This window comes from Arachis ipaensis, chromosome B4 (assembly GCF_059453495.1).
Source record: "Arachis ipaensis isolate K30076 ecotype BB chromosome B4, ASM5945349v1, whole genome shotgun sequence".
Lineage (NCBI taxonomy): Eukaryota > Viridiplantae > Streptophyta > Magnoliopsida > Fabales > Fabaceae > Arachis > Arachis ipaensis.
This window is the reverse complement of record NC_142439.1, coordinates 142,660,623-142,732,711: the sequence shown is the minus strand read 5'-3', so window position 1 is coordinate 142,732,711 and position 72,089 is coordinate 142,660,623. Positions and strand designations below refer to the sequence as shown.

General features: G+C 31.2%; 8 protein-coding genes across 12 annotated transcripts; 5 read left to right on the top strand and 3 right to left on the bottom strand.

Annotated features, from left to right (window-relative positions):
- The first annotated feature begins 4,172 nt into the window (after nt 1–4,172).
- On the top strand, nt 4,173–6,594 carry LOC107637300 (berberine bridge enzyme-like 17). Its single transcript, XM_021120238.2, has 2 exons — nt 4,173–5,035; nt 5,752–6,594. Exons 1-2 carry the CDS (start codon nt 4,210–4,212, stop codon nt 6,540–6,542), a joined length of 1,617 nt encoding a protein of 538 aa, XP_020975897.1. The 5' UTR covers nt 4,173–4,209; the 3' UTR covers nt 6,543–6,594.
- A 995-nt stretch (nt 6,595–7,589) lies between these two features.
- Nucleotides 7,590–9,361, top strand: LOC107638141 (Pentatricopeptide repeat (PPR) superfamily protein). Its single transcript, XM_016341310.3, has one exon. It carries the CDS (start codon nt 7,652–7,654, stop codon nt 9,287–9,289), a length of 1,638 nt encoding a protein of 545 aa, XP_016196796.1. The 5' UTR covers nt 7,590–7,651; the 3' UTR covers nt 9,290–9,361.
- A 5,084-nt stretch (nt 9,362–14,445) lies between these two features.
- LOC107635347 (RNA-binding KH domain-containing protein RCF3) lies at nt 14,446–19,072 on the bottom strand. 4 transcript variants are annotated; one of them, XR_002361979.2, is made up of 9 exons: nt 18,145–19,072; nt 16,926–17,348; nt 16,553–16,810; nt 16,178–16,444; nt 16,032–16,096; nt 15,885–15,952; nt 15,196–15,288; nt 14,865–15,097; nt 14,446–14,781 (listed from the first exon to the last, which is right to left on the bottom strand). XR_002361979.2 is itself a non-coding variant. In XM_016338812.3 (7 exons), exons 1-6 carry the CDS (start codon nt 18,778–18,780, stop codon nt 15,904–15,906), a joined length of 1,698 nt encoding a protein of 565 aa, XP_016194298.1. In that variant the 5' UTR covers nt 18,781–19,072; the 3' UTR covers nt 14,446–15,288; nt 15,885–15,903. The 4 variants fall into 4 exon arrangements, 2 of the variants coding, with proteins under 2 accessions (XP_016194298.1, XP_016194297.1); XR_001619229.3 differs by having other exon boundaries at nt 14,865–15,288; XM_016338812.3 differs by having other exon boundaries at nt 14,446–15,288.
- Nucleotides 19,073–32,999: 13,927 nt separating this feature from the next.
- On the top strand, nt 33,000–34,152 carry LOC107637299 (uncharacterized). Its single transcript, XM_016340730.1, has 2 exons — nt 33,000–33,170; nt 33,250–34,152. The coding sequence occupies exons 1-2, from the start codon at nt 33,000–33,002 to the stop codon at nt 34,150–34,152; spliced, it is 1,074 nt and encodes a 357-aa protein (XP_016196216.1).
- Nucleotides 34,153–43,705: 9,553 nt separating this feature from the next.
- LOC107635346 (expansin-A15) lies at nt 43,706–46,213 on the top strand. Its single transcript, XM_016338810.3, has 4 exons — nt 43,706–43,802; nt 43,938–44,091; nt 44,224–44,512; nt 45,354–46,213. Exons 2-4 carry the CDS (start codon nt 43,962–43,964, stop codon nt 45,661–45,663), a joined length of 729 nt encoding a protein of 242 aa, XP_016194296.1. The 5' UTR covers nt 43,706–43,802; nt 43,938–43,961; the 3' UTR covers nt 45,664–46,213.
- A 13,300-nt stretch (nt 46,214–59,513) lies between these two features.
- Nucleotides 59,514–62,344, top strand: LOC107635345 (1,4-dihydroxy-2-naphthoyl-CoA thioesterase 1). Its single transcript, XM_016338809.3, has 3 exons — nt 59,514–59,976; nt 60,070–60,261; nt 61,887–62,344. The coding sequence occupies exons 1-3, from the start codon at nt 59,827–59,829 to the stop codon at nt 62,037–62,039; spliced, it is 495 nt and encodes a 164-aa protein (XP_016194295.1). The 5' UTR covers nt 59,514–59,826; the 3' UTR covers nt 62,040–62,344.
- A 68-nt stretch (nt 62,345–62,412) lies between these two features.
- Nucleotides 62,413–65,233, bottom strand: LOC107635344 (Biotin/lipoate A/B protein ligase family). Of its 2 annotated transcripts, none has more exons than XM_016338808.3 (5): nt 65,101–65,233; nt 64,561–64,735; nt 64,140–64,378; nt 63,545–63,693; nt 62,413–62,827 (listed from the first exon to the last, which is right to left on the bottom strand). In XM_016338808.3, exons 2-5 carry the CDS (start codon nt 64,710–64,712, stop codon nt 62,615–62,617), a joined length of 753 nt encoding a protein of 250 aa, XP_016194294.1. In that variant the 5' UTR covers nt 64,713–64,735; nt 65,101–65,233; the 3' UTR covers nt 62,413–62,614. The 2 variants fall into 2 exon arrangements, with proteins under 2 accessions (XP_016194294.1, XP_016194293.1); XM_016338807.3 differs by having other exon boundaries at nt 64,940–65,120.
- Nucleotides 65,234–65,392: 159 nt separating this feature from the next.
- On the bottom strand, nt 65,393–66,189 carry LOC107635343 (putative calcium-binding protein CML46). Its single transcript, XM_016338806.3, has one exon. The coding sequence runs from the start codon at nt 66,042–66,044 to the stop codon at nt 65,454–65,456; it is 591 nt and encodes a 196-aa protein (XP_016194292.1). The 5' UTR covers nt 66,045–66,189; the 3' UTR covers nt 65,393–65,453.
- Between the last annotated feature and the right edge of the window lie 5,900 nt (nt 66,190–72,089).

Genomic DNA, 72,089 nt, shown 5'->3' with positions numbered 1-72,089 from the left:
TTAGTTTAAATATCTATCAAAACTGTTAAAAATAAAATGAATGAACAACTTTTAAAAATTTATTGTCTAAAAATTTAATTTGATAAGTTATTTTCGATAATTAAAAATTTTAACAAGCTAATAACTAAAAAATTCTAATAATATTTTACTAGAATTTTTATACGGGCATAAGAATAGTCATTGAATTTGAAAAAGTAACATAATCATTAAATTATATATTTTATATATAGGGTTTGTTTGGGTGGGTTTCTAAGAAAAGATATTTTTTCGAGTTATCTTTTTTTAAAAGATCTTATGGAAAAGTAAAAGTAATTTTATGTTTGGATATCTCATGATGGAAAAAGATCTTTTTATCTATCAAATATATTTTTTGTTTATTTATTACATGAAAAACATCTTTTTTCTAAGGAAAAAATATGTAAATTACAGCTTCTAAAAAAAAAAATATTTTTTTATTTTTCTAGTGCTTTTACTTTTACTACTGAAAATTTACCAAACACACTAAAAAATAAAAAAAAGATATTTTTTATTAAAAAAATATTTTTTTTAACAAAATAATAGCGCACAAACAAGCACATAATAGATCATTTAAATATAAAATAAAAATAATGAAAATTAACTAATATTAAAATTATTATTAGATATTTTAAAAGTTAAATAAAATGATTAATTTATGCCACATATACTAAAGTAATTTTATTATAGATAATTATTAATAATTTGTCACTTAATTAATATATCTGTATAAAAATTATAATTTGCACCGACAACTCCTAATAATCTTGTTCTAATACTATGTCACAATATTTTATATGAGTGCAATAATAATTATATTTCGTCATATTATATAGTTGTAGACAACGGTAGAATTTTGATAAATATTATAATTATTTGATGATTATTTCATTTAGTCGACAGATTTATTTTTTTAAAATAATTTATAATATTTTTCTATTTCAGGATAAATACTAAAAATTTTTATAACTTAAAATATTGAAAAGTTTCATGAAACCGCTGGCACAAGAGAAAAAATTTTATTAAAAATATTTTATAACGATAATAATATTTTATATTTTATATTTTATTAAAAATTTAATGAGTAGAAATAATACATCACAAGAGAAAAAAATATTACTAAATGGATGAACAAATAATAAAAAAATAAGATTCTTTTTTAGCATATATATATATATATATATATATATATATATAATGAATAAGTTATAGAGTACATAAATAGGTAAAATAAACAAAAAAGAATGAATAAAATTGTATTTTTTAATAAATTAAAAAAATATTTACGATAATATAATTAATAGTGACTATATAACTATTAGATTTGACATTAAAATAAAAATATAAACAATGAATAAAAATTTAAATTTAAAATTAAAATATTTAAAATTAAGAAATAAAATAAAAGTAAGCTTTTAGTAAATGACTCAAATATTAAGATGACAATAAATTAAATTAAATAATTGATATAATAAATTAATTATAATTGTTGTCCCAATAAAATAAGTTAAATAAATAAAAGATATCTTACAGATATGCTAAGTAAAAATTATAACATTTTTAAAAATTATTAATTAAATATATAAGACAAAAATTAATGCAAATAAAAATAAAATTAATTAATTTATTCTAAGTAAACCATATAATTAATGTAATTAATTAGTTATGAGTTTAATTATTTTATTAATTTTTTAATTTTATCAAATTTATAATTAAGTTTTTATACTTTTTTAATTGAATTATTATATTATTTTTAATTTTATAATTAAGTTGTGAGTGTAAAAAATATTAGAGTTAATGAAATATTTATTTACAAATTAAAGATACCTACAATTAATAATCTAATTTCATCTATTGACTACATATTTTTTTAAAAGAAATATTTTATTAATTTTAATATTTTTAATACAAAAAATATTTAAGTACAAAATTAAAAACAATATAGATATATAATTGAAAGAAAAAAATAATATAAAATTTAATTAAAAATTTGATAAAATTATAAAAACTAACAAAATAATTAAACCTTAGTTATATTTTATTATGGCTAAAATGAAAAGAACGGTACGGATATTTCGTTGGGTTATCGTATCTGTGTATTGGATATATTTCGAATACAATACTTACTGACACTTATTTAATACGTGTGTGTTGTATCCAATTATGTCTTAAAAAAATTTTTCGCTCAGACATAGTTGGACATACTTAAATATCATCACGTGTCAGCGTGTCCATCTTATTTTTAACATATATTTTTAAAATAAATTTTAATATAGTATATATTATTATTTATTAAAAAAATATTTTAAATACTTGATATAATTAAAATAAGACATTCAAAATAATTTAAAAATTAAATTATATTTATCAATAAAATATCAAAATACCATTACCAATTTATCTAAAAAATATTTTATATTTTATATGTATATATATACTCGTATTTTATAAAATTTTAAAATTCGTGTGTCGGCTTTTCCCATGTCGTGTCGTATTCTGTATCTGTATCAGTATTCGTACATCATAGTCTATTGTAAACTTAACAAAAAATATTAAATATATGTTTATAAATTATTTAATTAAAAATTATAACAATAAATTGAATGGCTTTTTTTTTTTTGGTACTAAAGATAGATTTTTCATTATAAACTATATGGTCCGATAAACAATTACTTATTGACTTAGATAGATGAGGAAGAAACTCAAAAAAAATTGTTTAAAGTAACAATTGACATAGACTTAAAAAGAAGAAACATATGGAGTATTGTTTCTTATTTCCTTTGAAGCACGAATTTAATGTATATATAAAACCACGCGAAGACCAAATTTAATGAAATTGAGAGAAACTTTGACGACATAGGAAATGATTATTGCATTAATATTAAATTTAATTTTTAAAATATTCATTCATTACTTATTACTATTTTTATTAGGATCGAATTTTGTTATGTTGTATCTTAAGATTATATATTAATATTATAAATTATTTTTTATTAAAATATAAAAAATTTTAATATATTTATTTTATATTTATTATAATAAAATATTTAAATTTTTTATTAATAATAATATTCATAGAACATATGTTAACTATACTTATATTATATTATAGGCTAATTTTATAGTGTTTATAAATTTTTGTCCAAATTTTGTCTAATTTATTTTTTATAATAAATTTTAATTTTTTAAAAATTATTTATTTTTATATTTTTTAAATAAAATAATAATTTTTAACTATTTTTAATAAATAAATATTACCTTTTAAACATTATAGCATTCACCTATACTGTATGAGTCAAATTAAGCAAATAATGAATGATGAAAAAATTCATAAATGTGATTGGATTTTTTTTTTCCGATGACTTTTTGATGTCCACCAAAGAATCTAAACAGTTGACTATGATAATACTACACGAAGCCCAACGGAAAATTCTTAGGAGTTTTTTATGGTATAAATAAAAACGGTTACAAAATATTAATAAGTCTGTATAACAAAATTATTTTAGCGTACTACTTGTTATATATTGATGGAAGAGAATATATCTTTTTATTAACTCTAAGAGCATCTAATAATGACTTTAAAAAACAAATAAATAAGTTTACATTAATTTATTTTGTCAATACTAAAAAAATACAAAAAAATCAACATTTATTTATTATGAAATATATTAAATAAAATAAAAATTAATAAATTTTGACAGTTTTTAATTAATATTTTTTTAAAAAGTCATTAAGAATACTAAATAATGTGAATAGTAGATATATCGGATGTTCAATTCAATAGGTATGTAGATGATTATATTTATTATTTTTAATTAGATAGTTATTTCTTTGATTTGATTTACTCATGCACAGTTAATAATAGTTGGATGTTTAGGGTGAAGTGTCAATTTCAGAGCTCATTATTCATATTGTTTATAAAAATTATTGTCTATCTAATAAAACCGTTATTTTTTTAGGTAGAAACTCTATAGTTAACTTTATGTAAAATTAATAATTAAAAACGGTTAAATAATTTGATAAGTTTAATTAAATTATCATCTAATAACTATTAATTTCAGATAAAGTTAACTGAAATTTTTTTATTACTAAATATTTTCGAATTTATTTACTCTCACGTTAAGGCTATGTATAATAATGCTGCATGCAACGGCAATTGAGAAACAAGCACCATATTTTCATTTCATAACAACAATGGCGACATCATCATCGTTGCCATTTCTTCTGCTTTCAACTCTGCTAGCAGCCATTGTTATTCTTCTTCAATCTCCCGTTTCACATGCAGACCTAGATCACCAAAAAACTTACTTTCACGCTTGCCTCTCAAACAAAGTATGGACAAACCCATCAGCTCCCGTTAGCGTCATCGGAGCTTTATACACCTCCACCAATTCATCCTTCTCCGACATCCTCAACCTCCACATCCACAACAAGAGGTTTAACAGACCAAACACACCCAAACCCATCGCCATCATAACCGCTTTTCATGAATCCCATGTTCAGGCAGCGGTTGTATGCTCCAAAGCCAGCAACTTTCAGCTCAGAATCCGAAGTGGCGGCCATGACTACGAAGGCTTCTCCTTCGTATCAGATATCCCCTTCATTCTTCTCGACATGTACAATCTCAAATCTATTAACGTCAACATTCAAAACGGCACCGTTTTAGTTGAGGCTGGTGCAACACTTGGTCAGCTTTACTATAAAGTCGCGAAGACTAGCCATGTTCATGCCGTCGCTGCCGGAGTCTGTCCTAGTCTCGGCACCGGCGGCCATTTTAGCGGCGGTGGCTACGGCAACCTCATGAGAAAATACGGCCTCTCCGTGGACAACATTATTGATGCAAAAATTGTCAATGTAAATGGTGATATCCTTGATAGAAAATCAATGGGGGAGGATCTGTTTTGGGCCATAAGAGGAGGTGGAGGTGCTAGCTTCGGTGTGATTCTCTCATGGACGATGAAGCTGGTGGCGGTTCCTCCATTGGTGACGGTGTTCAAGGTGAATAGAACCTTAGAACAAGGTATTAAATTTTTGTGTTATTTTTATATGTTATCTTAATTTTTTTAAAAAATAAAATTTATTATACTTATTTTTTTTTAAGGAGATGTTTTGGTGACATCCTTTTTGTAAAGACATTTACATTTCGTATTATTATTATTAGACGTATTAATGTTTTGGTTATTTTAAATTTCTTAACAAATTAGAATAAAATTGATTTGTTTTATAATAATAATAATAAACCCAATTTTTTTAGAGATTTAAATATCTACAAAAACAAAAAATTAGGGATATATTTATCTTTTTATCAAAAGATTTAAAAATATTCAGTTTAAATTGTGTAATTCGATCGATCAAATCGGATCTAATAATTATAATACAAATAATTAAGTTTATTATTATTACTGTAATAAATGAATTTTGTTCTGATTTATTAAAAAATAAATTATTAACCAATTTAATAAAAATATTCAATAATAACATGACACATATATACGTTTTAAAACAAAAAAAAATAATTTTAGTGTTTTTATTAAAGTGATTTTTTTTAAATATTTTATATTTATTTTTTTTAATAAAATCATCTAAAAATTTTGATTGTTTTAATTTATTTTAAAATTTAAAATCAATTTAATAATTAATATAAATAAATATTATTATTCTCCCATAATATAACAACACAACAATAACAATTTTTCATCTTTTTTTTTTCTTATTCTTATACTATTTTATTACAAGGCGTCACCGACCTTGTTTACAAATGGCAATATGTTGCACCAAAGCTCGACAGGGATCTTTTCATCAGACTCCAGCACGAGGTGCATAACAAGGCGGTTCAAGTTTCCTTCATTGGCGAGTTCTTGGGACGAACTGATAGACTTTTAAGTTTGATGAAAGAAAGTTTTCCTGAACTGGGATTACGCAAAAGTGATTGCCTTGAATTGCCTTGGGTCAACAGTACTGTTTTCTATACAGAAGGTCCAATCGGATACCCAGCAGAAGCGTTACTATTCGAAGCAAAAAACCCTGCTCAAGTCTACTTCAAGAGCAAGTCAGATTTTGTGAAGAACATTATTTCAAAAGAGGGGTTGCAATCTATTTGGAAGAAGTTCATCGAGAGTGAGATAATTGTTATGCAATGGAACCCCTATGGTGGAAGAATGTGGGAGATTCCAGCTTCGGCTACTCCGTTTCCTCATAGAGCAGGGAACTTGTTCTTGATTCAGTACTACATGATTTGGTTACAAGATGGAGAAGATATCACTAATCGTAACTTGAATGTTTCAAGGTCCATGTATGAGTTCATGACTCCTTTTGTTTCCAAATTTCCAAGGGAGGCTTTTCATAATTACAGGGACAGAGATATTGGAGCCAATCCAAGCAATGGAACAACCAATGTTGACAGAGCTCGAATTTATGGAGCCAAGTTTTTCAGAGAGAATTTTGATAGATTGGTGAAAGTCAAAACCAGAGTTGACCCTGAGAACTTTTTTAGATATGAACAGAGTATACCACCCCAAAAATATTAAGTGAAAATGGATTATTATTTTACTTGGATTGATATGTATGCAATAATAAATTTAAACAATAATATATGTATCAAGAAAGTCATTTAAGGAATACAGCTTTAATAAATAATTCAAATCTCTTTATTTTAATCCTTCTACAATAGACAATCAGTCTAATTCATTTATCCACAAAAATTCGTGAGTTGGGTCATCAAAATGTTGAGTCACTTAAATTTTGTACCCCTTTAGAATTCATTCTTTTAACATGTGGATTATGCAATACCAAACCTTATATCACTGCCATGGGGTATGCATTAGCAACTTGCAAGTTGAGAATCAAGCCTCAAATTAGATCTTCTTTAATCAATAAGATACATCATTTCAAATATAAGATATAATTGTTGATCTTCTTATGTTTATCATTGAAATACTTAGCCTACTTTTAGTAATTATTAATAATAAGATATTTAAGATAAAAGAAAAAAATTATATGTTTGTCTACTATTTCTAATTTTTAATTTGTCAAAAAAATTATATTTTGAAGATGAATGCATTATTTTAATAAACAGTTTATTTATTTCTATATGTATATCTGTTTTAGATAAATTTATATTTTAAATTATTTTTATATTTTTTATTTTAAAATAATTAAAAAAATATGGACTTGACGATAAAAAACTTATATTTTGTATAGTCTCATGATAAAATATATTAATCGATTTGAGTTGGTTAATAGTTAACTCACTCTTAATTTAAATAAGTGTTGAAATTTCGAATCTAAATTTTATCTAAAATTGTAAATACAGAACTTGTTTTAGATACCTTTTGATTTTATTTATGAGATATAAATAAAAAATAATATATATATATATAATTTAAATGTAGAAGAAAAAAACAGAAACTAATATATTATTTTTAATTTAAAAAATGAGAAATTATAAAAATTTTTAAAACAAAAAAAAATTTGTTCCTATTTCAAATAAAAATAAAATATTCACCAAATTAAAAAAAAAAAAAAAACAACAATCTTTTTAAGTATTTAACTAACACGACAATCTATTTGGAACAACAAAAACTATAACAAGTGTACCTGGTACAGTTAAAATTCTTGCTAACAACTGAACTGAGACATGTTAGTATCTAGTTCGTATCCAAAGAAAAGCCACCAACAAGACAGCTTCTACAAGCTCCCACTCATATGGAAGAAATGCACCAACCTCCAATCCCTGAAGCAGATCCACGCCTCCATGATCGTCAAAGGCTTCACCTTCAACGCCACTACTTCCCTCACACAACTCCTTTTCTGCACTGCAATGTGCTCTTTTGGCCCCACAATACATTATGCACGCAAAGTGTTCGATCAAATTCCCGAACCAGATATTTTCATGTGGACCACCATGATCAGGGGTTTGGCTCAGGGCCCTGATCCCCTGCAGGCGGTTGCACTGTACACCAAAATGGCTGCACGTAAAGTGAGCCCCGATAGCTTCATTTTCTCTTTTCTAATCAAAGCTTGTACTAGGCTTTTGTGGGTCAAGACCGGTTCTATTATTCAAGGGAAGGTTTTGAGGCTTGGATTTGGTTCTAATAAGTTTGTTAGGAATAGCCTTTTGCGTTTTCATGCTGAATGTGGTGATTTGAAGATTGCACACCATTTGTTTGATGATGGGGCAAAGGAGGACGTGGTTGCATGGTCAGCCCTTACAGCCGGGTATGCAAGGCGTGGGGATTTGAAGGCTGCGAGAAAGCTTTTTGATGAAATGCCAGAAAGGGATTTGGTTTCTTGGAATGTAATGATCACGGGGTATGCAAAGGGAGGGGATATGAAGAGTGCAAGGAAGCTTTTTGACAAGGTTCCTGAGAGGGATGTGGTTACTTGGAGCACCATGATCTCAGGGTATGTGCTTGGTGGCATGAATAAAAAAGCATTGGAGTTATTCGAAATGATGATGAGGACTGGGGTTTGCCCCAATGAGGTGACATTGTTGAGCATTTTGTCTAGTTGTGCTGATTTAGGAGATTTGAAAATTGGCGAGAAGATACATGAGAAGATCTTGGAGATGAGTTCAGGGGAGGTCAGCACTTTGTTGGGGAATGCTCTTGTGGATATGTATGCCAAGTGTGGAAGCATAGTTAAGGCGCTTGAAGTGTTCTGGTCGATAAGGGACAAGGATGTGACCTCATGGAACTCTGCCATCTGCGGATTGGCTTTTCATGGCCATGCCAAAGAGTCTATTGATCTATTCCGAAAGATGCAGAGGACCGAATTTTGTCCAGATGCAATCACATTCCTTGGTGTTTTGATAGCTTGCAGTCATGCTGGGAAAGTGGATGAGGGTTGTCAATTTTTTGATCTTATGAGAATTAAGTATAACATTGAACCAAACATTAGGCATTTTGGGTGTATAGTGGACATGCTAGGGCGTGCCGGACGTTTGAAGGAAGCATTTGTCTTCATTGCATCAATGAAGATGAAACCTAGTGCAACTATTTGGAGGACCCTGCTTGGGTCTTGTAAAGTTCATGGAGATGTGAACTTGGCGAAACGCGCAAATGAAGAGCTGCTTAAGATTAGGAGGGATCAAAGTGGCGACTATGTTCTGATGTCTAATGTATATGCTTCACAAGGTGACTGGGATGAGGCTGAGAGGGTAAGGAAGTTGATGGATGACAATGGCGTAAGGAAGAATCATGGGTCTAGCTTAGTTGACAGTAAAAAAGAACCAAACTTTATAACACCCCCGGCACATTTATCAGCATTATTGTAGAGACTAGTACAAGTATTTTCATACTTATTTACAGAATAATCATCATCTTATCTAATTTTGCCATTGGCCAAATTCATCTTTATAGCTCTCAGACCATACATGAAAATTCAACTTGTTCCTTTTACATGCATACTTTTTATTTTGAAAAATGTACTCATTCCTTGTGCACTAAATTTCCCATAATGTTGTAAAAAAAAAACCTGCACCATTTTATTTGGTCATTCTTTTTCTGGTGAAAATCAACCAAGGCTGAGAAAAAGTCCTTTTATAACCCGCATAAAAGCATATGCATTATTTGTTTGCATCAAAACCTGAGATGAAATTAAGAAGGCTAAAGCTAGGTTCTAGACCTAGAAGGTGATTGTGTGCCATCAACATGATCCTTAAAAATTACTTTCTTGTAGTCTCAAAGTGTGCATTCGTTTTTCCTTAAAATTATTTGTGCTTTTGAGCTTGAAGCAAAGGAAGAACCATGCTTAAACTGTTCGAAGTTTTGAATTTTCTAGCACTTTCATTGACAAATTTTTTAAGTTTTAAAGAGTGTGTGCATAAGAGTTTCATTCAATTTGAAGCGCGTAATGGTTTTGTTTGAGATATCGTATGTTGGTAAATTGCTATAATTTTTCTTTTCTGATACATTAGTAAATCAATATATTGAAACAAATATAAATTGCTTTCAAAGCATTAATTCAAAATAGCTTATTAACATAAAATGAAGAAAGTATTATAAAAGAGAAAAATGGTCAAAGCATTGTGAAACTGATTGTCAAACCATTTTGTTACCGGTGAATCATGAATGACAAACATCAAATTTCTTGACTGATGTTGCTTGTGCTTAGTGGCCAAAGGGAAGTGATTTTCAATGAACTTCATAAATTATCTTATTGAAGTATCCAACAAAGAATGTAACAAAAACAATCTAACATAATAATTAATAAATAAATCAATGAGTGATTGACTGATTCTATTTCTTTGAATCCCTAAAACTCCCTTGAGAGCATTTTACTGTATGAGTGCATATCATCAAAACATATTTTGTTAAAATTCATTATTTTAATTATTCTTGTGTATAAATGGTCATACCCTCCATTTCTTTTCTTCTCTAAACCAATCACTCGCTTATCAAAATGAATTATTGTGTTTTAAAAAAATAAAAATAGGACATTATTCTTTGATCACTCTTTTTTCATGTACTTTCAAATAAGTGAAAGGTAAGCATATCACATATTAATATTTAATTTAGAAAAAAAAATTAAGAGTCAGCAATTTTAATTTATATTGGCCAGTATTTTTAGCTAGCAATCTAACATTTTTAGCCCTGCAACCCAATATTATTTTTTTTAATCAATACTTTTAAATATTTGCTAGCTAACTGCTAGCCAAAAATAATAAATTATGCTGATATTATAACATTATTCTTTAATTTATTTGAAGCGAAAACTATTTCAATTATAAACAAAATTAAGATAATAAAATAAATTTATTTATTTTCACAGAATTAAATTAGTTAAAACATAATTTTAAACGATCATACTACCTGTAAGTAAATGATTCAAGAAATACACCTTAGATAGTCACCAAAAGTGGTCATATTCATATACAAGCAACCATTTGTACCATTGTAAGTTGTACATGTGAGCAAGTGAGCAAATTATTTGATTCTATCTTAGTGAATGTTGCAATATAATCATATGTAAATTTGCATGTATGAAGATGGAATCCATTCAATATAATTAAAATGATAAAATTCCATGCTCAACATGGAATCATTTTAGATTTTTAAAAGGAATTACCGAATTACTAATGTTTTATACAAGTACTGCACTAGCCACTTGGCCCATTTCCATTTCACCATTAATTATATCTTTAGATATTATGAGTAAGTTATAGTCAACTTCAAAGACAAATCATTAAATTAAAATTAAATAAAATATCCACTGTAGAAATCCAAGGACAAAATTCATCAAAGGAAAATATGTAGCAAAAAATTATGAATATAATGGTATTGAATGCATGCATCATGATGGTTATAATTATGTATGCCATAAGCAGTTGAAGAAGAAATCTTAAGCTGTAGGCATAGTGAGGAATTTCCATAAATTTATAATACTTGAAAAATTGTTTTAAAGTACCTGATCAAAGACATCAAGCTAACTTGCTGATCATCAACATGACAACATCTAGCTATTTCACTTTATACCTCTTGGATTTAATTTATTTCTCAGCTATTATGTATCTAATAATTATTTTTTAGAATATTTTTTATATAATGAATTTCATATGATTCATTATAATTACATAGAAAAAGTATCACTATCATCAAGGAAGATGACATAATTTAGTGAGAGTGCAAGACAATCAAATAATTAACATAGAGTATTTCCATATAATCATTGTTCGTTTGAAACTTTGTAAATCAAAAAATATTTAATAACCAGCTAGCAGTATACATTGTAAGCAAGCTTATCCAAAAGTAGGGATGCATGTATATTTCATCAAAATGTGTAGCATGAGAGAAGGAGGCCTTTGTGTAGCCAGAAACGACTTGCCAGTTCAATTAGTTAGCTCACATTGAGTGGACAAACAAACTTTACCGGCAAGTCATCCTTGGCTGCACAAACATGTACTCATTCCCACATGCAAAACATAAGATGATCAAACTGTAATATCATAGTCTCCACTAGTAGATGTCATGTTTCATGCCATTCTTACAAAATCTAGTATTGTAACCAATTAAAGAAGAAGACAACAACATTCTCTGTTAAAATCAAGAGAACTATTTGACACTAAAATAGGATGAAAAGAAAATAAGAAAAAAAAGAATAACCAGTGGAGAAGAATGATATAATTGGCACTCAAGCCTTTGTTAGCAGAAAATAGATGAATGAGAAAGTATGAAGCAAACAACAAAAGACTATGATTAGTTTATATATGGAAAAAAATTGCTTCCACTATTTGATATGTCATGTTCCAAAGCATTAAATGAGTTACAATCCTAAATATGAAATAATGGATTGAACAACAAAGATATAAAAACAATTTATTCTAAATATATTTTATTTTTATCATGACTCTGTGTCTATCTCAGCATAACAAAATATATTTATATTTTATTGTATTTATATTTTTATATATATGAATATTGATAGAAAAAAACTAATATATAGTAGAATATTCTAGTGAGGAGGCTTCTTAGTGCTGGATGTGACATTACACAGAAGGAAAAAATCAATAGATACAACAACTTTATTAGATGCATCTCCATCATCACATGTATGCTTTCAGAATAGCTAGTATTTTCCCATCAGGGTCAACTGATGAAGGGTCATATATTTAAGAGAAGTAGCTTTTAACCTAGATGAAGAAACATATCTCAGTAGTATCGTACTACTTATATGTCAGTACTCAGTTGAGTTAGGTGTATTGAATTTACTGCTTTTGGCTACAAAAGAAAATACAGCATAAATATTCTATTGAACTTTTGTTAAAAGAAAGTTAGAATCCTTACTCTCTTCTACTTAATTTATCATGTCTATCTTTGAGGGCACATTAAAAGATTTTGTAATCCTCTCTACTTCTTTAAATACAATAGCAAATATATGTACTCCCTTAATTTTTATAATCCAGTGAAAAACATGCATGGTATAATGGATTTTGTACATAAACAAACACATCAACTTCTCAAATTCTTTTCATTATGTCTTGTTATCTTCATATCATCACTAACTTCTATTGACTGTGAAAAAACTCAATAATCTTAAAAGCACCTAAAAATTTAAAGAATACATATTATTAATCACGTACCAAATACAAATTTAAATTAAGACAGGAAAGAGAAAAACAAAAAAACTGGTACGTGGCAAAGAGATAGGACTAGTCTTTCTTGTCCCACATGAAAAGTGAACCAATTATTCTTCTTCACTCCAAGAAAAGAACCTAGTTTGTTGTTTGGTTAATGTATGCTTACTACTGGAATTCTTTATTTTACTTGAGGAATGGGTAATTAGCCAATGCAATTAGGTTTTGTTTATGTTTTTTTTTTTTTTCATCATTTACTTATATCTCTCAGAAGGAAAAAATGTGGAGTTTTGATTGTATGCTGAATTTAATTTAGGTATCTGAGTTTGGATTTGTAAGACATTGAATTAAAAATAAAATAAATTAACAAAGTTAAAACAATTATTTAATGATTTCTAAGCTTTCTTTTTGCTTTAAGAAAGAAATCTAGAGCAAGTAAGTGTAATACTCTAAGAAAAATTTTTGGAACTAACAACTTATAGTATTTTTTTTTGTTATTATTTAACCAGCACAAATATTAAATTATTTTTAACAAATAAATTTTATTAGTTTATGTATGTAAGTTTTAAAAAATACTATAATATATATGTTTTTTTGTGCAAAACTCTATAAATATAGATACAAATTATTATTGACTAAATACTGACAAAAACAATATTTACTGATCATGTAACATTGTTCATACTTTAATAGTTCAAGAGTTAAATGTCAAGTAAAATATTGGAGGAACACCTTTTGAATATTACAAAAATGAACACGATATATATCCATAAGAGACCTACTACACATACAAGTCTTTTTGACATACAACTTTATACAAGTTAACCCTAACTCAATAAAATCCACTTTTATAATGCAAGAAAGAAGAGGAAGAGTTTTGAATTATAGAGAACTTATTAATACACATACAACAAAAATTTTTAAACAATACAATATAAATGACTTGTATGTGTAAATGACTTGTATATGGAGAATAATTTTATCCATAAATGTTCCCAAAAATACGTAAAATACATTGTAAACTTTATTACAATCTAACCATTATAAAAAAAAATTTTGACTCATTGAATTATCAGTTTAATCATAATTTTTCTATTCGAGCATAACCACCCAAAACACTGATTTTTAATTTGAATTTTGAAACACAAATGTGAATGCCACCGGCTTCCTTTTAGACTGTGAGCTATAACTAGTAGTCTCAAACTCTCAATTTTGCATCAATCGATATACAATGAATACATTTTCACATGATATATGAACCATCTATTAAAGCTTCAACTAACTACACTTCTTAATTATAAAAGAATTAACCATAACCAAGCTATAAGACTATACGAGCATGTACTGATTCTGGCCTATTTTAACAAGAAGGTTCAACGCATTACATATTTATTTATAACATGCTTTGGTTAAATTGCGCAACAATGATTCCCCTGATCGAATGAACTCTCCACAAATTTCTTGCTAAAGTCCTATATATTTGCTGTGTACAAGTAGCACAATGATCCATGCTTTATTGCGTAAGACGAGGAAAAAGCATAAAATATTTCAACGGTTACCACACAAGTTCCCCATTGTATTTGCATTAAATTTTAAAAAAATTCATTTTAGAACTGTGCATTGCATTTGCTGCTGCAACTGAGTTACACCATGCAACCTTGCAAGCTAAAATGGCCAACGCTTGCATACTAAACCTGTCAAATTAATCCAAAAAAAATTAAGCTGAGTACAGTTAATGTAACGGATCATATGCTAACATATCTATAAACCAACTTACCTGTGCGGGTGTCCAATGACCTCTCTCATTCAGGATGAAATTCTAAAATAAAAAGAAACCTAGTGTAATAAGCTCTAAAATGCAGCTGAATTCTAAATAAGCTCAACCAAAAGAATATGATGCTCCAGATGCAGAGTTTAAAAATAGACCAACCAAGCACCATTTTGACAAATCAGAACAAAAAAGCAACATAGGCCATTTCTCCGTGTCACTAAATCCATGCAAGCTACGCCCTGCAAATTGTATTGCCTTAGTTGGTCAAAGTAAATGTATATTATGTCTCTTGAGCTTCATTAGTACAGTCACTGCGTATGTGAAACACCTTCCGTACCTTCAACTCACCACATCCGAAATACTCAAAACTAAATGAATTTTCAGTCAAGTGATGCGGCGCAACCTCACTTGTTTTTGACTCGATTAACACCTGCAAGACAGAATAGAGAGGCTCCGCCAAATTTTGATGTAAAAGACGCTAGTCAATTACCAGGAATTCACATAATTAAATCCAATCAAACCACAAATTTGGTACTGCATGTAACAGTGAATATTAGGAAAACAAAACCCAAAAGTAATAATACAGGTATACAACTACAGGAGGATCATAGCTACATGGTATTTTAGATTGAAACATCTGAAATAAAGGCAAGCCTTTATGGGTTCTTGGGAGCATATAAGTTATCAAGCTTGGGAATAAGGTAAAATGGACGTGGCCAATTTCAATAGTCTCTACATATGTTTGGTCCTCTCTAGGTAGAGGTGACAAGGTGGACCATGACTTTGTTCAAATCCTGGTTCATCTGGTCTTCCAGTTTAGGAGGTAGTAGGCTGTGCGGGCTTCAGAGAGCTCAGCTGTTTGGATGGGAAGGGAAAGGCAACAAAGGGAAAACAACAGTATCAGAATTCTAAATGGTACACACAGTTTAGGTTAGGATATCAATTTTGTATATTCTATATGAATGGCCAATATCATACGGAGTTGCTAGATGAAAGATAGAAGAAATCATGATAACTGTATTCTACCTGCATCGACTGACAAATTTTAGTAACCATGGTTTCTCCTCCGAGAAGCACTGCCCTGATTAGACAACCTAGCAATATATAGTAAATATCAGCATTGGCAAGTTTCGGAACACAAAGGACAGGGAAATAGATAGCTTGATTGGTTACCCAGATGCACTACTCCGTCCCAAAGAATAATTTCCATATGCTCCATAAGCACTGCTGTTACCACGCTGAGGATATAACAATAATGAAATCACTACAGAATTCATCTTCAAATGAAATTTTCACAAACTTATATGGTTGCACAGTACCTGTGAACCTCCATAGCTTCCATAAGCGTCCCCAGAAGGCAAATCGCTTACACCTCCATACCCACTTGAAAATGAATGGACACGTCCGTGTGGTTTACCATCTCTACTGTCATAGCTAGAACCATCTGGTGCATCAGCTGAAACAGGGAGATATGTAAGTGCTGGAGGGAATGCAGGCACAGCACGCTCCTTATCAAAAAGGTTTGCTTTCAACCGTGTAAGAACATGTATAAGAGCATCCTTGGCAATATCAAGGTCCCCAGAAATCTGACCATGGAAAACAAGAAATATGATGAACATTCACTATTCAGACTTAACCGGACAATTTCACCTCACCATACAAAGAAAACCATCAAACTATGACAATTCCCTTACCATCACCATTTCATCATCTTTAGATGCAATTCTAGGAAGATTTTCTTTTGATAGTATGCGAATGTTAGCTTTTGTAAATCTCCTCATTTCAGCTATTATTGATCCACCTTTACCAATAAGGCAACCAATCCTTGAAGCTGACACCAGAAATCGTGTAGTGAAAGAGATCACCCCTGAATCTCTTTCAACTTTCTCACTGAACCGTGGTTGTAAACGCACAGCTGCATCTATTGTTGGAGAGAATGAATCTTCAAAGTACTGCATTAATCATAGCCATCATGGGTACAGATGTTATATATTATATACATCACATGTCCATACAACAATTTTTTTTTTCTTTAGAAAAATGTACACTTGATAATAAATATTTCACCTCTTTTGTTGAAATGGTTATTAAGCATTCATCTCCTTCAGTTGCTGAACTATCAACTTTGATTGTTGCCCCAGACTCCTGCCTAATTTGATTTATTATAGCACCACCTTTTCCTATCACCCCTCCAATGTTAGCAGTTGGACAAACAAATCGTATTGAGAATTCTTTTGAAGAAGCTTCATCCCTTGGAGCTGAATACATGGACCGTGACCAGTCTCCAGCATCACTCTTATATCCACCATAAGCACCCACAAGAGGACCTACTCCCACAATCCCTGCCGTTGGACCCATGAGTGAAGCACTATTTGCATAAGCACCAGGAGCAGCAGAAGTAAGCAGATGCTGAGACCGTGACGGGTTATCATGAAGTTGGGATGCAACTTTATACAGAGCTTTCTTCACCACCACAGCATCTCCAGATATCTGGAGTGTTACAATCGATGATAAAGTTATACCACAAATAAAGATATCTACACCACAATGGTTTCCATTCGATCCAACTTACAAACAACAAATTTACAAAAGAATTTGAAAACATGCGAACCAAACAATCATCAACTAGAACTAATGCATCCACAACACAGACAAAACCAAGGCATCCATAATAATGAAACTCAATCCACGAAAACGCTTTCAAATTGTTGAAAGCAATTGTTAAGAATTGAAATGCCATTGCTAACATATGATTTTGGTTCACCTTATGTTCCTTGGGTTTTGTTAACTAGTGCTCAACTGACTACAGATTCCAAAAGCAAAAATTTTGCAAAAATTTACGTTATTTTATTCAATGCGTTGTAAAATTGTATATTTTGTTTCTCTAAAACAAACCTTCTTTTGAATCCTTAACTAGTGCGCTTCTTATATTTGCTTAAATGGGGCCAATGGCAACACATTAGTATAATAATATTCTTCTTATGTAGACTATGAACGTAAATTTAGATAGACAAATACTTAAAACAAGGTAATAATTCAATGCAGCGTTCATGATGAGAATTACCAAGGTGATCCATTTTCAGGTAACTACCTACCCGTGCACTAACATTATTCGCACATAATATGTTAACAGTACACATAATATGATAAATTCTTCCTTCTTTATCTAATCTTGTTGGAGTGGCAATTGAGTGTTCAGCTTCAAATATTATTCAGCACGAATGCAAGTAGATATAATTGGCTAGCTGAAAGTTCTGAGAGTAAATTTCAGATACATTGAGTGTACCTGCACAAGTTCATCGTTGCTCAAGGCGCAACCAGGCAACCGCTCGTCCTTAAGGATCCGAATCTGCGCACCGGTCTCACTCCTGATGCTTTGAACAATCTGGCCCCCTTTTCCGATGACGCAACCGATCTGATCCGACGGCACCAAGAGCCTAGCAGTCACGTGCTTCTCTTTATCATCCTCATCACCGCAATAATCATCTTCGTCATCGCCACCGCCGCCGCGCAAGTCTTCAGCGAGCACTCTTTGGTGAACCCTAAACAGCGCATCCTGCGCCGGCGACACAAAATCGCCGCTATCCTCGAACTCATTCGTCTCATCTGAAACACTGTATATCATAACCACTCGCTCCTCGCATCCCGGAACGGTCTCACCGATCCGAATCTTCGCCTTCGTTTCAGCCCTGAGTTGCTTCACGATGTCGCCGCCGCGGCCGATGACGCTGCCGATCTTACGAACGGGGCAGAGGTAGCGGTATACAGTGCCAGTGTCGTCGGAAGGTAGCTGATCCCTGTCCTCGGCGGCGCTAGGGTTCCGGCGCTTGTTTCCGCCGTAGCTGTTGCTGGTGGTGTTGTTGGTTTCGTAGTCGGAGTGAGAGTGAGAGCGCTTGCCGTTAGAAGCTGTTATACCGGCCATAACGGAAACAAAGTAGTTACGTAACTGAATTGAGGTGGTTGGTTACGGTTTCAAGCGAAACGAAAGAGAAAATGAAGTCGCCACTTGAAGAACAAGAAGAAGGAAAAGAGAATCCAAGTTGCAGTGGCAAGCTGGCAATTATAGAGTTTTTTAATATTTATACTTATTGCCACCGCAGTATTGAGATTTTTATTTTTTATTTCTTTCGCCGCCTCATACTAATAAGTAATAACCCTACAAATCCACTTGTTTTATTTGATATTTCGGATATTTTCCCTTAATCAACTATGGCAATTTTGCTATATCCTTGTTTGGGCTAAAGCATATTTCTAATGTGGTTAACATGCATGTTTTAAGGCTCTTGTCCGTGGATGAAATTGTTCAACATCATGCCAGAAAAGAGTCATGTCCAATAAAGCTGTAGTTACTCTTAATGAAAGCTCCTAACTCTATAATCTGGTAGTTGCATAAGGATATGAATATGATAATATCAAAGAACAATAAACAAGAGGAATATCACAGTTAATGGATTATGTAAGCATATTGAGTTAGAAAATTTGTAATATTTAAATATGTTGGGGGTGGAAAGATTATTCGTTCTCTATATTGTATATAGGTAATGCTATGATGTCTTTGGGATTGTACCTAACTTATTAAAAAAAGGCAAATAGATAATATTTAATAAATTTTAAATATTTTATTGTTTATTTTAAATATTTTATTTTTTATCTTTAAAAGTAAATTAAGTAATTTAGACACCATAATAAAAAGTACCATAGAATTCACCTTGTATATATATATATGTATGAGTGGGTATTTAAAATGGTACCTATATACATGAAATTTAAATCTTGAATATTAACTAATCTCCAACAAGTACATACATGTTTTACCAAAACTAATTGAGCGAATGATCGAACTCGTTTCTAAAATATTATTTGTTCTCTAAATTAATTTTTAAAAGATTTTTTTAATTAAATTTGTCCTTTAAAGATTTTAAATTAATCGTATTAGTTCTTCTGTTATTTTTTTTTGTTGACGGCGTCAAAATTTGTTAATGTGGCTGAAACACACACATAGAAATCTTAATTGACTATTAACATGATAAATTTATGAAACTAAATAAAATTAAAACTTAATTGAGGGAAGAACTTGAAACATTGAAATTCCTCAATTTAGGATTGATTTGATCTGATTTCAGAAACTTATCATGTTAACCGCCGATTATGACTACTATGTGTGTGTTATGGTGTCACTTAACATATCACATCAATAAATTTTGACGTTATTAACAACGGAAGTGATGAAAAGACTAAAATGACTAACTTAAAATTTTTGAAAAACAAATTTGATTAAAAAAATCTTTAGAGAGTAATTTAAAAAATGAGTGATATTTCGAAGACTAATCTAACTATTTACACAAAACTAATTCAAACCTAACTAAAGGATTGTAGGCTGGTTTTTTTTTTTTTTTTTTGGGGGGGGTGGTCAAACGATTATAGGCTGAGTTCTATAAATTACATGTTAAAAAACAATAATAGATTCTGATACAAAGAAATGAAAATATTGGGCCAAGAGCAGTAGGATAGGTGTCCAAACTGGCAAAAGCCTCGTTAACCAAAAACGTAAGAGATTTGGATTCTGACCCAAATAGAAAGGCTAACGTCTATCACAAAAAAAAAAATGCTATACGTCAAATCAAAAACATAAAAAGACTATACTTATGCCGAAAAAACAACTACATGTATGCAAAAAAACTGCTATATACGGCGAAAAATTGCATTATATTTTAGAAAAATACTCTCCTCTTGAAAAATATTTGAATGACACTTACAAAACCTTTTCTACAAATAGAAGTGTAAGTCAGCTCGGCCCATTAAGACCTATTCCATTTAAGTTTACATGTTATATGTGTAAGTCCATTTGTTTAGAGACTATAATTTTTTAGTCAGAACATTTATGGCTAACCCGACAAGTTAAATGGTCAATCCGCTTATTTTTTATTTTTTTAGAAAAATATTTTAATAAAAAAAATTACTTTTAAATAAAAAATCTTAAATAAATATTTTTTTATTGATAGATCAAGTTTTCATCTCGAATAAATAGAATGTGAAAAAAAAAAATCTGTTTAACTTATTTTTTTTAAGTTAATTGAACTGTTTAACCTAAAATTTAAACGGATTTAATTTTAAATATCAAAATCTAGTTTTTTAAATGGGTAAATAGATTAGTCCAATAAATTTGACATATTTTGACAGTCTTATATACAAGAAAAAACAAACTATATATTCTATCATTCATTTTACAAAAATATCTTTTAATAACAAGTATATCTATATAAATTAAAAATAATTTTTTTATTGATTCAAATTACAATAATGATATAAAATATGTATTTTAGTTTTACTAATGTAATAAATTGTACTTATTTTTAATATTTTATTACATAATATAGAATACTTTAATTTGCTTAAAAAACAATTTAATTTAATTTTTTTTTTTTATAAATTTTATTCATGTACTGCATGTGCATATGCATGTCCCTTCAGTTGGGGACATATGAGACAGCGAGGGATCATATATAGGGTCACATTGATTAGAACCTTTATAGATTAACTCTATACCTGGCAACCTATTTTCAGGAAGGAAAAAACAATAATAAACCAGAGAAGAACCTTGTTTGTGGACATAATTGAAAGATGCTCTTTTAGCTTCCTCTGAAAAAAAAAATATTTTTTTGGAAAGATACTTTTCATCATCCTTGATCATGATTCACGATTTTTTCCATGTTATATGCTGCTAAGGGAGCCAAAAGATTATGAGTATCAATATAAGTTTCTTTTTGCTGCATGGTAACTCATTTGTTAACTCTCTACTCCTTAACAATTGTCATCCCGAAATTGGAGATATACACTAATGTCAATTAATTAACCGATCTAAAGTTTAAGGCCTCCAATTTTTTTTTCATGTGTTATCCCTCAACCTATTATAAGACAAGTTTCAAATTCCTCACACTTATTTAAACGGATTAATAGATTGATTATTAGACTAATTTAAATTGGTTGAGGTCTTCAATTATAAAAATATGAATAATTAAAAAAAAAAAACTTAGTCTCCTTAATTATTTTAAATCCACTGAGTTTTCGGTACTGTTCAAATATAATTAGGATCAATTAAGATCAATTAGTATTATTTAGTATATCTAAATATTTATTATAGGAGATTACGAACTGTCGAAAGAGAGCGAAAACTATATGATTTCTTCATGAGAATAGGTAAGCAGCGGATGACAATGGTGTTTGATCATTCGACTCGAAAAAAAACACAAGATAGAGAGAACAGACTAATCGGTGATCAAAGGAGTGACAAAAGGGAAAGAAGAATGACATAGAAAAAAAAAATTAAAAATTACGTAATTTCACCGCAAGGAAAACAACTTATCCTCTTCAAAGAGGATACCATGGCTCTGATACCATGTTAGAAACAAGAGACTAAACTGAAGAAAGAATTTGTGTGTTATTGAGTGTATTCAAGTTGTCTAGAATGATATAATATAAAAGGGTATTTATAGATACTAAGAAAATTGTAATTATAAAAACGTAATCTCCAACAATAAATATTCAGATATACTAAATAATACTAATTGATTTTAATTGATCCTAATTATATTATAACAGATACAAATATTCATGCATGTGTGTGTGCTTGTAGTAGTTGCTTATTAATGCACTGGTAAAAATTACTCTTTGTACAATTTAGTATGCTCCAAAGTCCAAATTCATCTCTTTCTTATCTCTTTTTTCTGTTCATTTTCTTTCCCGTAGTTATGTATTGTAAGAATTTCCGTAACAATAATAAAGGTGAAAAGTTGCAAAAAAAAAGAATAATGTAACTTTATATTGTAGAAGCTTTTGACTTGGCACACTAAACACAAAGTCTCAAACGCATGTGCACAACTTTGAAAGAAGCTAATGCTAATGTGATGAGGTTGATGCCCACAAGCTAGGTGGTTTAAGGGTCACATTCAATTATGATGGTGCGTGCACTGTCCTTGTCTTTAAAAGAGTGGGTTTCAATGTCCTCACAACCACAAGTGCTAAAAATTTCACTCGGGTCATAGTTCGTTCTTGTTTACTTGTTTTCATGGAGCTGTTTTTTTCCTTTTTCTATGAAATGGAAATGCCAAAGGAATGGAGTAAGAAGTGTGTTCTCTTGTTCATTTCTTAATACATAAAAACAACAAAAATAACTGTATGAACAAAAGTTGATGGGTTGAAACTTGAAATACAATTATGTTGTGTATTAGCTACAAATTAAATATAAAATTAATATTAAAATATAAAATATATATTAATAATAATTGAAATAAAATATATATAGTGATTGGTGAATGTTATCCTCTCTTTTTTAAAGGAACATGAAAGTTATTCTCTTTGATATGTCACATTTTAATTGAGTATTTATTTTAACCTGAGTTAGTTTAATCTCATGAGAGTTAATATCTTTGGAGGACGGTCCTATAAGAGAAAGAGAAAAAAAGAAGGCAAGATTTAATTTTTAATATTTTAAAATATTATATAATTATCTCTTTAATAATTTTGTAATTGTGTTTATTCTTTCCTACTTCTTTGTCCTCGTTGTTGCGCCCTCTCAAGCATCACCGTCTTATTGGGTGTCCCATTTTCTTTCTCTGTCGGGTCATCACCGTCCTCCAAAAATATTAACTCTCATGAGATTAAAGTAACTCAAATTAAAATAAATATTCAATTAAAATATAACACATTAAATATGATAACTTACATGTTATTTTAGAGATGGCAGAATAACATTTACCTATATATATTTATACACAGATATATAATCAACTAATTTTATAACCAATTTTTTATATGTGTATAATATTTTTTTTGTTGAAATAACATATGATCGATCTATTAACGAGTGATTGCTTTAAATTTGAGTATAATAATAATAATAATAATAATAATAATAATAATAATAATAATAATAATAATTTGATCTATTATTTCACCATTCAAGTTTAGTCTTTTAATTTGGTCCAAAATTTCAAAATATGAGTTTCCTATAGAGACATTATGTGAAAAAACAAATAATCAAATACAATTAGGTAGGTTGCAACCTTTTGTTTTCTCTCAAAAAAAAAATAAATAAATAAAAGAGCCTAGAAAGGATGGGAGTGAACCAATTAATTAATATATATATCATAAAAGAATATTACTGGGTGCGCCGACGCCTAATTGAAATGAGAAAGTGGGTTTAGATTATATTAGAAGCAAGAGAAAAGAACTCAAGGATATCGTATATTGAAAGAGGGTCCAAAGTTGTCAGAATTTATCATTGTTTAGGTTTTTTTTTTTTTTTTTTTTTTGGTTTCCCACGATATCCCCTAACCCGGCAGGTCAAGGACTAATCCGTCGCGGTACTGAGCTCCATTTAAGGGTTTGTCGCTGGCCAATGGGTTGCTGCATGCACAAGGTTAAATAATTAAGCTTGGCACTTTTACTAGTTGGCCTAACCAAACAAGTTTTAGATCAGATCAGATCTCAGGTATGCCTAGCTAATTATATATTCTGCCGAATCTAATTCTTAGCTTTAGCCTTAAAACCCACGAGTCCATAATATTTTTTTAAAAAAAAATCTGATCTTCTAATACACCGGGATTAGAAGAGTTTCAAGTGTACTAAGAACACCGGTATTTCAATTATTTTAATCGTTGATTTGAATTATAAAAAGTTGTTTTAATCGTTGATTTGAATTATAAAAAATATATATAATATATATTAATTAAAATCAACGATTAAAATAACTGAAACACCGATATTTTCGATACACTTAAATTTTTTTTGTAATTTAATGAACTTTGTAATTTCTTTTATATAAAAATATTTATTTGATAACTTTAACATGTTTTTTAAGAACATGCATTAACAAAATCCTTTAGCTAAATAATAATTTTTGTGAATAATGTGAACAATAAATTTTAAAATTGATCCAATAGAGTAAAAATATATTACATTCCTAAATTATTCACTTAAATTTTAATATTAAGATAATCATTCGCACACCTAATCAATTGAACATCCGATATATCTATTATTCACATTGTTTATTATTTTCATTGTCTACCTATACTTTTCCTTACAAAAAATGTCCATTACTCAATATTTTTATCAGAATTACTAATTAAATTTGCAAAAATATCGGATAAATTCCAAAAAGAAAAAATCAACGAAAACTACTACGGTCTTTGGATTTTATTATTTGAAGCCAATAGAAACATCTTTATCATCGGATTTTTTTTCAACGAAAATGGTTATGATGGATGACTAGAAGAATTATTGTTACCGTCGAATTTTTTTTAATGTTAAACCCGACGGCGGTTATGCCTCCCAGAAAGTCAATTTTCATCATTATCCTGAGAAATATTCCGACGGTTTTTTTTTTTAATAATTTTATTTTTAATTCTATGATAAAACTCACTTTTAATATATTTTAATATAGATAACATTATATATTAAATCAAAAAAAATATCAACACAAAGTATACTAAATTAATCATTATAAATCATAAACAATAAAATCAATGGAGGCTACGGTCCACATAATCACTTTCGTCGTTCTCTTCCCTATCATTCATTTCTTGTGTTGTTGGCGGTCTATCATGATTACCTTCTCAATTATTTTTTTTCCTGTTAACATCTCTTAAATTAGCTCTCTTTGATCGCCCTTCACTTACTATATCCCTGTTGGCTAACAATTTGAATGATTAATCTCATTTATATTAAGTTTGCTATGTTCAATCCCCACCCTAAATCTAGATTTGAGACCATGCCAATACAAGTGATGAGACATTTAACACTTAAATACTTAGTGGAGTGATACATATTACATGGACATCTAAAAATATCTTATAACCTAAATAGTTTAATGTTGAACACATACGTAACAAATGATAAAGAGTTACGATTGAAGGTAAAGTATTCTCATCATTTCTATAATATGAGTTTAAATGTAAAGAAAAGAGAAGAGGAATATAAAAGAGAAATGTGATTCAAAAAGGTAGAAGAGGTTAGAAAAAGAGAGAACAGAGAAAAAAAGTTAGAACTTGAAGAAGAAATTTTGTACTATAAAATTGAACATTTTTCACCAATTACATAAATGAATAGTATTCTTACTTTGCTAAGCTACTTAATTTATTAGTCTTCTAAATTACAAGTTACACATAGAAGTCAAATTTTTCTAGTCACTTCTAACATAACTATATAATTACTCTAATTAACTAACTAACTAACTAATATATTTTAACGATCTTTACACAATGTTGAGTTAGCCTCAAGTAACACCCTTCTCAAACTTGGACTATGTATGTCTAATAGTTCGAGTTTGCTTTCACATGACTTGAACATACTTGGTGCTAGTGCTTTAGTTAGGATAACTGCTGTTTGTTCACTATTGGCAATTGGCAACAATTTGGTGACCCCCTTTTGTCACTTATCCTTTACAATATAAAAATTAACTTCTATGTGTTTGGTTCGTTCATGATACACTGGATTGACTGTTATGTGCAATGCAGATTAACTACCACAGTAAATGATTATCGGTTTCTGTTGCTCTATTTGAAGTTCCTTCATTATGTAGGCAAGCTACTGAACTTCCTTTGTGTCTGATGCAAGAGTTTTGTATTTTGCTTCACACGAGGATACTGCAACCGTATCCTGTTTTTTGCTCTTCCAAGATATAATCGATTTTCCTAAGAAAAAATAATACCTGGTGACTGATCTTCTGGAATTTGAACAGGTAGCCCAATCGCTGTCTGAGAAGCTAGATGCAGTGAAATCTGTTGTGGCAGAGAAGAACAGTCCCTTAGCTGGTGCTCCCTTGAGATACTTGAGGACCCTCAATGCTGCCTCAAAGTGTTTGTCTCAAAAAATTGACTCAGCTTACTAACCGTATAGCTAATTTTCAGTTTGGTGTTTGTGAGATACAAGAGTCTGTCAATGATCCAGCAATGTTCCAGATTCCTTTGACAAGTGAGTGGTGTAATCCATGGGAGTAGAAACCGGTTTTAGCCAACATCCCATAGTCTTGAAGAAGGTCTGGACAGTACTTGCGTTGACACACTGCAATTCCCCTTTTGCTCCTCGCAACCCCATGCCAAGGAAGTCTTTAGCTCGCCAAGATCTTTAATCTTGTACAAATCATGCAGATAGTGCTTCATCCTGTTAATTTTGCCTAAGTCATCACCAGCAAAGACAAGATCATTAATATAGACTAGGATAACACTGAAACCATTGGCAGAAAGCTTGGTGAACATGCTATAATCATGCTTGGATAATTGACAATAACCAGCTGTTGTAAGTGAAGCTGCCAATTTGGTATTCCATTTCCTTGAAACTTACTTCAATCCATACAATGATCTATCTAATTTGCACACAAGATCTGGTTGTGTAAGGTACAGTCTCGGAGGGGTCTCATATAAACAACTTCATCCAAATCACCATGTAAAAAAGCTGTATTTACATCTAATTAATGTAAATTCCAATTCTTGACTGCTACTAGGGCCATCACTATTCTAAAAGTATTCATTTAACGACTAGACTAAATGTGTCGTTGTAGTCAACACTTTGTGTTTGGGAGAAACCTTGGGTAACTAATCGTGCTTTGTATCTTTCCACAGGACCATCAGGATTGAGCTTGAACTTAAAAACCCATTTGCACCTCACTTCCTTCTTTCTCACAGGTAGTTTGGTAAGAGACCAGGTTTTATTCTTGTCCCAGAGCAGAAAGTTCACTGTTAATTGCTTCTTCTAGTTTGAATCCAAAACAGTCTCATCATAAGTCTTTGGTTCTAAATGCATGGATGCAACTAATGCAAATGATTTGTCTTTTGAAGAGAGACAATTATATGATAATATCTAAGAGAGGGGATATTTGCTCGTTGGTGATGAATTAGAGTTAGATGAAAGTGTTCTGTAAATTGCGCTACTCCAGCTATATTGGTGATGGTTTGGGTTCCATCTGGTAGAGTCACATAGACAGGTTTTATATGATGCAATGATTTGAATGCTTTAATTGAAAATGCTACATGATGTGTTGCTCCTGAGTCTATGACTCAGGAACTTGAACTCAAAGTTGAAAGAGACATAATATATGCTATACCTTGATTAGATGACAGTGTTACAGTTTGGTTTGTGTTACTATGATTTGGATGTTGTGTATTCTCCCTTTCCAAAAGAGTCAGCAATGCCAATTTCTTATCTGTAGAGAATGAAAATTCAGAACCATTATTTACTACCCGAGTAAAAGTGGAGGGAGAGAAGTTGCTGATTTCAACTTTCTCATCAGCTATAACACTATTTATCATGCCATTTATGCTACTGCTCCTCAGATGAGGCGGCAGACCATTTTTTTATAACAAACATATTCTATGTGGCCACTTCTACCACAAAAGGTGCACTGTTTGTAGCTTTTGCTCCCTTTGCCATCATTTCTTCCTCCTCTTGCTTGTTGAAATCCTTGTTGAAATTCTTGTGCATCAAATCTTGAATTATAAGTGGTGGCTAGGGTCTTGCAATCAAAGATTTCTCTATTTTGCCTTTTTTGTTGAAGCAACATTGAGAAAGCGGCATCTAGTCTTGGAAGGGGTTTCATAAGCGTCACTTAAGACCATACCACAACGAATTGATCATTCAATCCTCTTAAAAGTCTTACCACATAAGTCTCTTCCTTTTTTGTTTGAATAACATCTAAACCACAATCATAGATTTCACTGCATCTCTTGCAAGTTAGTATTGGATCAAAATTGTCTAGTTCTTCCCGAATTCCCTTCAATTTTGTGTAATAAGCTGTGATGCTGAGATCTCCTTGCTTTGTTGAAAATAGCTCTTCTTGCAATTCGCCAATTTGAAAAATATCTCCTTAGTAGTACCTATATTTCAGATCTGTCCATAAATCTTTAGCCACACCAATCCACATGACACTTTGAGCAATATCGGGATTTAGTGACAAATTTTACCATGACACCACATACGTGTTGGATCTTTCCTACGCTCTAAACAGTGGATCTTCCTTTACTGGTTTTTTGATAGAACTATCAACGAATTCCCATTTATTTTTGGACATAAGAGCTCTAGATATTGCAGTTTTCCAAGCATGGTAGTTATTAGGTCCAAATACTACAGAAATCAATGGAGTTCCTAAACTTTCTCCAAGATGTAGATAGTACAGACTTACCGGATCTGAAATCGGACTCATATTCGAGCGATTGGTGATGGATTGCAACTGATTCACTTGATTCACCAAGTTTGTAATTGTTTGAATGTCAAGATTACCTATCGGGTTTGCCATTGTTGGTGATGACTATTCTGGATTCATCGTGCAGATGTCGTAATGCTTCTATCGCTGTTCCTGAGATGCTTAAACCTTTCACATCTAATCTCATGATTAGAGTTGTTACCTTCCTTCCATGCTCATTGCACCATGATGAAGAGCTACGGTTGAAGGTAAAGCTCTCTCGTCATCTCTATCATATGAGTTCAGGTGTGAAGAAAAGAGAAGAGGGATGTAGAAGAGAAATGTGATTTATAAAGGTAGAAGGGGTTAGAAGAAAAGAGAATAGAGAGAAGAAGTTGGAACTTGAAAAAGAGAATCTGCACTATGAAATTAAACATCTCAAAATGAACATTCTCACTAATTACAAAAATGAATAGTATCCTATTTATAGCATCTACTTTGCTAAACTACTTAATTTACCAGTCTTTTAAGTTACCACTTACATACAGGAGTCAAAACCTTCTAGTCACTTCTAATATCTAACTAACTACACAATTACTCTAACTAACTAACTAATGCATTCTAACGATCTTTACACAATACAACATCTCAAGTAACAACAAAAGCATTCACACCATAAAATACTTATATTTAATTTTTATTTTGATTGTGTAGCAGATCATACATCCACAAATGATTAATATGAATCATGACGCCATAAAATGCTAATAATCTAGACATCAATAGCGTCATAACGTTAAACATTATTTATGAAATTTCGGCATAATTTTCTCTTAAATTAGAGATTTCTATTAAGCAATAGTTTTATTTTTCACAAAGTAAGTATTTTCAATAACAATTTAAAACAAGCATTCAGTTAATCATGCAATCTTAACTATTATATTATGTGTCTCTTATTATTTTGCTATTTTCAACAAACAGATAATCAAAAAGAAAAAATACCGCATTTGTCTTATAAATATATCATTGTGAAGTTAACTCTAACAAAAAGTACTAAATTTAAACAAGTTCAATATTATTTTAAAAAACTTTACCTGTCAATAAAATTTGGGAATATTTCATTCCTCCACTTATTTCGTCACTATTTCTATTAAATTCGTCACTAATTAGAGATGAATTTTTTTATAGCAAGAATTCGTCAATAATATGAAATATTCTAGTAATGGGAGGATCACCAATGGAATAGGCCGAAGGAGCAAAACATCAAGCTTATGGTGGTAACGAACCAAAAGCCACAAATAGAGCGGCGGATGTCAAACAATGGTAGAGATAGATAGGGTGGAATAACACAGACAAAGGCGAGGTGAGTGGAGGGGAGAGTTTAGAAAAATGGAATTTTGCAAAATGAGAAAGAAAAAATCGTTAAAAATTTAATTTAGGAGTACTTTACCGTCAGATTTATTAAAAAAAATGACAGTAACACAAATATTAGAAAGTAAAATATTGCCATTTTTATTTTTTAGTTTTATTTACTATCGATTTTTCTGATGAAAAATCCAACAATAATAATAGTCGCTCCAAATTATCGCACATTTGATCCCATAATTAGCGAAATATTGAAATCTGACTATAAATTATTAGAAATTTTCTAATTTAATGTTTTTGTCAAATATTCTTACAATAAATTAACTACGTTTAATATTAATAAATTATAACTTAAATGATATAATTTTTTTATTTTCACATAAAGATTTCGAACCTCACTCTTAATTTTAAAAAAAAAATAGATACATTCGATAAAGTTTTTTCATATAAAATTTTAGGAAAAACTACCATTTGTACCCATGAACTTTACGAATGCTGACAAAAGTACCCATGGAAGAAGAAAAGTGACTTTGTACCCATGAAAGGCTGGATCCGTCTGTCGATAGTACCCGAACGTCATTAAAACGTTAGCTCCGTTAAGTTAAAAGCCAACATGGCACGTTAACTGCTTACTTGACTTTTGATTTTTAATTTGAATTTTTTTAAGAACTTTCCAGGTGGATATAGAAGAGAGAGAGAGAGAAACGTTAGAGGCACTTCGCGCCATTCCATCTTCTTCCTCACCACCCTTATGCATGCCTAGCAGAGAGAGAGAGATGTGAACCACTTACTGAACCCGACGCCACCAACCAATCCGCCCAACTGCCTCCGTCGCGCGTCCGCCCAAAACACCACCGGCAACCAGCAACGCCCAATCCTTCTTCCATTTTCTTCTCCATTTTCCTATTTCTTCCCTCCTTTGCACGTAGTCACTCTGTCTCTGCGTGAACAGCCCCTGCTTCGCATCTTCTAGTCCGGCGAGGAACCAAGGGCGGCAAACTTTTGTGCCGATGCGACCGCCGCTCCTCCGCCTCGCCCAATTTCTTCGTCCTTCCCTCTCATCAGTGCAGGTTCAATTCCCTTTCCCTGCTTACCTGCCTTTCTTCTCTTTATTTTTATTGCTTTTTCATTCTGTTTTAGTGATCTGGGTAGGTTAAGTTACATGATTTTTGTGTTTTGGAGTGAATGTGTTTGCTGTGGCTGAATTTTTTGGGTTGTTTGATGCCAACATAGAACTAAACACACTGTTTGAATTTGCTGCACACCACATGCTCGATATATCGCCTGAATGAAATTTTTTATTTAAACCTTATATCTGATCAGCATAGGACTTAAGTTTTGTTTTCATTAGGCATTTTAATTCACAAATATGAAGTTTTCTGAACTTCGTGATGATGATTGTGATTAAACTTTGGTTATGCGCTAGTTGAATGTCCTTGTTGAACACCAAGTTATCTATACGTTGTTGTCACTCAATGAAGAGATACCTACCTAACAAAATGTAATTTGGTAAATTCTTCATATTTTACACAGTTGAAAACAATACCACCACCACCATAAGATAATTATAGTTTTCAGGGGACATTTTTCTGAAAACATTCACTATTTTACACGGGTTGGCAGCAAGCATAGCCTATTACATATTCCTCACCAAACATCATAACATGTATATCTCAAATCATTATTCTATAAATCAATAATTGAAACCCCATTTTTCATGTAATAAATAATGGAAAGGATTAAGGGATGTATTGGGCTGATGCAGTTTAGCTAAAATTTCAAATAATGTATAACTAAAATTTTACTAATTCTCAATTATTCTAATAAATTTAAATCATATCTTTTTTATTGTGTAATAGATTTATAGAAACAATAGTCATTTAATTATTGAGTGAATCATATTTTATAATTTAATAATTAGAAAAATCATAAACATTATCCACACTTTTTCGTGAGTCAATTTTACTGAAAATAGACAATTAACTTTTTCATGAACTAGGATTTGTTCATTTAGTGGTAATAGACATACCTACATAATTAATAAGATTTACATGAATAATAATATTTTAAGAAACTAATTATCACGTTAATGTTTGAGCCGTAAGTCGTTGTTTATCAAAAGTTCGTGTTCATTTCCTTTCTTTATCTTAAATATTTTTTATTTTAAATTTTTATCTATTGTATAACTAAAATATTTTTATCTATTTTATCTTAAATATTTTTATCTATTGCAGTTTAGCTTCTCTTATTACTTGTCTCAAATAAAGTGCAACTGTTTTCTGAACTTTTTGATGATGATTGTGATTAAACTTTGGTTATGCACTAGTTGAATGTCCTTGTTGAAATAGTAGGTGTATTGATATGGACTGTTCATTCTTTTTTTATTGACAGAAATGTCTACCACGACGCATATCACATTAATAATACACCATAGAGGTAGACTTGAAAGGGGATCGGATGGTAAGTTGTGTTATGCAGAAGGTGAAATTACTGAGGTGGAGTGAGTTAACGTGGATACTCTGAATGGCTTCTTCATTAGTGACCTATTGAAAGACATTGGGTATCTAATCATCTCCGATTTCTACTGGCGACAACCTGGAATGGAAATTGATGGTGGTTTGAGGCTTCTGCGACTTGACATGGATGTCGTTAAGATGTATGAAGCTGCTGTGGAGAATGGGCATAAGATTGAATTATACACAGAGTACCCAATTAGCCAAGCAGATGCTGTAGATACGAATGAAGAAGCTGGTGTAGAAGCACCTGATCAGGTTAATGTAACTCCACCTTGTGAAGGAGTTTATTTATTTATATTCAGTTGTCTTAGTCTTTCATCCATTGTATGGTCAGGGGCTAATTCCAGCAGTAAAGGATATCATGGCAGGTGCACATCACAGATTCTGTGCCATGCATATCTATCAAAACTTTAAAAAACAATGGCCAGACTTAGAAATGAAGGCTGCAATGTGGGCATGCTCAAAGGCTACTACACCACAAGAGTTTGAACTTGCAATGGGGAGGGTCAAGAGAATAAACCAGTACGCTTGGGAGTATCTTAACAAAATTTCTCTGCAACAGTGGTCAAGATCTCACTTCAGTGAGTACCCTAAGGTTGACTTTTATACAAATAACAATTGTGAGACCTTCAACGGCAAAATTAAAAAGATGCGAGGAAAGCCGATTATTACCATGTTAGAGGAAGTGAAAGGTTATGTAATGAGGATTTTGGCAAGAAACAAGAAGGCACTTGTCGGATATCATGGTAGAATAACCCCTGTGCAACAAAGCCGTTTGGAAATGGAGAAAAAAGAGAGCAACTATTGGAGGCCCTTCCCATCTGGTGATGAAGATGGGAATGTCTATGAGGTTCAAAGGCTACCTGTGAAGGTGAGTGTAGACTTGGGGAGAAGGACCTGTTCATGCAGGTTATGGCAGCTTACTGGACTTCCATGTAAGCATGTCTGTATTGCCATTGCATACCAAAATCGCAGGGCCGAGGACTTTGCTCACAACTGGCTTACTATGGGAGCATACAACCTAGCATATCATTGGATAGTTCAACCTGTCCCAAGCCAGGAGTACTGGGAGAAGGGAAACCACTATCCATTGTTGCCTCCTGTGTATAGGAAGCCTACTGGGAGACCTATTAAAAAGAGAGATGCTCGTAGAGATGGTCCTAGAGAGAATCCTGATCCCCATAGAACAAAGAGGAGATATGGCCCTATTAAATGTACATATTGTCTGAAGGTATAACCTAACATTCCATGTCTCATTTATTTACTTCTGCATATTGGTTGTCTTGTAAAGAAATTAAAATTGCAATTATTGCTACTGTTTTCTCAGACTGGTCATAAACAGCAGAGGATGTGACAAGAAGAAAGAAGCTATGGCTAGTGGAGGAGCTGCATCAGGTAGTGGTAGTCAGCATCCTGGTGCAGCAGCAACAACTGAAGGTATGGGTGTTGATGATCTTGATGAGGATGCTGTCAGAGAGCAAGAGATGTATTGGGAAGAGACTTTGGAGGCAGTAGATGCTGAAGCATCAGCTTCAGATTCACCCAGTGTAACTTATTTATATCCACTCTCTTCTTCTACTTATTGGCATGAAGAAAAATTTATCTTGCATTAAAAATTTGAGCTAATGCAACTATCAACATTTATAGGTGAATGTTGATGATCTGAACTGTGTGAATCCTTCTGAAAAATCTATGGCAGTAAGACCTCCACCTTCTAACTCCTCTACTGCATATGTGCCACCTAGACCTATCATAAAGCCAACCATGTCCAAGAGACCAATTAGAAGGAGAAATATTAAGAGGCCACCACCGTCACAATCTTCTCCCCTCAGACCCGCCCCACCACAACCTACTCCCATAACGCCTACCACACCACAACCTTCTGTTGTTAGGCCTACATCACCAACTAACCAACCGCCTCCAAGAGTTACCAGACAAACAATGCATGATGCAAGTCGATCGAGGGACCACTACACAATTTATGCGATTCATGCCAACTCCACCATCCACAATTCAAACACCAGGCAGATGGCCAGTACCTGGGTTCCGTCCACCAACAGGAGCATCTTCAAGTGGCAACAACAACGGAGTTTCTAGTGACAGCAGCAACTCCACACCCAACAAATAGGATTTTCTAGTGTGAATTTGTTTTTTGATGAAGTACTTACTGTAATGAGAGCTCTATGAACTCTTATATTATGATTTTTTTGTAACTTATGCCTAGTAATTAAACAGCACAACTTGATGCTTTCATGTTCATGGTTTGTATTGGTTCTATTAGATACATTTGATTTGCTACTGCTACGTCAAAATCATACCCTCGTTTTGAGGCTTTTGTTGATAACTGCATATGAGTAAATTACTTCAAGGTTTATTATAGCTTATGGAATGAATATTTAGTTCCATTTCCAGGTTACAACTTTGCTATTTATTTTACAATACCATGTTTCTGGCTAGATTAAGACAAATCACGACATTTATATTTCTTTTTTTGTCAAAATTGAGTTAACTCCAATCTAACAAATATCAAATACATTAACAATCATGGACTTTAATGTCATAACACAACTTGACTTTTTTCACAAGTGAAGATAGTAACAGAGTTTCGAAGTTCATCATCATCGAGACCAACCAGCTTCTAAGTTCATCATCATTGAAACCAAAAAGCTGCACAAAAAGATCCCGGGACAACATACACCATAAGCACAGTTACATATTGATTAATTGGAGTAGATTCAGCCCTACACAAATCAGTAAACTCAAAAAAATAGTTATAATCCATGACCTAATAGTTTTTATTTCACCCTGGAGCTTCCCTATCTTTAACAAGATCTTCACGCTATTCTCTTGAATCTCTCTTCTTTGCCCAGTGAGATTGACCTCATGGTTACCACATGAGCTATCTTGATTTTTTCTAACAAGGGCTCTTGCCAGTCCCTCCCATCCTCCGTCAATCTCATCCACCCATACAAAATACTTGCAATCCATCGTCTGTAGTGTGAAAGGGAGGAATAAGGAATCATTCACAATAAGTTAATGTGATCAGAAGCACAAAAACAAAAAGACTTACCTTTCATAGAGGACACCTTACGAACCATCTCCCAGGATTTGTTAAGGTTCCAGATTGTAGCAACACCACACCCTGTCCACAAAAGCATCTCCCAGACAAAGTCTTCTCTTCACCCCTCTTAGAAGACGAAGTTCCTTCTTCGCTGATGCTTCCATTTGAAGAACATTGGTTACCTCTGCTTCTCCTAGACATTCTAGGGTTTTGAAATTGAAATTGGGAAAACATTTGAGAATAAATTAGGGAAACAAGTGATGTTATAACAGAATATTTATGCTTGGACACGTTAGACTGCTGATTCAAAGTCAGGTAAGCAGTTAACGTGTCATGTTGGCTTTTAACTTAATGAAACTAACGTTTTAATGACGTTCGGGTACTATCGACAGACGGATTCAGCCTTTTATGGGTACAAAGTCACTTTTCTTCTTCCATAAGTACTTTTGTCAGTGCTCGTAAAGTTCATGGTTACAAATGGTAGTTTTTCTAAAATTTTATTTTAATCCAACTGAATGAACTTTGACTTTCTTGCTTATATCTTGGTAAATCCTTAAATGCTAAACCTAACTATTGATGTGAGTCATCGTAACTGTACGTAACTTATTTGCATTCTCAGTTCAAATCATTTAATTAATCAATTAATATAGAAGCATGCATAAGGCAAAAGTAATGCCAATGAAGTCGTCAATAAGGCAAAAGCCTCATTATGATATCCTTCACGAACTTCTCTTACGATAGGGTACGTGTAGTTTTTGCATAGCCTTTAGGCATTAGGTGATGGCCCTTCTGATAGGAGTTGGACCATGCAATAACCTTACCATGGATCCAAATGAATTAGAAAAAGAACAATGCTACATGTTAAATAATTATTATTATTTTTAGTCCGTATTTCATCAGTAATAATTTATATAATTATATCTATAATTATAAAAATTTTATATATAAAAAATATATAATTTATACACATAAATTAATTTATTAAAAATAATTTAATATTTATATTGATTAAATAATAACAAAAAATATAAAAAATTAATGCTTCAATTTTTTTTAGAAAAATATTATTTATCCTTTAACTTTTATCCCTCATTTAATTTAGCCTTTTATTTAATTAATTAATTTTTTAAAAAACTAATTTTCTATTTTATAGGAACATAATTTCAAATTAGATTTAGTTTAATTCTAAAATTTTTCGATTTTAAACTATTTTAAATTACTCATTATTTAAATACACTAAACCTATCCTCTAAAATTATTCCAATCCTTCAATGGTTTTTTTTTTTTTTCAATATAGTCGGTACGTCATTTTTGCTTTGCTTGGTGCACCTTTCTTATACGTCATTTGTTTAAATTAGTTTAAATTATTGGAATTTCTTCCATAATTTTTTCTTTGATATAAAAACATTATATACACTATTGGTATTTTTTCTTGACTCTGAACAATATCACCTCTTGTGTGCTTATTATTTTGTTTCCAATGTGCATGTATGATGTATCTGAACACTACTTTTCCTCACTTTTTCTCTCTTTTTCGTCCATTTTATAGTTTTTTTATTATTATTTTATTTTCAATTATTTTTTTTTTGTATTATTCCAAATATAAATTATGAATATTTTCTTCTACGTATTACTTGACTATTTCTAATTTATCTAGATTTAAAATAATATTTTTAGACTAGATATGTCTAAAGTTTTATTTAATGTTCATGCTAAAAAATACATTATAAATTCATAATATATCTAAAATAATATAATAGTACACAAAATATTATGTACACATCCAAAATTTATTCAAACCTTTAGTTATATTTTTTTTTAACATAATGTAAAAAATTTAGCACACTATGTATTATTTAGGCCTATAAAAAAATTTTGCCTTTATTTATATAAAATGATATAAAAAAATTAAGAACACTGTTAAACCATAATGACACATTTAAAATAATATAATAGCACATAAAATACTTATGAACACATCTGAAACTCAGCTCAATTTCTTCAAAAAATAATCATTACCTAGCAATTAGAATTCGATATAATTATAATACATCAAACCTTAATAACCCATCTAAAATAATATGATAGTATATAAAATACTTTTTGAACATATTCAAAATTCATACATAATTCATAGTTATATTTTCTATCATCAAACCTATATTACCACACATCCAAAATAACATTATAATATATTTGAACACATTTAAATAAAATTCATGCAAACTTATCCGCATATAAACATTATCTAATAATCACATCAACAAAGTGATATGATTTTGAATTCAAAATATATGAGAAAAAATTTGAAACATAATATCTAAAAATAATTATTATCTTAAAGGATAAATGATTATGTATATCTAGTAGCACTGTGACGTTTTTATTTTTCTTCCTTTCTAATAAAATTTTAAAAATAAATAAAAAACACACAAAAAAAAAAAAGAAAAAGAGAACAGAAAAATGACAACCTAAAAGGAGAAAGAAAAAAAAAAGAAAAAGGAGGAGAAAACATAAAAAAGGTAACGCATCATTAAGGAAAAAAAAAGGGGGAAAACACGAGGTTAGTTAGAGGTATTTCTCGATTAAAAATTTATTTGGTCATCAACCTTATGTATATAAATTTGATAAAATTACATATACTTAATCTGTATATATTTTGTTGTCTATAAAAAAAAGTGTATTTCGTTTATACATTAAAAAATTTCAATTAATTTAATCATGTGCATTAAGTTTTTGTCTTCGTCAAATTGGGGTGGTGGGAAGTGGGAACACTTTTTTTGTTTTTGTGTTGTTCACTTGTTCTTTCTGCACTTAATGCACACGCTTCTTTGAATCTACGCACGTAAGTCTTTTTATATATATATTTGAGCTGTTATATTAATTTAGGTACATCGACAAGTTTGCTGAGTCACAAACAAATTTTACATAAATAAATAAGTTTAGTCAATATGATAGGTAAATTTTATATTTATATTATTCTATGCATAAATCATAATAATTTAGGGGATTTTATGATCACGCACATTTACTTAACCACCAACATTGGTTTTTTATTTTTTTTAATGATAGTAATAACAATAATGAAACAATAACAATAATTACTAAGAAGAATAACAATACTATCAATAATAATAATAATAATAATAATAATAATAATGTATTTATACTACTTTAAACAAAAACTGTGGTACCCAATAAGATTTTATGCTCACAGCTTTTTTTCATAAACCATGGTGATCAAGTACGGTTTTTACTAGTATTTTTTTTCATAATCCGTGGTAAATAATCGTGGTTTATGTTCAACGTTTCCTGAGTGTAAACCGTGCCAATCTTCCACGGTAAATTAAAAACTGTGGTTACCTACCACGGTTTACATAATAACCAAAAAGGACACTCACGTAAACGAATTGAAAATGTTGCATTTGAGTAAAGAATCTTCACAATCATTTTAATCAAGTAAATTGCCCTTATTATTATGATGATGATGATGATGATGTCATGTATGCATAGCATATTAGCATGCTCTATATATTAATTTCACAACTATAATATTTTGATACTTCACAGAAGTTGTCACACATCAAGGACCTTATAAAACAGAGACAGTAGCCCCACCTAATCTGTTCCGAAAAGATTTGTTACATTTCATCACTCTCTGGCAACCAATGTTTCATTAATGGATACATATGCATGCATGGCTATTCTATTCCATTAAATAAATAAAATAAATAAATAAAATCCCTTACCATTTAATTTGTTAACAAATTTTATATAAATTGAAGTTACTGTGTACTCTTAGAATAATTTCCATCATAGGGGAGGTTATTTGGACAGTGTCATTAGTGTTATTATAAGGGGACAAGAGTCATTAAGTCAAGATTATGTTCTGAAATGCAATATATAATATGTTATGCATGTGAACTAATTAATAAGTTGTTCTATATATATTTGCATCTAAATATCTTGTTCCTTAACAACCTTATTTGATTTGAAAGATGAAAGTGAAATAAACCGAAAAGATGTAATATAATTGATGTTGTTTCTTGGCCTGCTAATTGCTTAGATTTGTCTTTTATATTTTTAATTGCTTGATTGGCAACAAGGAATTATTACCAAATCTAATGATTAAATTTCAGAAAATTTTATAAGATAAATGTTAGGACTTAGGATCAATACTTTCTATTAATATTAGTCAATATTTTGGACTAATATTTTATTTTTATACTATTAAAATTTAAAATTTTAAAATTAAGATTTAAAATTTAATTTTTATTAGTATATAGAGTTAGTTAAGTATTGACTAATAAAAAAGATAAATTTTGTTAGTTATATAGTATTACTCATTTTTAAATCTAAAGAAATTGAAATGATGTGATTGAATTTTCTTTAATTTTAATTTTTTGTTTCAAATAATTACAGTAGTTAGCTTTTTAAAATATTTGTTTGGAAAATTAACTAGATTATTGCTTTGATTAATAAAATATATAGTCAAATTTATCATTTTTTTAAATAATGATAATTAACATAATGTATATAAATGTATTTTGAAGTGAAATCGAGAAATTTAAATTTCTTCTTTATATGTAAAACTGAAGTTCATTATTTTTAGGGATTAAAATTCTTTTTAAAATTTCTTGAAATTTAAAAATGCTTTTAATTAAATATTAAAACATAATAGTGTGTCTTTAAAAATTTTAAATTCTTTTAGAAAATGTATTTTTTTTTCTCTTTTAAATATCCCATCCCAACACACTTTATACGTAAAATGATATAATATAATTAGTGACATTTTGGATGAAAAAAAAAATTAAAATGTGAATTTCATCCAATTAGCTACCAAACGATTTCTATAAAAGATTCCTGTTAATTACATATTTTGGCTAAGTAGGTAGGTTTGATTTGTGGAAACATTTCTGTTTTTTATTTTTCTAATAAAAAATAATACATTTTCACTTAAAAGAAATTCTTAAAACTGAACATATTGAGAATATTTTCACAAACTAATAAATAAGCTAAGTTAACTTTTCAAATGTATTATTTTCGAATTTCCTGTTTTTCACTTGGTTTACTTGTCAAAGTTTGAAGGGTTATTAATGGCAATTAATAATGGTACACCATGTGTTGGAAAAATTCAAGTTAAAAACATAAAAAATATCTTGTTTGTAAAGTGGTGCCTCTCATGTGTGGTAGGGCTAATTTCCTTTGTCCTCCCATGTGCAAAAGCAGCTACATTTTTCCATTGGATTTTGACCCCACACCAAAACTTTAGAACCTCTATTGGCCTCTGCCGACGAAATTAAAACTAATTAACCACAATGCTTAATCTCAAAGTTAAAGGTGCGTTTAATTTATGGTCTTGTTTTTTATTTTTATTTTTAGTATTTTTTATTTTTAAAATTTTATAATAAAATATACTAAAAATAAAAAAAAACATAATTTTTTTCCTTTAGTTATATATCTAATGTAGCATCTCCATATAACATTATAAAAGCAAGTTTTAAGTTTGAATTTTTTGAATATGAAAAAAAATCAAGATTTAGAAAGACATATATACATGCCCCTTGAAAATATCTCTTTAATAAAGAGATACTTGCAATTTTGTGTTTTTTTTTTTAAAGAAAAGAATTTAACCCAAAATACAACACTCAATACTTTTTTATTTTGTAATATGTGACATTAATAATCTCCTTTATATTTTAATTTGTGAATATCTTTTATAAACATAATTTTTAGAGAAGAGGTGAATAGTAAAATTTAATAAGAAAATATGTAGCATTTAATAAAGATGGGGCAAATTAAATGCAATTAGTTAGTTAGTTAATCATTCTAATTGTTTGTTAACAAGGAATTTTGGGACAATGATAAAATTATATATTGACAATAATAGCTAATCAGCTACAGCACTATAGTATAGGTATAGCTACTATTAATAATAATGGTTACAAATAACAACTAAAAATTGTTGGGCATATCATGTTTATTATGTGGTCTTGCCATGAGAACATATTAACTTAGTTAGTACTTTGTGTCTGCAGATATGAAAAGATTTCACATGTTTGTATTTAATGACTATGCTACCATGCATGCTTGCCAGCCAAACATGCATATATGCCTTTGCATATTTCATATCTAACTAACACTGTTCAATGAGGCCATGGCACAGTGGTTAATTGTCTCATGATAGGTACAATATTTTGTATCCATGTATATAAAAAAAAAAAATCTATGTACTATATATGATTGGAGCATATGAACCATTTAACTAGTAAGAATAATTTAATTTGTATGGTGTCCCTTGCTTGTACTTGCATAAGTTATTTACTGCGTGCATGGAATGCAACTTAGTTTGTTTAATGTTAAAAATAAAATGATTGATGGAACGAAGAACATAGAAATAATTTAAGCTATTTAGATTCCATGTGTTTGTCTTTGTTACCAAGAAGAGGAGAAACAATACGAAAGATATTGATTGTGTGTGTTGCTTTGTCATATTGCAATTTATAGCTGAAAAACGGCTTTGATCGCATCCAATGCATTTTGCCATGCACTCACTCACATACAAGTCACAAGAACGTTATCTTTGTTTTTAATCCAATTAATAATTGGTTGTATTCAAATATTTACCCCCAATTCTTTTTTTTTTCTTTTATCGGAGATATAGGAAAACTTGAATCCGCGACTTCTTAAGTGAATATAGAGAAACTACGTCATTTGAGTTATAACTCGTTAGCCTTTATCCCTCAATTTTTGGTTGAAAAATGCAAAATAAGTAAATAAGTAAATTCTTTTTAATCGAGGAGTCAATTTTTTAAATTCTAAGTTTAGATTTTTAATTTTAAATTCTAAATTTTAAATATTAAATTTTAAATTTTAGATTTTAAAAAAAATAAGAATTAAAAAATAATTTTATAATAAAACATTAACTAATTAAAAGTTAATTCTCCGTGCTTATTATATCTAATATCCACTGTACTCTATAAGGAAGTTTAATTTGGTGCACAATTATTTTTTTTCTAAAATACTTTTTCTTTGTATAATATATATTACTATCCCTAAATTTTGAATGCAAAATTAGTTGTTCATAGAATATAAATATATAGTGTTTATCGCTTAGATTAATTTTATTATTATATATTACACACGTTGAATAAATAAAAAAAAAAGTAGAGAGTATAATCCCATTAATAATCTTCCCAAACAATGAATGTGTCAATCTCCAAAAGAAAGGTGCTGAAAAACTCTATTCATCAAGCCTAAGAGATAGAGGACTTTCAGCAAGATTTCCCCCCCCCCCCCCCAAGGCCCCTACAGATATAGGAGATGAATTTTACTGCAACAAAATTTTGTCTTTTTTATTAAAAAAACCAGCATTTAAAAAGCAAAAAAAATAAGTAATTTTATACTATTAGATATAATCTCACACTATTAAAAATATTAATGATAATTAATTGATAGCTATAATCACAAAATTTGCTGACCTCCTAACACTTTTTTTGTGTTATTATACTGCTTTTTAAAAAAATAGATATTAAAATGTATGTTTTTATATATTTTCTATTATTAAAATAAACTATTGTATGGTTGTATTCTTAATAAATTTATGTACTTGTATATATATAATAAGTATAACTATTTAAAAAATAAAATAAAATAAAGGAAGTGTTTTTTTTTTTTTTTCTATGAAAGAGTCACTGAGTGTTTTTGAGCATTTGCATGGTCCCAACTCCCACAAATTGTGTCAGTTTTTGGATGTTGACTGAGCTCTATTTATTCCCTCACCAATCCCCTCCCTTTCCCATTTCCTCAAACAACTCTTTTCTAAGGTATCCACCCTTCTTCTTTCTTTTTTCTTTCTTTCAATAATATTATAGACATTGCTAACTTTGTTAGTTCTTGCCATACTATGCTCTCTCCAATAATAATAATAATAATAATGCTGCATTTACATATATATGCAGGAGGAAAATAAAGTAACAACAAACATGGCTCTTCTTGGAATCTTTCTTGTGGTGGCATATTTTTCTGTGGTCTCACAACATGTCATTGGATATGGAAATTGGATCAATGCTCATGCCACTTTCTATGGTGGAAGTGATGCTTCTGGAACAATGGGTATGTATATATATAATAACTACACAAATTATATAGACAAAAAGAAAGTTCAGTCACTATATGCTACAATTAAACTAGTTTATTTTAATTTGTCGGTAGTAAGATTATTGTTATAATTATTTGTAAATTCAGGGGGTGCTTGTGGATATGGAAACCTGTATAGCAGTGGATATGGGACAAACACAGCAGCACTAAGCACAGCACTATTCAACAATGGATTAACATGTGGAGCATGCTATGAAATAAAGTGTGCGAATGACCCACAATGGTGTCTTCCAGGCTCCATTGTAGTAACTGCCACTAATTTCTGTCCTCCTGGTGGATGGTGTGACCCTCCAAATCACCATTTTGATCTCTCTCAACCTATTTTCCAGCACATTGCACAATATAAAGCTGGAATTGTGCCTGTAGTTTATAGAAGGTAATAACTTCATATACATCTTTAATTTATTATATTTGCTTTTATATTTTGGTCTTAGGGTAAATTATCCTGTTAAGTCTCACATTGTCTAAAATTAAAAGTCTAATAGTCCTTATAAGTGTGAGGTAATTCTTACCTCTTAAACAAGTTTTTAGCTTAAGTTAAGGCTACTTAATTCCTTATATATCATAATTTATATAGCTTTTAGAAGTTTGACTTTATTATATATATATTTTGTGTTTATAAATGTATATTCTGATTTTTCTTTATTATATTTAAATTTCATAACATTCGATATTCCTATATTTTATAGGAAACATTTTAAGTGCACCGAGAGTACCAGTGCTCCAATTATTTTAACAAATACCAATGCTCCAATTATTTTAACAAATCAACGGTTAAAATAACTGATGCACCAATATTTTCCGGTGTACTTGAAATGTTTCCTATTTAAATATATAAAAAGCTCAACATAAACATGAAAATTTAAAACATTTTTTATAATATCAGGGTAATTTGGACTTTTTTAATAATATTATTTATATACCAAATACTACTCTTAATATCCCTGTAAAAATATTATTGTTATTAATTAATTATATTTATTTTTTTATTTTAGCACATGCAATACTATATATTTTATTAATAATTATTAGATATATATTAAAATTAGTTACTAATATAAAATATATATTAAAAATAAATTAAAATATATATATTTATATACAAATATATAATAACTAATTTTAATATGTAGATAATATTTTTGATATTTTATTAATTTTGTCCTTGAAGCTGACAACTTTTTCCCCTTCTTCTTTTGTGGTGATGTGTGTTAAAGGGTAAGGTGCAGGAGAAGGGGTGGAATAAGGTTCACCATCAATGGACACTCATACTTCAATTTGGTGCTAGTGACAAATGTTGGAGGTGCAGGTGATGTGCATGGTGTGGCCATTAAAGGCTCAAGAACAAGATGGCAATCCATGTCAAGGAACTGGGGGCAAAATTGGCAAAGCAACTCATACCTCAATGGCCAAAGTCTTTCTTTTATAGTCACCACAAGTAATGGACACAAGGTCTTGTCTTATAATGTTGCCCCACCTAATTGGTCCTTTGGACAGACCTACACTGGAAGGCAATTCAACTACTAACCAATTAAATTAATAAGTTACCCTTAAATTAATTGATAATATTATTTTTCAATAATTTTCAGTAATATTTCTCTATTTTAAAATATCTGTTTTTTCTAATATTTCGATATGTCCATATATTTGACATATATATATGGATGTGTCGAATTTCTAAAGTTGACAGATATTTTAATTAAAAAAAAAAATTTATTAGTATCCTTGGATTATAGTTCGAAGAACTATGCGAAGGTTGAATTGTAGTGTAGGGTGAGTCATTGTTTGGCTGAATGGATAATTAAGAAGATTTAGCCCTTTTATTAATTATATGATAATAGTTTGATTTTTATATATAATTATTATAATAATTATATATTTGTATGTATTATAGCAAGGTGGGCTTTTGCAAATGATGTTGTAGCTTTATTTATGCTATGCCTTTGCAGAAGGGCTACATTGCTCTATTGAGAAAGATTAATGTCAAAAGAAGAGGATTATTGTTGATTGTGCACTTAATTAATTGTATTTTCGTTATTGAAGAATGAATGAGAAATGTCATAATGATTAATGAACACCCCCCTATGTGTAAAAGTAAGAGAAGATGCAATAGTTTTTTTATTTATTATTTTTAAGATACAATTATTTATGTGATTCTTTTATTTGTTTATACTTTTAAAATAAATAATATAATAATATGATATCAGATACGTATTAAATTTTTTTGTTCTTATTAACCTAAATTTTTGAGACAAATAACATCACGATGACATATATAGGAGTTATATTATCATTATATTAAATATATGTAAAAGAATTACTAAATTCTTATTGAATTTAATTTTCTTTTTAATAAATAAATCCAAATAATTTAGTTATAATAATTTACTAATTGCTGAATTACTAAAGACCATATTCTATATATAAATAAAAATATTAAAATGTGCATACATTTTTTATTTCGGTTTTTTTTATTCAAAACATGTGTCAAATTTTAGGCCAATGCTAATAAGTTGCACTTTTATATGATGAAAGAAATTACAATACATCTTTATAAAATAATAATATGAGTAAAGGACAAATTCGTTCCTAATCTTTTTTTTTACGGACATTTTCGTCTCCGAAAATTGGAAAATACTTTAATGTTTCTGATCCCCAAGAAAAGTGGACATTTTTACCCCTCTGTTAGAGTCTCTCCATTTGCCCTGACGAAAAACGGTGACGTGGCTCCCGTGGCGCTCACGTGGCTGTTACGGGCTGCCACGTCGAATGGCCTTTTGAAAAGAGGACAAATTTATCCCCAGAGTCCAAAACGCTACTGTTTCTCCCCCACCTTTCGAAACTAACCTTAACTCACATACACAATACCCATAACACCAAAACGATCAAAATCCTTCCCCCTGTTTCTCCCTCCAAAATTGCACTACATGGAAGAGCAATCGGCGTGCGATGAAGTAGCTGTCAGCGGCAAGAAAGAAGGTTATTGTGGATGTCAGCACTGCCGTCTTCCTGTGAAGGTAAGATTGCCTTGCTTACCCCTGAATTTTCTGTAGTTCATGTATGTACTAAGGGTGAAGTCATCATGTGTGCATGTTGACAGTGTGTGTAACAGTGGTGTAATGATGGCTAAAAATTATTTTGAGTATGGTGTGTAGTAGTAGTAACAAGTATTGTGTTAGGGCGACGGTGGTTCTGTAATAAATTTTGAATGTATCCTAGTACTGACACATAGTTGTTTGTTGGTCAATTTCAGATGGTTGATGTTTTTGTGGTGCCAGTTTTTCACCATGGAGGCAACTTCGTGAGAGGTAGTGATGGTGTCCTTGTTTATAAAAATGGTAAGAAAGAGAGGTTCCCGGAGATGGACCTAGATTTTGTGAACTTCGGGGACCTTGTAACCTTATTTAAGGGTTTGGGATACCAGTCATACAAAACAGTATACTGGTATGATCGAAGTAGTGGCGATATTGAGTCTGGGCTGAACGAGTTAACCGGGGACGCAGGGATCAATGCAATGCGAGAGAACTTACTGAAGGACCAATAGTCTCTTGAGTTCCACATTTACTTTGATCACCCCGTTGATGCTCCGGAGGTAGTAGATGATGCTGGCAAGCATGGTGATGGCGAAGTGGATGTGGATAAAATTTTAGAGGAATTGAAGACATCCTCTTCATCGGATGATGAGTACGAGAGCACCGAAGATGTATTGTATAAACCTCCACCAGTTGGGTTTGAGAGTGATGGAAGTGATTCTGACAGTAATAGCGGGGCTGCTGGTGGCAAGAGAAAAAGAGTAACGAAACCCAGAAAGAAAGTGGTAACCCCCAAGAAGAAAGTTGCAAAGAGACAAGGGATGAAGGATAAATATAAGAAGGGTAAGAAGAAGGTGCAATATGGTGCGAGGGAGAATGCAAGTGGAGAAAACAGCAGTCATGCTAAAACAGGGGCAGGTGGTGATGGTGGAATGCACTCAACTGCTGGGCCGAATGATGAAGGAGATGGTGGCAATAGGCCTGAAGTGGTGCCGGATAATGTAGGGAGATACTATGTAGGTGAAGTCCCAACAGAGCCTGAGGAAATCATGTTTGAGTACAAGTCCAAGGAATTGCACACACCTATATCATCCGAGGATGAAGGTCAAGGCCACAAATTTTCAGAGTTTGATGATGACTATGCTCATAGTCAGGGCAGATTTGAGTTAGGGATGAGGTTTGCAACTGTTGAACGGTTTAAAGATGTGGTAAAGGACTCATTCATTGCTTAAGGGAGGGAGGTTAAGTGGATCAAGAATGATAGGGAGAGAGTCAGAGTGGGCTGTAAAGATGAGGAGCGAAATTTCTTGGTTCATTTGTCTTACAACAAAACCCTGCAATGTTACCAAGTTAAAACATACCAGTCAGAACATAGTTGTGCAAGGGATTTAGGGAGCAATGCAGCTGACCAGCATTAGATCAGCAGGAAAATTGTAAAGCGGATGGCTACCCAACCACACATGAACACTAGGGAGGCAACTGAATTCCTAAGGGAGGAATTTTCGTTATCTCCCCATCCTAAGATGGTGTATAGAGCAGTAGTTGAGGCCAGAGATAAGATAATGGAAAACGAGAAGGAACAATACAAGAGGACAAAGAACTATTGTGAGCAGATTTTGAATAGTAATCTAGGATCTACTGCAAGGTTGGAACTTATGACAATTCCAGAAGCCCCGCCTATTTTCGACAAGATATACATATGCTTAGATGCCTGTAAAAGAGGGTTCAAAGAAGGGTGCAGGCCTTTGCTGCACCTGGATGGTTGCTTTCTCAAGACATACTACATTGGAAAATCACCCTGGTAAACTAGCACCAGTACAGCAAAAAAGGATGAAAAGATTAGTTACTCTTAGCACAAAGTGGACGGCAGAGTGAGTTGGAGACAATGAAAGAAAAAGGTTTGAGGTGAGCCGCAAAGGAAGCAAGGTTGATGTGGACCTCATTAAATACACCTGCTCCTGCAATCGATGGTAACTTACTGGTAAACAACATATCTACTTATAATGCGTTGACTACATTGTTAGTTGTTTGTTCACCTGTAATTGTTAACTGTTTGCTCTCCGATCAAATTGAATACATTATTTGGGTAGGGATGTCATGCACACATGCACTTGCTACTATTGGAAAGAGGCGTGACAAGGCAGAAGATTATGTGCACCCCTGGTTGTGTATGGAATCAATCAAGATGACATATTCACACTGCATCAAATCAGTCCCCAGTGCAAAATTTTGGCCCCGAACTGACTTCTCACAACTAGACCCACCCATCATCAAGAGACCTATTGGTCGGCCAAAAGTTCACAACAGACAGAAAGATCCTGCTGAGCTATTGATGCAAGGGAGAAAATTGAAGAAGTCATTCTTGGTGGCTTGCAGTAAGTGTGGTAAAAAGGGCCACAACTACAAAACCTGCAAGGGAGCTCCATCAAACCCCAACTGAAATCCGAAAACAAAGCAGCCTAAGAAGAAAGGAGGAAGCAGCTCTCAAGCACTGGTTGTGCTTCCTTTGTCCTAGTTAGCTCCACCTCCAGGGATAATTTCGCTTTGTGTATTTTTGGTTTAGAGTATACACTCCTATAGTAATCCTGATTTAGCAATAAGTTTTTCAAGGACTGATCTGTCTTACTGCCATATAGTTTAGGGATGAATGAGTATTAGTACCATATTCCTCAAGGATCAGTGTGTCTTAGTGTAGAAAAGTTAGAGGATTAATCTGTCTTATTATTATACTGATAGATCATGTTCATTAACTCTCCAGGATTCTTCAAGCAGCCAACCAAGCAACATAACACCCCTGCAACAAGCAACTACTGTAACTATTTAATTGTTTGTCTTTGTGATCAATTTGATATATGAGTTGTTTGAATGCCAGTTGATGTGCTTTATTTTTTCCCATGGGTTGGTCTCCTCCTGCGTGCAGGTTCTGAGTGCAACCGCACCAAATCCTGCAAATGTTGCACCAGCTCCAACCAGGGTTACTAGATCCACACTTATGATAGCACCTCCGGGAGCAACAGTCACTCCATTCAGGCCACCAGCCGCAACTACAACCCCTCCATGTAAAGCTCCAGGCAAGGCTCCATCGATGGTTAACAACACTTCTCGCCTGAAACCATCAAAATTCATACCAAAGCAGAAGATTTTCAGGCCACTGACACCACTGGTTCAAGGACAGTCTAGCACACCGCAGGTAGCACCAACTCAAGAAGTCTCCCAAAAAACAACACCAAGTGACCCAACATCTAGGGAATCAACATGAGTGAAGGCTGACGACATTATGCTTTTTTTTTTTTTTAGATGTGATGCAATGTAATTGATAATGACAAATTCTAGATACAATTTCCTTTTTTTTTTTGGTTTGGGTCTTTATTTTGGTTCAAACCTTACTTGTGAACTAAGGAGATGATAATGGTAGCATGCCATACATGTATACACATTTCCGCGAAACTAGTTTCCTTTTATTTTGATGTCAATTTAGATGATGAATGTATAGTTTCACACTCTAAATATCAGTGGTTGAAAGTTTGATTTCCTATGATTTTGCCAACTTTCGTTTCATACATACAAAGTCACAAACATGATACAAAACAATACTAGATATACAAATGATTAATACATTTCATTTTCAACATTTCGCATGTCTTACATCATTTCTTACAACTAAATAAAGCAACAATCAGGACAATGAACATCACACATATGCTCCACCCAATTGGATTTTTTTTAACCTCTAATGCTTCTATCCTCTTCTTCAATAGCATTATCCTGTTTTCCATGTCTTTGCTCCAGTGATGCTCTTCACCATGCAAAATTTGCTCCTGCCCCAGGTGCCTTGTAACACCAATACCAAGACCAGCTATGTGCTCGTCCAGCCACAAAAAAAAATTGCAATAAGGTTGTTTTACCTACACAAAATCAATCCTCAAAGCTCAGAAAATCAGGAATTGAGGATAAACCCTAACACAAACGGAGTTACACAGATTTGCTTTGTATACCTTATAAAAGGGACATCCCAGAAACAATCTGTTCGAATTGCTGGTCGTCCTCGACATGAACATGATTCCGTTTTCTTCACAGAAGCACTTTGGTGACACGCCCTCTTTTCCACCATTTCCGTTCGGAACCGAGCCTCTTCTCGAGCTTGACGACACTCCGTCAGATGCCATGGTCGGAATGCTCCCTTTCTTTCTTCACCCGCTTCACCCTCAGACTGCATTCGAAGGATTAAGGTTCAAGGATTTTATAGATTGGGGATGGGGGAGAAACGGCAGCGTTTTGGACTCTGGGGACAAATTTGTCCTCTTTTCAAAAGCCCATCCAACGTGGTAGCCTGTAATAGCCAGGTCAGCGCCATGAGAGCCACGTCACCGTTTTTCGTCAAGACAAACAGAAAGACCTAATGGAGGAGTAAAAATATTCACTTTTTTGGAGAGTCAGAGACATTAAAGTATTTCTCAATTTTCGGGGACGAAAATATCCACACAAAAAAAAGGTTAAAGACAAATTTATCCTTTACTCTAATAATATTTAAAAGAAAAAAAAATTCGTCAAATCAACTACATAAAATAAGTTTGAATTTTTCTTTTTTGTCTTTCTGATATTATCATTTATAAAAATAAAAATAAAGTCATAATGACATTAGAATGTACAAACTACAAAGTTCAATTTTATTGAATAAAAACAAAAACAGTCAGATGCAGCATTATTTAACTATATATGATGATCATGTTTCTCATCACAACACGTTGTTTAATTTCTTATTTTTGTTAGAAAAGATTCATGTTACTAGAACATGTATAATAACTACGGCATTTATTAAGAGTGAGATTCAGCTCTTCATCCACCCTCCTTCCTTGTGGTTTCTAATTAAGATTTAAGAATTAAGATACACAATTTAGTTACGGTTGTAGAGATCCACAACTACTTTCGATAATAACTCTCTATATTCTACGTAATAATCACGTGCGCGGTGCACATGCATTGCTTCTAATTTTCAGTGGGAACAAAAAATTAGAATTAAGTTCCCTCGTTTTTTGTAAATAAATTTTTATTAGTTAATGGTCAAAGGAAAAATATCTAATTTAAGTATCTAAGCTGCACAGTCAACCGTACAATTTTATTCAGATAATTTTTACTATGTGTGAATACTAACACAAATATAAAACACGATATAATATAAATTAAACAATAACACATAGACATACAAATTTTTTTTTTTTTTATAAAATACGAGAAACATATATATGTAATATAAAATATTTTAAATAAATTATAATATATATTATTTTTAATTCATTTCAAAAATATATATTAAAAATAAAAATAAACATGCTATGAATAATGACATTTAAGTGTATTTAAATATGTCTAAAAAAAATCACCAAAAAAAAATGTCTAAAAAAATATTTTTTTTATTAAAACACACGGGTCGAACGACTGTGCCATGAGTGTCGTGATAAAAAGGTTTTTGTATTTGGTTTTCTTTTTCTCTTTTTGGAATCTTTTTGGGTCGTGATTAAAGTGCTATCTAATCAATATTGGGCTTTTCTTTAACTATATAAGGCCAGGGTTTCAAGTTGGACCTATATAAAGAACGAATAAATAAGCCTAATAAAATTTTGTGATCCGAATAAAATCCGCTTCCACAATTGATCAGAAAAACCTTCTTCCAAAATTTTTCATTTGTTACGCATTTTTTGCTACCAAAAAAAAAAAAAAAAAGAACACTAGTTTTTCTTCTACCTAAGCTGCATATGACATGGTTCGTCCAAAAATAGAAAAACTGCATATGACATGCGGATTTTCTTAAGAAATAAAATAAAAAAATTCATATTTTTTCGAACACTATTTTTAAATTTTAATTTTTTAAATACGATTTTCTTTTTGTTTAGAGTAAGTTTGTCGCAATACTTATAGAGTTCGCCTTATATTAGACGAACTCCCTTCAAGTTTTTTGAATCCCACGTTTTTAATCCATTTTAATCCATCATCATCATCTCCAAATAGCATATAGATCTACAAATAGTATATAGAAGTACACAAAAATATACAGACAACAAGCATGACTTCTTTAACAATTTTTTTAATTGTAAATTAAAAAAATAAGTCATATTTAACAATGACAACCATTATCATTAAATATGGCTTATTCTACCTGTGTATTTATTATGGAGACGATGATAATGGTTGCCATTGTTAAATATGGCTTATTTTTTTAATTTACAATTAAAAAAATATTCTTGAAGAAGCCATGTTTGTTGTCTGTGTATTTTTGTGTACTCGTATATACTATTTGTAGATCTATATACTATTTTGAGATGATGATGATGGATTAAAATGGATTAAAAACGTGGGATTCAAAAAATTTGAAGGGAGTTCGCCGGGGGTAAGGGGTGAACTCTATACTTTTTAATTTTTATAGAGTTTGCCGGGGTGCAGCGAACTTGCTATAAACAAAAAAAAATCGTATTGGGAGAATTAAAGTTTAAAAATGGTGTTTGGAGAAATATGATTTTTTTTTTATTTTTTTTTGTGACTGAAATAAACTAAACAAAGAAAAACAAAACAAATGATCTGCTTAAATAGAGGGACAGTCCTTTTTAAGACTATTCTTAAACTCCTCCCAAGGTGAAGGAAGCTCTACATGAGAAAGTTGTAACTTCATCGCCATCTTTGCCATAGTATTTGCCACTGTGTTGGCATCTCTCATAATCAAACGAAAATCAACATGCCAATTCAAATGCATGATATCTCTTATTTTGAGCACCAATGGATCAATAAACCCAAAATCATCTTGGTGATTAGTAACAAGATTAAATGCTTCCACATAATCCGTCTCACAAATAACATCTCGTTGACTCACATCCCAAGCTAAGAGATATCCTCTCCAAATAGCAAATAATTCCCCTTGAAAAATACTATTACTCTCAATCATTCCCAAACACCTCCTTTGCCAACTCCCATTACAATCTCTAATAACACAAGCAAAATCAACACTATCACCCGAACCAAGATAACTAGCATCACAATTAATCTTGAAAGTACTAATGGATGGAGGATTCCAAAAACCATTTAGAGTAGAGGGAAGGGACATACGTTGTAATTCAAAAATATTCCTAAGCTCCTTTTTTGAAGTTAATGCCAGACAAATCACTTTTTCCGGAGGCCAAGTTTCATGAGGATTAAAGATGTCATTATTCCTTATTCTCCATATCCACCAAAGTCCCGAAAAGAACTTGAACGGATGCTCTCTGCTATGATACAAGAACCAGTTCTTCAAATTCAAAGGATGACAAGAAATATCCAACATATGCCATACAAGCTGAGCTTATGGGCAATCCCGAATACAATGTAAAACCGATTCCTGGTTAGAAAGACATCTTGGGCACCTATCCGATGACGACATCCCTCTTCTAAAGTAAAAACTTGCAGTAGGAAGAGCTTCCTTAAGACACAACCAAGCCAAAAACTTGTGCTTTTTCGGAACATGCTGACGCCAAAGCCAATTCGCCCGCTCCTCCCAACCAAAAAGCTTCTTACACAACCACAAGTAACCATTGCGTGAGTCATAGACTTTGGCAGCAGACCCAAACTAATACCAACTCACTTCTGGACCTGCTTGCACATCTGGATTGTAATAGAGAATATTACCTTTCAGATTTTGAGATAAAGAAGATTAAAGAGTATCCAAATGCCACCTACTAACCGACCAAATATCCTGTATCCGGAGATTCGAATCAGAAATGTGAACATAATCCATCTCGTTAGATAACCGTCATTCTCTCCTCCAGCTAAAAAACCAAGAATTCTGGTTCAAATCCCCAATACACCAAGTAAACCCATCCTTCAACACTTTCCAAGCCTGGCAAAGACTCCTCCAAATGGGAGAGTCCTTGTTCTTAGGACAACTAAAACAGTTATATAGAGATGATCGGTATTTGGCATCCAACAATTGGACCCATAACTTGTTTGGCTGTTGAAAAAAAAGTCCAAATTAGCTTCCCAAGAATAGCAATATTCACACAATAAGGATTTCTAATCCCCAAACCTCCATATTTTTTTGGAGTAACCAGTACCTTCCAACTAACAAGATTCAATCCTCTTCTATCAACTTGTCCTTTCCAAAGAAAATTCTTCATCATAGACTCCAATTTACTAATGATTCCTTTGGGAAAAATAGAGACCTGCATCTGGTATGTGGGAATAGCGGCTGCAACAGAATTAACCAAGCAGAGTCTACCAGCCCGATTGAGTAAACTCCCTTTCCAGCTTGCTAGTCTACTTTGAATCTTATCTAGAACACCATTGAAAGCTGAACGGGTCACCCTAGAATGGCTAAGGGTAACCCCAAGATACTTGCCCAAGTCCTGGACAAATCTGATAGAGGATACCCCAGTAAAAACCTCTTTCCTTGTTGCAGAGACATTCTTGGAGCAAAGCGCTTTAGACTTCTCCACATTAATCTTCATCCCAGATACTTTGCAAAAAGTCTCTAAAACCAACATCACATTTTGCACTTGTCTCTTTGTAGCTTTACAGAATAGAAGCAAGTCATCCGCAAACATTAAGTGGGATATTCTTGGTCCCCCTCTAGAAACAGCAACCGGCTCCCACAAATCCAAATCAACCTGATGACTAATAAAGCATGCCAATCGCTCCATATACAATACAAAAAGATAGGGTGACATAGGGTCTCCTTGTCTAAGACCCCGGCTAGGAGTAAAGACATTCAGACAATTTCCATTCCAAAGAATAGATAAGGAAGAAGCGGTGACATAATTCATAATCAAATTAATTGTAGGAATAGGAAAACTAAATCTCTTAAGGGTATGAGCTAAAAACCTCCAGTCAACTCTATCATAAGCTTTTTCTAGATCAATCTTAAAGGCCAGTGTGCCTTTCATTGATTTAGTCTTCTTCATAAAGTAGAGGACTTCTTGAGCAATAATGATGTTGTCAGGAGTTCCTTGTCCCAGAATAAATCCTCCTTGAAGCGGGCCAACAATCTCCGCGAGATGAGGACGGAGCCTATTAACAAGGATCTTTGTGATGATTTTGTAAACTACATTGCAGAGACTAATTGGCCTGAAATCTTTCATAGATACCGATGATTCAACTTTTGGAATAAGAACCAGTAAAGTCTCCATCATTCTCGGATCAAGAGTAATACCGGAGAATGTCTGCTTAACTATCTTCCAAACATCAAGACCGATGATCTCCCAATATTCTTTGAAGAAGAAAGCTTGAAACCCATAAGGACCAAGAGCTTTAAAGGAGTTCATGTGAAAAATAGCTGTTCTGACTTCCTCCATAGTAACTGGTACCGTAAGATTATTGCAAGCTTCCTCATTCAGAGATGGAAGAGGCACATCACCAAGGCAACCTAAATCAACATCATCCAAATGACAGAATAAGCTTTTATAAAAAGATTCTACTTATTGACTCAGAACCTCTGGATCAGTTTTCCACACTCCATCCTTGAGAAAAAGGCCATGAATTTTATTATACTTCCTTCGCACAAGAGTTTGAATATGAAAGAATCTTGTATTCCTATCCCCGAACCTTACCCACTGCTCTCTGAACTTTTGGAACCATAGGAGCTCTTCTTGCACTAGAGTATTATTATAATCATCAAGCAACTATTGCTCTTTCTGACGCAAATAAATGCTATCCACCACTTCCAAACGCTTTTGTAAATAATTAATCTGCTGATCTAATTCACATTTCTTAACAAAAATGTTACCAAATAGTTTCGAGTTAAACTCTAGTGAATTCTTCTATACTTCTGAAAGCTTGCCATGAATCCCTCTATTACCAGACCACTATGACTAATTCACAATATTCTTATACCCCGGATGAGTAGCCCAAGCAGCAACAAAACGGAAAGGTCGATTCCCTTTAGGCTAAGGACGACCTTTACAACGCACCAGAATAGGACAATGATCATACTGAAGTCTATTTAAAACTTCTGCATAAGCCTCTGGAAAGATAGATAACCAACTACTATTTATACAGATTCGGTCAAGCTTTTTTGCCAAGTCAACATAATTTTTCACCCTCCTGTACCAAGAAAACTGCCTCCCAATAGTCTTCAGATCAAACAAACAACTATCTCCTAATGAAGTAGCAAACATGTCTGCTCTTTGATGAGAAAATTGACAGCCCTTAGATTCATGAGAAAATTTGACTTCATTAAAATCACCAAGAACAATCCAAGGTCCTTGAAATACCATGGATTGTGCAACAAGATAATCCCAAAGGAGAACCTTTTTATTAAATTGAGGACTACCATAAATACCACTACACCTCCAAACTAAATATCAGATTGAATCTCAGCAGTAACACCCTGATCAAAAGCATTAATGAACTTACAACAAACACCCTTCATAGAGGATAGAAACCAAATACCCCCTTATGCCCCTCTGCTTCCACTATACCAACAGAGTGATACCCTAACCTTTCCCAAAATAATTTTAAATGCTGAAAAGGGGAGTGAGTTTTAACCACAATAAAGAAAACAGGTCTAAATTTCCTAACAAGTTCCTTACAATGCACCCGGGCTAACTTATTAGAAGCACCCCTAATATTCCAAACAATCATATTTAAACTATCCATAAATAATAGGGACAGAATAAATAAGAATATAAACTCTAAATAGAATCACCAACCTCAATAGGTGGTTTGTCCTGCGGTACTGGCACACTCTGATCCTCAATAATTGCAACCTTCGAACCCCTAATGCTGCACTTGCCATGCTTCTATCTACTAAGGTTTCCTCTGTTGCGCCACCATTTTTATCAACTAGCGAGTTCTGCAGGGAGGAAGGTCGTGGACGCTTCCGTAGAGAAATTTCACGACGTGCGGGAGTTCTACGCGATGGAGATGGCGCAATTTCATGTTTTTCTCGCTTCCCCATCCTAATGCCAATTGATTTGCCTCCATTACCATGCAAATTGGGCCTTGGAACCCTTCTCGAACCATACTTGTGCTGCTTTCCATCTTTGTCCTTCAAACCTGATGACTGACCCATTGTGAATTTTCCCTTACGCAGCACTTGTTGCCAGCCTTTTTCATCATTCATGCATGCCTCATTAACATGACCATCAGGTACGTGAGGAGGCAATGATTCCGTAACCGCATCCTTCCCTTTAACAACTCCTAATTTCTCACTCGAATTACGAGAATTCTCACCCAAATCGCGAGCTTCCAATTCAGCCTCTTTTTGAATCTTATGATTGTTGTGTGACACTAGTGTCGGGACTTCATTATTTTTTTCATCATCACCAAAAGAATCACTATTTTCTTTCAAGGACTCATTCTCCCTACACAATGATTTATCATGCCTATACCGTGCACAAGTAGAACAAATCAACTGTAAACTCTCGTACTCCACTTCATGAATCATACCATCTACTATAATATATTTAATTACAGGCAACTCAAAATTAATTTAAACACAAATTCAGACATATTTTTCTCTTTTTACAAATTTAGTGGCCAAGTCTACTTTCCCCAAATCCCTTATTGCAGTCGCAACATTGCTTCTGAAAAAAAAAAAAAAATCCTCGGACATGCCGACCAAAATGTCACATGAAATGAGCTAAATAGTAATTTACAAGTTCTCAAGATTTTGTGCATTTTTTTAGGCTTTTTATAGATTTAATTAATAAATAATTTTAGTATAGACAATAAATTATTAGGATATTTAGTGATATATTATTATATCACCAAAAATATTTGACTCTACTACTCACTAATTTAGTCCAGAAGTTTTATAAATATAAGCATTTCCTTAAACAATATAAAAAATTATTTTATCCATTTTAAGTTATCAATATATATCAATTATTTTAATTTAATTTATAAAAGTTAAAATTACTTAGTCCAATAATTCCGTAGATATCTACCAAAATAGAAAAAAAAAATTAAACATTAGTTTCCACGTTTATGTTAGAGAGAAATATTTTAACAATCATGATATATATATAAAATTGTAAATAAATTTATTTATTTATCTATTATAAAATTAATTATTCTGTTATTATATATTTAATTATTTTAAAAAGTAATTATTTAGTTAAAAAATATATAAATTAATATATACAATTATTTTTCTTTTTCTTCTTCTTCTCAAACACTATTCTAATTGTTATCCTCCTAATTTAAAAGTAAAATAAAATGTGGAACGTATCTAGTATTTTAAATATAGAATATCTTCTTCATTTAAAAAATAAAAGATAATTATAAAGATAATTCAGGTATTACCATTAAAATATTATTGTTAAGCTTCAAATAAAATCTCAATATTCTATTAAGGACATGGATTTGTTTTGACTTTTGACTCTTAGCTAAAAGGCTCACTTCAATAATACTCCTCAGCCATTGCACTCTCACTAGCAACCTCTCACCTACTCACCCCCCACCCACCTACCCACAAAAACTAAATTCCATAATACCTTACTAAAACTGCATTATTATTCATCTTATATCCTATTAAGTAATCTAAACCAAACCCTCTAAACTCAATCCTATCTCTTAATTTGTTCCTTCACCTTCCATATATGTTATGTTATTGGCTTCTATTGAAACTTAAAAAGGTGAATGATATTTAGTTAGCACAAGAGAAAGCATACCCATTTTTCATCTTTGTTTTTTGTTCATGGAAAACCAATCACCACCACCACCATCATCATCATCATCAAAGACTGCTGAAGTGGATTTGCCCCTTCATGAAATTGGGTTTGAGCTTCAAGACTTAACACCACAAAGGGTCTCTGGCCATCTCAAAATTACCCCCAAGTGCTGCCAGGTAATTAAGCCTAACATACTTTCAATATATATATTTTTTGAAAGTGTAACTGATTTAAGAAACTGAAACTTCATTGAAAATTATTGTGTGAAGCCATTCAAGGTGTTACATGGAGGAGTGTCAGCATTGATAGCAGAGGCATTGGCAAGCATAGGAGCTCACATGGCTTCTGGTTATCAAAGAGTGGCAGGAATTCAGCTTAGTATCAACCATTTGAAACGTGCTGATCTTGGTGACTTGGTCTTTGCTGAAGCCACCCCTATTGTCACTGGTAAAACCATTCAGGTAAATCACTTGATATATATTTGTATATATATATGTTGTTAATTTATTTTTCGTGTATATTTTATATTTTAATATATATTTTATATTAATGACTGAGTGATTGGTGGTTAATTTTTTTTATATGGTAACACAGTTGTTTAAGTATTTAATAAATATATTTTAAGAGTATAAATCTGATTCAGGATTCACTTAAGTATATCTCAAAGTGGAACCTTATCTTATATCTGCAGCTTCATTTCCTTGCAATAACATGTGGCCACAATGGTGGCATCACCATCTAGTTTTTGTACTTATAGTAGATAAGCAGATTCAATCAATCAAAAGAAAAGAAACGTACAAGTGTACAACTATACAAATACAAGGCTAAGGTTAAGTGAGCAAGTGGCCAACATTAAAGAACTAAAGATTTTTTATTTTGTTGATTTTTGACTTCTGAACTGCTGAAGCATTCATAATTAAGAAGCTTTAATTAGTAGCTTAATGTCTCCCCTTTAACTTACTTCATTCCCATGTGTCATTATTATTACTACTAGTATAAATGAAATATCATTATATAAGGAAAGTGTCTTAAAATGGATGTCTTTGATGAGTTTCACCCTATTAATGCTAGTGGAATACATATGGAGTACTAACTTAGATAGGCATGGCCTATTTATTGGCATGAAAATAATAAATTGACATGTATAAGGTATTATTGGCCATATAAGATGTATCTAACATTAAAAGTATTTTTAATATCAGATTTTGTTGTTTGTATCACTACATCAAGAAAAACTATGAGTATGATTGGTTTAGGTTGTTATTTTTAGTATTTTTATTTTCAAGAGTGTGTGAAAAAAGTTACTTTTATTTTTATTTTCTATTTTATTTTTTAATAAAATTTTAAAATATAAAATATTAAAAAATAAAAATACAAATCAAATAAGCCAAATGAGCCTAATAGATTTCATAAAAATGAAAAAAGAAGAAAAAATTTTTCTAAAAGAACTTTAAGAGAGCAAAGACCAAAGAATATTCTACATACTGCACCTGTTAAAAAGACTCTTAGCTGAGGGGGTAAAAACTAAAAAGAAAAAGGAAAAACAGAGAGAGAAATATCTCTCGTATTTTTAAATAGCACTCCCAAACATAACAGAAGTTACAAAAAGTTATCTACCAGTTATTTAAGCAATGGCAGCATCTTACAAGGTTGATCAAAATTCAAAGATTCTCATGTTCATGTTAATATTTTAAGCTAAAAACTTATATCTATGCTAATACAAATGTATTAGTTCACCAACCCACTACTCTTGGGAGAAAATGATCAGCATGATGTACGAATTCTAGGTCCAGTCTAATTATTATTATTATTTGGAGAAAACTTAAGTGATCATGTTGCATATCACATTCAATTGAATTTAGTTTATTATATAATAGTCAAAGTTTATTTCTTATCAGCTATGTCAACCATTTTCATCATCAAATTTAGCCGAATAACTTAGATTTAGTTGTTTCCATATGGAATGAAATTTTTAGAGACATTAAAAGAATGTTTAGGAAAACTCTTAACATATAAAATTGTGGTGTGACTAAAAATGACCTTAGAAAACATGTTTTATGACACAAGTTGTTTTTCTATGGTGCAGGTATGGGAGGTGAGAATCTGGAAGATTGATCAATCCAATTCAGAAAAGAGAACCATGATATCATCATCTAGGGTGACCCTACTATGCAACATGCCTGTCCCAGAAAATGTAAAAGATGCTGGCAAAAATCTCAAGAAGCATGCAAGGCTATGAAATGTTAACATATGTTGGATATTGACACAAGCAAAAACTGGGGATGAAATTAGGGAAGGATTATTATTTATCAGAAAAGATACAAAACCAAAAAGCAACAAAAGCATCACCTATATATACTACAGTCATAAAATCCCTGCTGAAAAGGAAAGTACATCATGTAAAAATTGTAAATTGTTGAAGACTTCAACCTTGTAAAATGCTGCAGCATACAAGAGAATTTGGAAAATCCATTATATTTAAATTATGTAGCAAGATATGAGATAAGCACCTCGTTTCTTTTCTTTCTCACTGGAATTCATCTTGTGTATATCAACTATGGTTTTTGTATGTCCATTATGAACATCAACACTACCAAATCAAAGTTGTAGAATAAAGGAAAGCAAGAAATGTATATCAATATTTCAACAAGAAACAGAACATGGATAGAATTTTGCAGAATAATAATAATAAAATCTAGGACAAAAGAAAAAATGGAAATAAATAGACAACAATATCAGAAAGTAACACTCAAATTTCATCATCACTCAACTTGGGAAAAGCAAGATCCATACTAGCAATTTGTAACTTCATTTTCAAGTTTGAATTGTGCAAGCATCAAGAAGTTCCTGCTCTGTAAGAAGCCTAGTGGTATGAACAAATTGAGAGGAAGAAGGAATTTCCGTGGACTCCAAGTTAATGGATTTCACAGAAAACTGGGCTCCTATTGCCTTGATAGTTCTCTCTACAAATTCTGATCTTGGCAAATACTCCTTCATACTACAAACAAAATCTGTGTGATCTCTAGTCTGCATCATAACAAGCAAGCATGGACACAGATTCATAAGTAATTGAAGCAAAATCCACTTAAAACATGTTTGATGACATTAGAGACAGTAACTCTCATCCATGTTATACATAGACACAAGGAAAGCAGAAAAGAAGTTCTGCATTCATTGAAGTGTATTATTTAAGTCATTTTCCATTAGCAATAGAAATTAGTTATTTAATGTATAGTTGTAATTATTTTTTTGTTGAGAGAGGGAAAAAGTGAGCTTTTTTTCATTTTTGAAAAATTTTCAAACTGAAAACCTAAAAAATATTTGTTAAGTAGTTTCACTTTATATACTCCTACTAAAAAAAATTAATTACAGTCATACATTAAATAACTAATTTCTATTACTAATGGAAAATGATGTAGGTAACAAACTGGATCCATATCTTGAGTTATATATAATTCTAAAGGTGTAAACTAAAAGTATTTTAGAATTTTATTCTCCTAAAATTAGTCATTGCTGAAATTATTCTCATGATATATATGTAGCAAGTGCAAACTACAAGTCAAGAACCAAATTATTCATCAACCTATTTTAAGGCAGGAATGTATGTGACAACAACCTCATAAAGTTATAATCACATGAAAAGCATATCTACAAGGCATCAACACAACAAGGATAGGGAGCGAAAAGCAAGTAAAAAACTCATTGAAGAGATTGGGGGGGAAAATGCATCAATTATAAGCTTACTAATCGATATTTTGGAGCCTTTGCTGGCAACTTGAGATAAGACATGTTCTTGACTTCATAATCCCATAAAAAAGATGTATGGTGTACCCACCGATGTTTGGTTATGGATTGAGCATTACCACCAAATTTGCGATCACCAAATACATAGTCTGTGAGCAGAGAGGAAATAAGAATCCAGCCATAACTTCATTTTTAAGTCTCATGATTCATATGTTGAAAATTAAACAGAGACTTCAAACTAAATGTCAATGAAATCGTCGGTTGAATTGCTTCTAAATGGAATTCCAAATGTAATAATGCCTTCACAACTTTTATTGAGAAAATGGGAAGAAGCTAAACAAAGGTAGACACTAACATGGAACTTCATTGTTTGCTTGCTTACAATAACAGCTTTATTTTATTGCATACTTTCTCTAGTATCAAAGGTGCGGTAGAAATATGTGTAAGGAATGATCACCACTTAAATAAAATGACAGCTTCAGCTAATACCTATAACAGGCTTCATTACTAAACAATCAAAAGAACCTACATGGAATAAAACAAATTTCTCATACAACTCTAAACTATCAATCTTTGTGTGTATTTTAATACATACCATTCTCACGAAGATGAAAATCAGCGAGCCCTTTGAAAACTTGATCGTAAAGTTGACCACTCCACGACATGATGGGGCGAGGAAAGGGTTGCACATCTGAAACATCGTCTTTATTGCATATCAGAGTAACAAATATAGTTCCTTGATCAACAATTACAGTTCCTCCCCCAGTAAACCTTCTTATGACAGGTATATGATCTCGCAACACGGACTTAGCCTCAACAAGTTCTGGTACTTTCCTATGTAAGTATTTCACATTAAATCATTACCTTGCCTATTTAGACTCATTTTTAATGTATAGATGAGATATCAGGAAATCCAATGCAAATAAAATTGTGTAGAAAAAAAAGTGGTATTGTCATATTAGTAAACCAGATTATCATTGTGAAGCAGAGAACCATGATAAGATATAAAGAAGTACCCAGACAAGCCCATTACAACTGTAGGGGAAGTGGTTCCATCATTAATAATGCACCAATTAGATGAGCTGGTTCTCAGCATGCGTTCCTCTAAATGCAATTGCTGCAAAATTGGAAACCCTCTCAGCCTTACCAGATTCATCAGTGGAGCCATTATATCTAGTTATTTTGCTTCTTCTGCAATGAAATCAAACCATTGAAGACATTCATAAATAATAATATAATAACAATAATAACAATAATAATAATAATAATAATGTTATATGCCCAACTTTTTTCGATCAATGTTGACTAACTAAAAGTTGGTCTCTATATTTTCTTCAAAAGAAAATGAGAAGAAATTAAAGAAACATTCTATCGAACAGGTGGTGGGCAAACTACCTATCAAAATGCTCTAGCTCTCATATGAGGTGGTTAGAAAGACAATTTACTCCCTCGCTTACGGCTACAACAACATTGAAATCCCCAAACACAACAACTACTACTACTAGGGTGCAATCTCTTTAGACATTTGCCAAAATTCTAAGGCATTAACACCATACCCAAATATGATGATGAGCACTTCCTTTGGTGGGAAAACAAAGAAATTTTTATAAGCTTAAATTCTTATAAAAATTATCTAGTCCTTATATTCCTTTGGTTTTGTATTTAAGATTTACAAACTTTGCTTATTTCCTTATCTCCTATAAAGTATTTCATCAATTCATCATAAATAAAATGTATTTATATGTCAATATGTTCAATTCTATTACACCTAATGTGATTTATTATGTACTCCTATATATATATATGATTATGTTAAAGAAGCAAGAACTATATATCAAAGAATGAATATACCAAAGGGATTTTTATATTTATATATTATATATATTAAACAATAGAAGAAACAAAGCAATTAGCAACAAAATCTGTGTTCCATGATTTTTACAAATTCATTGAAATCTATTCTACCATCTTTGTTCTCATCAAATTTCCTAATCATCTTCTCACAGTTCTCAACGTTTCTTGCTTCCTTCAATCCCAAGATGCATAAAACTCTCTGCAACTCCATGGCATCAATGAATCCATCTTTGTTCTCATCAAACACATCAAAAGCTTGCTTCACTTCATCAAGGCTTGGCTCTTGTTCCTCAAACATGTTAGAAAATTCCTTAGAACCAAACTGTTGTTCAAGTTCTTCCTCATCATCATCACTCTCTTCTGGAGTGGAAAAAAGTCCAAGTTTTGTCATCACCATTTTGGCCTCATCCTTGTTAATAACAAGATTCTTCTCGTCGTTACTATTATCTCTGATATCTGATGACTCAGTTACATGATGTGTTCTAATCTCATCAGGTTCTGATGATGAAGATGAGTTGCTAAATTGAAGCTGGGAGAGAAGGAACCACCAGAAACCTGATAGAATCTCAAAGCCAAAGAACAATGGAGAATTTGAACCGCCATCTGTCTTGTCCTCAAAAAGGTAGAGAATCTGCCCAAAAACCATGTTTTCAAGTTGAAAATTATACACACAAATGATAAAGAGTTGTTAGAATTCTGCGAAAATGTTAAAGCTAATATAAGCTGTATGTTATTATAGCCTAAGAAGATGAGGAAGCTAAAACTATTGTTTTTGTTTTGAATGGTTTGAAAGGGTGGGTAGAAAATTGCTTATATAGATAGAATCATACCAAGTTTGAGAATTGAAAATTGGAAGCAGCCTTTGAAGGAACAAGGAAGCTGCAGGGGAAGAGGGTGGAAAGAAATTGGTGGAATGAAACAAAAGGAAGAGTCATTTTCTGACATTATCAAAGGAAATTTCTTTCCATAATATATAGTCAACTGTCAAAAATAAACTCAAATTATTTTGTCTCTCATAAAAATATTTTTAAATTTTATTATCAATAAAAATATTTTTAAATTATTTAAAAATATGATAAAAATATATCTTTATAAACTAAAATTTTTTACATTAATAAAAAACAGCTATGCGATAAATAGAATTTTTTGTAACAAAAACAATTTATATTGACAGGTGAGTCATGTTATTTTTTTTATTGTTGGTCTCTATAATTTGGCGAAATTTTTAATTAGGTTCCTATACTATTTTTTTCTTTTAATTGAGTCATTGCACCAAATATTTTTTTTAACTGGGTCCCTACACTTTTTTTTCCTTTTATTTAGGTCCCTATACCTATTCTCCTTTTTTAGTTGAGTCCCTATAAAATTAAACTAATTATTACTAAAAATGACTTAATTGAAAAAAAAATTAGTCACAAAAAAAAATTGAAAAAAAAATTTAGTGTAGGAACTCAAGAACTCAATTAAAAAGAAAAAAAATATAGGAATCTAATTAAAAATTTTACGAAACTATAAGAACTAATAGAGAAATTAAACCTTCTTCTATTAATAGAGTAGATCTCTAATTATGATTAAATATTTTAATATATTTTTAAATTATTTTTTTGACGTAATTTTTTGTGATTTATCATATATATATATATATATATATATGTGTGTGAATTTTATAATATTTATAATTTGATGTTTAATTTTTATTTAATTTATTTTTTATAATAAATTTTAAATATTTAATAATTATTTATTTTTTATACTTTTAAAATTAAATATTAATTTTTAATTTTTTATAGAAAGATAGGCAAACACTTTCACGGTATTTTTGGTCATTTGAAGTACAGGGTCAGCTTGGCCTGCTTTTTTATTTTATTTATTTGTAGTTATTTACGGTTTGCTTTGGTACGTAAATTTTCCGTTGATGACTTTGGCAGGCTATGTGATTAATGAGATGGAAAAGACCATTTGGAAACAGCAGACACAGATGTTTGTAGCTTCCACGAAGTGAGTATGTCTGCGGTCGTGTGCTTATGTGTCATGTTTTCATTGGTTTAATGCTCCATTATCACAAATGTCATGTGGAAGGAAAAATAATAGAAAATTTTCCTTCTCTCCTTGAGTCCACTTCTATATATTAATTATTAGGAAGTTTGGGAGAAGCTCAACGGAAATTGAGAGGACCCTACTAATCTATATCTATATCTATATTATATATTACTTGAAAAAATATAGTGTATTGGTAAAAAGAAAAATAAAAAAATAAACAGTAACTACTTTTGTAAAAACGCCTTTATATAAAAATAATATTATAAAATATTAAATAATTTGATATATTTAATTAAATAATTTAACAATTTATAATATTATTTTTATATAAATAATATTATCCTCCTTTAAGAAAAGCCTTGCCTTGTAACTTGTAACTTGTAAGTAGTCAATTTCCACATCGTTTCCCTAACGTTTGTAATTGAACCGTTTTATGTGGCAAAGTGAAATTAGTGCATACTGAACTTTCAAGGAAATTGTAAATTGGTGAAGTTTTGGTAGCTTTTTAGCTTCTTTTTTAATTTAGCTATTCTTTATTCATTCTTCCCAACCAAGTATATATATATATTTTCCATGGTTCATGCGCACCACACACACTAATAAGTAATAACCAAGAAGTTACTTGGTAGTGCAATTGCAAGAACAAGGCCCTTTTTTAAAAGGTATAATATATAGTTGCATACACTATCCATATCCATCAAATATTAGTGGCCTGGCTTAACTAATCTTAATGACATCAACAAAGTGAGGTTTAATTTGATTATCATATTTCAGCCAGTTCATCATATGCATTCATATGAGATTTTGCGTGTGAAACAACTAATATATTCATCTTGTTTTCTTATTATGTCCGATAATTGACAATGGACAAATACTAGAATTAAGAGAATGCAAACCATATTCCTCCATCTTTATCATATATAATATAATATATTAATTTAATTTTGCTGTAATGTGAGCGTAAAATAATTTTACACGTAAATTTAATTACGTAATGACACACTGACAAAAATAATTATCCTTTATACTAATGACATAAATGATTATCTAAAAAAATAGATGTAATTGAACTATAATATAAAATATTTTACATTATTAATATATTAAAATTAAGCACATAAAATAATTCTTCTAAGAAATCAAGAGGGGTTCAACCAACTCCTGCCTGAAGGGTATTTACAAATTTTATTAATTAATAATATTAATATAAATAAACGGTTACTAACCGTTTAGTATTATTTAGTTGAAAGGACACAACCTTTTAAGGATTGTATATGTTCAAAATATTGTGCCTGTTGGCTAAAGGGACACTACTCTTTAAGAGTTGTGTATGTTCAAAACATTGAATCTATTGGCAATAGAAAAGACACAACCATTTGTATACGTAACTAATCATAATTGCTACATGCAATATGTATAAATAAGTCCTTATCCACTATTTCAGATCAGTAATACTAAGTGTACAATTTACTCAACCATTAAGAGATTTTCTTTGTTCAAGAGAGTTGAGAATTTCTTACTATTGCTAATTAAGAAATTCTTAGGTTTCATTGTATCCTGGGAGAGTATTGTCATCAACCCTATAGCAACTAACTGTGGGGACAAATATCTCTCTAAAGAAAGCGATCTAATCGTGCCTTGAAACCACTACACAAATATAAGATTTTGTCATCTTACCATCTTTATATACCCAACAATTTTAGAGAGATATTTCTTGAAGATGGCACAAGATCAAAACACTACGTTTAAGGTCATGAATCAAGAGTTTGTCATTTTAGATTGCTTTGATGGAACGAACTTCAACCGTTGAAAAGACAAGATAATGTTTCTTCTTTCAGTTCTCAATCTTGCATATGTGATTGACCCAAAAACTACACCAATTGCCGATGAAGCTGAAAATTCCACACCGGAAGAGAAAGAAAAGATTGTTCAACTGAAAAAGAAACGTGATGAAGATACTTTTACATGTCGAGGCCATATTCTTAATACTTTGTCCGACCGACTCTATGATCTCTACATGTCAATTCAATCACCATTAGAGATTTGAAAATTTTTTGAAGAAAAGTACAATACCGAACGACAAGGAACATATAAGTTTATTATGATGAAATATTTTGAATTTATTATGAATGATACTATGCCTGTCATGGATCAAATTCATGAATTACAAATCCTTATAAGTAGACTTCGTGATCTACAAGTGGTGATCCCTGAATCATTACAAGTTGGAGCAATTATTTCAAAATTGCCTTCATCATGGAATGGTTATAGGAAGAAACTTTTACATCTTGGTGAGGACTTCACAATTGAGAAATTACTAAGGCATATACGTATAGAGGAGGAAATTCGAAAACGTGATGCTGTGTATCTTTCTCAAAGTTCTAAAGTGAATCACATTGGTGAAAACACTATCAATAAGAAGAAAAGAAAGTTCTCTAAAGATTCAAAACAAGATAAGAAGAGACAAAGAGAGTGTTATCATTGTCACAAGAAAGGACATTATATAAAAAAATGTAGACTTCTGAAAAAGGAAGCACCAAAAACCAACTTAGTGGAAGAGAATGATCTAATTGCTATGGTTGTAGAAAAAGTACAAAACATGCATATTGGCATGGTTACAGAAGTTAATATAGCAACACAAGAAAAATCACTTGAATGGTGGTTAGATTCAGGGGATACTGTTCACGTTTGCAATGATCGCAACCAATTCAAAATATATGAAGAAGTGAACAATAGAGAAGTCTTAATGGGCAATGACAACTCAGCCAAAGTTTGTGGTCAAGGAACTGTGGAATTGAATTTTACATCTGGAAAGAAATTAAGTCTAATAAATGTACTTCATGTTCCAGATTTGAGAAAAAATTTAGTTTCTGCTAGTCTCTTGTTTAAGAAAGGATTCAAAGTTGTAATGGAATCCGATAAAGTGATCTTGCTTAAGAATGATGTATTCGTAGGAAAAAGATATTATACTGAAGGCATGTTTAAACTTAGTATTAATAAAGTGAATGTTTTCTTGTATGTTGTTGATTCTTGTGATTTATGGTATAGTAGATTAGCACACTTAAATTACAAATCAATTGAATATATGCAAAAGAATAATTATATTGATCTTAGTAACAAGGATTTTAATAAGAAATGTGATATTTGCATACAATCCAAAATTACTAAGAAACATTTTCCTAAGGTTGAAAGAAATACACATTTATTAGAATAATCCCGCTAGGTTACCAACAACATTTCTGCCAACTTCTGCCAACTCTTATTTATAAAAGTGTTTAATAAAAGTATTTTTGTGGATGTGTCTAATAAAAATATCCCTTTTATGATTGAGTCTAATAGAAATGTCTTTATATAAGTATTTTTTAGATATATCTTTTTATACATATATTTAAAATATAATAATTAATTATTATTGACAATAAGTTGGCAGATAATCTATTAATACCTATACTTTTTCTTTTGATAAATGTATTCTCACATGGTTATTCTTATTCATGAGCTTGAAAACATTTTTAATTGATCGTTCCTTATGGTATGACCTACTTAAAAATTAAATTTAGTTAAGACGTGTTTTTAAGATACATATTAAAACTATTATAATTAATAGTAATTTTTTATTTTTAATAAATATATAAAATATATATGAGAAACTTAAATTTTGTATTTTTTTATTAAAAAATATTAATATAATAATTTTAGAGTAAAGTATTGTTTTTGTCTCCAACGTTTGAGGTAAGTTCTAAATTGTTACTAACATTTCAATCATTCTATTTAAGTCCCTAACGTTTCAAAACTGACTCAATATTATTCTGCCGTTAAGAATTCGTTAGCAGAATTGATGGCGGGACAAAATTGAGACAATTTTAAAATGTTAAGGACTTAAATAAGACAAAAACGTTGGGAATAAAAATGATACATAGAAATAAATTTTAAAACGTTAGAGACTTAAATAGGACGATTGAAACATTAGAAACAATTTTATGACTTACCTCAAACGTTGGGGACAAAAACGATCATTTACTGATCATTTTAACATATCTCTTAACCAGATCCTTAAAAATTTTATGTTGTTTTTGCCTTTGCACAAGTTCCTTCTCTTGTGAATAGTTTTCTCCTATAGCTGTTCAATAATACATTCACACAACTTTGAATTATTTTGTCAACACGATCATGGTAAGTCCGGCCATTGAATATGGAACTTTAATTTGTAAACCATTATTTGAGAAGACAAAGTAATATAAGTGAATATATTAATTAATACGATGTAAACAGAGGAAAATTTTGTTAGACTTTGTCTTGCTTACATAAGACAAAATTAAAGTCAACACAAAATGGCAGTAGAAAATTTATAGAAGGCAGATTTGTTTATAACAGGTATAAATTTTAGTGACTTAAATCATTGAATAATTTTTTTAATGTGATATATATATATGGGTTTCATAAATCTAATAATTGAAATAATAAAGTTTACCATACTCTAAAAAATGTAATCATCAATAAATATTTAATCTAGTAATTTTGTTTATTTATTTTAAAAGAGTAAAGTATCATTTTTGTCCTCAACGTTTAGGGTAAGTCTTATTTGTGTCCCTAACGTTTAAATCGTCTTATTTGTATCCTTAACGTTTATTAAAGTGATTCAATATTATCC

Excerpts from the sequence above, each read along its gene's own strand:
- LOC107635346 (XM_016338810.3), top strand. The coding sequence starts at position 43,962 with ATGGCTCTTCTTGGAATCTTTCTTGTGGTGGCATATTTTTCTGTGGTC. Across the intron at positions 44,092-44,223 it reads TGATGCTTCTGGAACAATGG|GGGGTGCTTGTGGATATGGA; the intron begins GTATGTATATAT and ends TTGTAAATTCAG. Across the intron at positions 44,513-45,353 it reads GTGCCTGTAGTTTATAGAAG|GGTAAGGTGCAGGAGAAGGG; the intron begins GTAATAACTTCA and ends TGTGTGTTAAAG.
- LOC107638141 (XM_016341310.3), top strand. The coding sequence starts at position 7,652 with ATGTTAGTATCTAGTTCGTATCCAAAGAAAAGCCACCAACAAGACAGC.
- LOC107637299 (XM_016340730.1), top strand. The coding sequence starts at position 33,000 with ATGGAAATTGATGGTGGTTTGAGGCTTCTGCGACTTGACATGGATGTC. Across the intron at positions 33,171-33,249 it reads GTGTAGAAGCACCTGATCAG|GGGCTAATTCCAGCAGTAAA; the intron begins GTTAATGTAACT and ends TTGTATGGTCAG.
- LOC107635345 (XM_016338809.3), top strand. The coding sequence starts at position 59,827 with ATGGAAAACCAATCACCACCACCACCATCATCATCATCATCAAAGACT. Across the intron at positions 59,977-60,069 it reads TTACCCCCAAGTGCTGCCAG|CCATTCAAGGTGTTACATGG; the intron begins GTAATTAAGCCT and ends TATTGTGTGAAG. Across the intron at positions 60,262-61,886 it reads TCACTGGTAAAACCATTCAG|GTATGGGAGGTGAGAATCTG; the intron begins GTAAATCACTTG and ends TCTATGGTGCAG.
- LOC107635347 (XM_016338812.3), bottom strand. The coding sequence starts at position 18,780 with ATGGCCGGTATAACAGCTTCTAACGGCAAGCGCTCTCACTCTCACTCC. Across the intron at positions 17,349-18,144 it reads GCAACGATGAACTTGTGCAG|ATATCTGGAGATGCTGTGGT; the intron begins GTACACTCAATG and ends GTAACACTCCAG. Across the intron at positions 15,953-16,031 it reads GGACGGAGTAGTGCATCTGG|GTTGTCTAATCAGGGCAGTG; the intron begins GTAACCAATCAA and ends ATATATTGCTAG.
- LOC107637300 (XM_021120238.2), top strand. The coding sequence starts at position 4,210 with ATGGCGACATCATCATCGTTGCCATTTCTTCTGCTTTCAACTCTGCTA. Across the intron at positions 5,036-5,751 it reads GAATAGAACCTTAGAACAAG|GCGTCACCGACCTTGTTTAC; the intron begins GTATTAAATTTT and ends TTTTATTACAAG.
- LOC107635344 (XM_016338808.3), bottom strand. The coding sequence starts at position 64,712 with ATGGCTCCACTGATGAATCTGGTAAGGCTGAGAGGGTTTCCAATTTTG. Across the intron at positions 64,379-64,560 it reads GTTGTAATGGGCTTGTCTGG|GAAAGTACCAGAACTTGTTG; the intron begins GTACTTCTTTAT and ends ATACTTACATAG. Across the intron at positions 63,694-64,139 it reads TTTTCATCTTCGTGAGAATG|ACTATGTATTTGGTGATCGC; the intron begins GTATGTATTAAA and ends CTCTGCTCACAG.
- LOC107635343 (XM_016338806.3), bottom strand. The coding sequence starts at position 66,044 with ATGGTTTTTGGGCAGATTCTCTACCTTTTTGAGGACAAGACAGATGGC.